The following is a 72,089-nucleotide window of genomic DNA, read 5'->3' as shown; positions in this document are numbered from 1 at the left end:
TGTTGAGGCATCTCATCCCTCTTGAATATATTACCAAATTTTTGGCATGGGAAACAAGATCTACAAAATTCAGCAGCGTCTCTAAAAAGAGTAGGCCACCAGAATCCACAGTCTAAGATTTTTCTAGCTGTTCTTTGAGGGCCAAAATGTCCTCCACTCTCAGATGAGTGACATGCCTCTAAGATGGACAGGAATTCTGATTGAGACACACACCGTCTAATTACCTGGTCAGTGCCACATCTCCATAAATATGGATCATCCCATATATAATATTTAGACTCACTTTTCAGCTTGTCTCTTTGGTGCTTAGAAAAGTTTGGAGGAAAGGTGCGGCTAACTAGATAATTAGCTACAGGTGCATACCAAGGGACTACCTCAGATACTGCTTGCAGGTTATCAAATGGGAAATTATCAGCTATAGGAGTGGGGTCATCTGTAATGTGCTCAAGGCGACTCAAATGGTCTGCCACTAAATTCTGGTTACCACTCCTATCCTTAATTTCTAAATCAAATTCTTGTAATAGCAGTATCCAACGTATAAGCCTTGGTTTGGACTCCTTTTTAGCTAATAGATACTTTAGAGCTGCGTGGTCTGAGTACACTACTACCTTCGTACCAAGTAAATAGGCTCAGAATTTATCCAGAGCAAAAACAATAGCAAGAATCTCTTTCTCAGTAGTAGTGTAATTGGACTGAGTGGCATCTAAAGTTTTAGACGCATAAGCAATAACAAATGGGTCTTTACCTTCACGCTGAGCTAGTGCTACTCCTACTGCATGGTTGGAGGCGTCGCACATTATTTCAAATGGCTGGCTCCAGTCTGGTCCTCTCACAATTGGAGCTTGAGTCAGGACGGTCTTCAGCTTATCAAATGCTTGTTTGCAATCCTCACTGAACTCGAACTCAATATCCTTCTGCAGTAGCCTGGATAAGGGAAGTGCTACCTTACTGAAGTCCTTAATGAATCTCCTGTAAAAACCTGCATGGCCAAGGAACGAACGGACTTCCCTCACAGAAGAGAGGTAAGGTAAACTAGAAATGACATCCACCTTTACTGGATCTACAGAAATGCCAGTATTAGACACAACATGTCCCAGTACAATACCTTGTTTTACCATAAAGTGACATTTTTCAAAATTTAATACAAGGTTTGTACTGACACATCTATCTAATACTCTATATAATCCATCTAAGCAAAGGCTAAAGGAATCGCCATAAACACTAAAATCATCCATAAAAACTTCCATACAATCCTCAATAAGATCAGAGAAAAGACTCATCATGCACCTTTGGAAGGTAGCTGGTGCATTGCACAAGTCAAAGGGCATTCTCTTGTAAGCATAAGTCCCAAAAGGACATGTAAAAGTGGTCTTTTCCTGATCCTCAGGAGCTATATGAATCTGGAAATAACCTGTGTAACCATCTAAAAAACAATAATGTGATTTACCTGACAGGCGATCCAGCATTTGATCAATGAATGGAAGAGGATAGTGATCCTTACGAGTGGCCTGGTTGAGGCGTCTGTAGTCAATGCAGACCCTCCATGCGTTCTGAACTCTGGTTGCAATGAGATCTCCATGCTCATTCTTCACTGTAGTGACTCCAGACTTCTTGGGCACCACTTGTACTGGGCTTACCCATTCACTGTCTGAGATGGGATAGATGATATCTGCCTCCAATAGTCTGGTCACTTCCTTTTTGACAACCTCTAAGATAGTGGGGTTTAGTCTTCTCTGGGGTTGACGGACAGGTCTTGCTCCCCCTTCTAAAAATATCCTATGCTCACAGACTTGAGGATTGATGCCTACTATGTTTGCCAAATTCCAACCAATTGCCTTCTTGTGCCTCCTCAGCACACTAAGTAACTGCTCTTTCTGTTGAGAAGTGAGTTCCCTTGCAATGATAACTGGAAACTTCTGATTGTCTTCAAGGTAAGCATATTTGAGGTGTGGAGGAAGGGGTTTTAATTCTAACTTCTGATCATGGTCAGGCTCTGGGTTGTTTGGAGCTGGTAACAATGGTGAAGCACTGTCATTGTCCTCCAAGAATGTCCCCACACTTGGACCTTGTCCTATGTACTTCTCTTCAAATTCCTCCTGGTGAATTTCAGCCATGGTTTCATCTATAATGTCACACTGGAGGATAGAATGATCCTCCGGTGGATGCTTCATAACGCCATTCAGATTGAAGATTACTACTCGGCCATCTATTTCAAAAGAGTATGTTCCTGAAAAGGCATCTAATTTGAACTTCGAGGTCTTCAGGAATGGTCTTCCGAGTAGGATTGATGATGGCTTCTCTGAGTCATTTTGGGGCATCTCCAGGATATAAAAATCAATGGGAAATGTGAGCCCCTTAATGCCCATTAATACATCTTCAGCAACTCTAGCCACGGTAATAATGCTTTTATCTGCTAACACAAAATGAGCTGCCGACCTTTTTAAGGGAGGGAGCCTCAAAATATCATATATAGACAAAGGCATTATACTCACACATGCTCCTAAATCACACATGCAGTCAGAAAATACTACACCACCAATAGTACAATTAACCATACATGGACTTGGGTCACTACACTTTTCAGGTAAACCTCCCATTAAAGCAGATATGGAACTACCTAAAGGAATAGTTTCTAATTCATTAATTTTGTCTTTATGTATACATAAATCTTTTAGAAACTTTGCATATTTAGGTACCTGTTGAATAACATCAAAAAGAGGAACAGTTACCTCAACCTTTTTGAATATCTCTACCATTTTGGGATCAGGTTCCAACTGCTTCCTGGGCTTCCTTGCAAGTTGTGGAAATGGAATGGGAGTGGTGTCTTCTGCAGTGTCTGCGCCTTTTGGTGCTTCTTCCTATGGTTGAACTTCTTCTTTTTCATCTATGTCCTGTATGTCCTCTTCCTCTTCAACATCTTCTATTTCCACTACCTCTTCAGCTGAGGTGTGTTCTAGTGGGCTTGGCTCCTCCTGATTCCTCTCCTGCAGTGTGGTTCCGGATCTTAGGGTGATGGCATTAATGCCACCCTTTGGATTGGGTAATGGCTGGGAGGGGATTCCACTGGAGCTCAAAGGCTGGTTATTGGAGTTATTCATTGATCCAATCTGTGAGACAAGAGCTTGCAAAGTAGAGTTCAGACCATTTAGTGTAGCATAAAGGTTATTTTCCATGGTCTGTTGTCTCCGATCAATAGATTGTAGTAAGTCGTCATTAGAAGATGAGGAAGGATAAGTAATTTGAGGGGTCTGCTGTTGGGTATTCTGTGGTCTTTAGGATTGCCTCAGGTGAGGTGCTCTGTAGGGCTGGTTCTGGTTCTGGTCCTTGGGAGAGATAGGAAATGCTGTTGTCAACTGATTTTTATTAAGGTAACCCTAGCCGTCCTAATAGGTTGTGACTACTGGCTATATATATATATATATATATATATCTTGTCTTTATCCTATTCTTCCTTAATGCTTTATTTTGTTTTTCTTTCCGAACGTGCTTTGAGCTTTTTCATTGATACGTGAGTGTTTCCTTTTGTGATTTTAAACTAACTCCTTTTCATACTTCTTGTTTAATAATTCCTTTCAATTATATATGTATTATAAATCCACCTTGAGTCATACCACCTTATTAACATTGACTTATGACTCGAGCATAAGGATTTGAATATTAGGGTGTTATATCGTGCTTCTCCAATAACAACTGATTTTGAGGAGTGTAACACCCTAATATTCAAATCCTTATGCTCGAGTCGTAAGTCAATGATAATAAGGTGGTATGACTCAAGGTGGAGTTATATATATATATATATATATATATAGAAGGAATTAATAAACGAGAAGACTGAAAAGAGTAAAAGAAAATCGCAAGCTTACATACACGTGTCGAAGAATATAATGTATTCGGATAAATAGGTAAAATAAAACTTAAAGGTAGAATAGAGTAAAGACAGAATATGTATATAAACATATTTATAATAATCATTAGTCATGACTTACGAAGTTTAGGTCGGCTAGGATTACAGCCTAATAAAATGGTTGATAACAAATCTTATCTCTCCCACAATATACAATATGGCCTCTATAGGCAAGGTTTCAAAAGAAATATTTACATTTACATCATTAAAGCTTTCTAAATTAAAAGAGAGAGGAATCCAAACAAAATACAAGTAGATTTCAGAATAACTTCACCATCTTCCAGACGAACTCCAGCTCACCATGAAGCACCAGAACCTGCATTTGAATAACAGTTGATATATACAGAATGAGAACTCCCGATCCATGGGTTTCTAATACGGTAAAAATGCCAAATAGATACAATATAAGGCAACAGAAAACTCACTAAGCAATGTTAAACTCCATACATTATTATTTCCATCATAGGTTCTCACTAATCTGTAATTAACGGGGAATTCTGATCTATTTCACCTTCATCAAAGTTTCCACAATCATTTACCTCCATGTTTCCACAATTCTCCGAACTCCAAACAGAATAGCCCTCAGTGTCAACCAACACCAGCATGAGGGACCTCTCAATTATACAAACACAAGCAAGGCAAACAAGTAATACACAAGTACATGCAAGTAAGTCAATTAGCATATAGTCATTTACATGTACAAGAAAACAAGCCATGACAAGAATAGCAAACTCAAACAAATGCAGATGATGCATATCTGTCCTACTAGCCATGAGCTCACATGTCGGTTACTTTGCCAAAACCTGACACATCCGGTAGCTAACTTGGATATCGTCCTCTTGAGAAGCGGTGGGTGGTAAACTACCACGATCCCCACCTGGTGAGTGGTACACCACCACGATCCCCACCATTGTAAGTGGTACACCACCACGATCCTCACAAGATTTTTAATTGGAAACCAGTGGGCGGTAAATAACCATGATCCCTATCTTAACTGCAACCCTAGACAAGTGGTACATCACCACGATCCCTACCAGGTGCATAAATCACAATTTTCACAACTCATAGGTGGTAAACAACCACAATCCCCATGTCTATTGCGATATTGGACAGGCAGTACACCACCACAATCCTTGCCAAGTTAAAACTCATAACCTCTGCGAGCGGGATGAAACCACCAGAGCATGTGGAACCACGCCACTGCATCTACCCAGCCAGGAACATCTCAACCACATTCTGGAGCAAGTAGAATCACTCTACTGCATCTACCCAAGCAGGTACATCTCAAATCAGAGTTAATTCCATTATCGACTTCCTCCTCAATTTCATTTCACTTCGTTCATAATCATAATCATCAAAAGTCATCACAATATCTCATCATCATCCTCTCTCCTTTTCATCCTCATTATACTTCACTTCACATTTAGTTCATCTTTCCTCAATTCAATGTCTTGACGTATTCGGTCTCATTCCTAACTCCTCTACCCTCTATTTTACCGCTTTAAAATAATAACAGCATTTATAGAGGTTTAGAAGGCTCAAAGAATGGTTAAAAATACAAAAATATATTTTCTGCAAAGCTGGGCGGTTGTGCGTACGCACGAGTCCACTTTTGCGCTTACGCATGGTACTCGCACAGTACTCGCACGAAATTCTTTAAATTTTGAAATGCCCATCATGCGTAAGCATGGGTGATGCGTACACATGACCTCAAAATTCTGCAACTTCTACATAATTCAATTTTTAAAACTAGATCTTCAAATGTTCGTAAAGTTTTCTAAAGAATTTATTTTTCAACCATTGTTGAACCATTGGAAATATTATTGAATAAATTTTCATAAAAATAAAATTTCGTTGAATTTTCAACTCCGAGGACCGAGTTACGGTCCGCCGAAGTTGGCCAAAAACTCGTTTTCACCCAAAACCAGAAATTTCTCATTTCAATGAGTTCACGATCCAAACCAAACTAAAGCCATACAATATTCATCCGTAAAAAATCTCAACATAGATTCCTTCATTCTCTACTTATTTAACCATTCATCTCCTTGCAATTTAACTTCCACTTTATCAATCCATCTAATAATTTCTATTCATAAAATCACCAAATTCTCATTATATCCACAACCAATTCATCCACATTATAAACCTGTCAATAATTCATTATCACTCTCAAATTATATCAAATTATTTTATAACACAAATCACCCATTTTCATCCAATTCCAAGCCTTATCATTTATTCCGAACTACTTCAATCAACAATTCAAAAATTCAACTACTTTTCACATATTCAATACCAAATGCAATAGTTACTAAATCCAAACATAATCAAACCAAATTCATACACTCCAATCAATCACACTTACTCGGACTTATCCGATCACGGCCTCAGGCCCAAAATTTACGGCCTCCGCCTAACATTCATTAACTCATCAACTCAATAATTCATTTCATCAGTTCTTAATTTCAATCATCAAGCTCATACCACATTCTCACAACTCATAAACAACCAATCACCAAATTAAAATAAAAACTAACACTTCATGAATTACAACATTTTAATCTAATCCAATCACACAATTCAAACTTATTCCTAGGGGCATCTAGCCTAGGACTTCATGGCACATTACATGGTATTTAAATGAAACTTAAACCGTACCTTAGCCGATTTTCCTCCAAGCTCAAAACCACCAAGATTGATCCTCACAAGCTTCCAAGCAATTCACCAAGTTCCAGCCACTGATAGAAAAATCTCAAGCACCCTAAATTAACAACTCAACTCCCATCAACATCTATTCAATCTAATTCCATACATTGTACCAAAATCAAATACTAGGGTTTATCAAATTCAACTATCCACAAGGATTTAGTGATTTTTTACCTTATCCACTAAGAGTTGTGATGAAACCCAACAATAGTTCCTACTAGAGTACCCCTAAACAACCAAAATCTCAATATCTTAATATACACACATCCAAAATGCAAATTGAAAGGGAAAATAAAACTGGACAAAGAACTTCAAGGTACTCACCACAATACTTAAAGAGAATCAAAGAGGATGAAGAGAGCGACACATGGGCGCAAACGACTCGTCAATCGAAGTTTCGGATCAAAAGTTATGGTGATATATGAAGTTGGAGGTGAATAGTGAGTTAGGGTTTTTGTTTTCCCATCTCTCTCATCGTGGAACTCTCTCTCTCTCTCTTTCTCCATAAAATCTGAATTGTGATGGTGTTAAGTGTGTTGGGGAGTATTTATATATGTGGACTTGAGTCCGGTTCACTTGTTTTAATCCGTTGACCCAACTTTGAGCCAAAACTTTTAAAATTAGTGTTTTAAAGTGCATTCTAATCATTTTCGTTTTTCCAATTATAAATTTCAATTTCTTAACCCTCTTCACTCATAATTAATTATCTCACTCACAGTGCCGGACAAACTTAAGTCAGTATTGCCGATTAATTTACCGATACGTGTTTCTACACATTTTTTCGCATAAAATTACATTTCTCCACTCGAAAAAATTCACTAAATCCAATTATCATAGTTAAATTTTTAAATTTCTAAGTCTTGATTTTTAACTCCGTCCGAACGCGTTTTAACTATTTCAATTTAATGATTAATTATCCAATTAATCTTTTTATAATTTTTCGGGTCTTACAAGGAGCTTATTGAGAAGTTTGAGAAATTTGAATTAGGTATGCAAAAAAAAAATTTGAAGTTCCTTTCATAGTTTATATTTATAATTTATAATCTATATTGATTTCTTTGTTTTGTTTTTGAAGAAATTGCACCAACTGGAGAAGATGATGATGAATCTGGTATGGATTTAGATTAAGTATGGTGGCTATTTTATTTTTTATTTAGTTTTAAAGTGTATTTATTTTTGTTCTTTGTTAGACATTTTTAATTGTCTTTGTTTTTATGTGTAATTATTAGGACAAGTTGAAATTATATTGAATTTAGATGTAACGTACTCTTATTATTTTAGTTTATTGACCGTTCTAAACTTTGTTTTATGGTGATTGAAATTCTGATTATCAGCATTTAAAAAATTAAAAAAATCGATCGAATTAAACCGCTGTTAATTTGATTCGATTCGATTCAGTTGTCTTGCAACAACAAACCAAATGATTGATATTGTGAAAGAATCGAACAGGTCAGTTCGATTGATTTTTGGTCTAAAATTAAACCAAATCAAATCAATTACACCCCTAGTGCGAATTATCTTTCTATATTTTTAATTATAATTCAAAAGCAATATGCCAATTGGCTTATTTTTCCTTTAAAAAATTTATAAAGGTATAATTCGCCACAATCAAGCTGTGTTTTCGAAATTAAAAGAAAATTATGATTCAGCCCTCTTATTTTGTGTCATCACAATTTTGCTTTTGCCCCTCGTTCTCAATCTTTTCAACCTCAGGTATTTCGAAAATCACAACACTCATATTTGAGAATTTCACCCAATGACAGTCATATAAAAAAAATCAAAATCAAAACAACCCCTGCCACCTCACACCTCTTATCAGAGCGAGGGTCATAGACGAAGAAAAAAACATTGATATTAAAATATAGAATTTTTTTAAAGTACTTTTCCATGTGAGAAAGGAAGGGAAATTCACACACATGTAGAGGTTATTATATCATTATCAGGTATGTAACATTTCAGTGACACATAGGCCAACACATGCATTCACCAAAAACTCAAGCAACTATTCCTTTCTATTTGTCTCGAATGGCTTCTCAATGATGTTGGACCGCACCTATATTGAGCAACTTCCGAGAAAGTTTTAACAGCTTCTGGATCTGCAAACATATATATAAGCAACCATAGAATCGCGCATTTTTCTTTTATTTAAATGAAAATGTTCGTTAATTCTTAATTTGGATGAAAAACAAAAGATTTATACTCTATTATTAGGCCATAATTTCATAGGTAGGGTTATTTCGCAAGTTTTGACTATAAAATTTAAGGATAAACGTTTATTTAGTAGGTCTTAGTAAAAAATGAGTTAAAAATAATTTATACGTATTTAGCATGCAGGCAATGAATCATGTTCAAATATTATTTTTATATATTTCGCTAGAATAGGAAGCGACAAAATATTAGCTAATAAACATACATATCGGTATTTCTTGTTTTTATTTTCTATTCATTTTAAAATATAAATATTAATAAAAATATTTAAATCTAAATAAAATATAAAAATTTATTAAATTGAAAATCTAAATTTTATATTTTAGTTCAAAAATAAAAAAATTAAATTTTTTAAAAATTTATAAACTTAAAATGAAATGATTAATAATTTTTTAAAATTCATTGAGAGAGAGAGAGAGAGAGAGAGAGAGAGAGAGAGAGAGATTTTGAAAAATTAAGATGGCATAAGAGATCAACACATACAACTACCTTAAAATAAAGACAATATGTTAGGTGGATTCTTTTAAAATTAAAAGTTTCAGTAACTATTCTTTAAATGTCAACGAATTAAAAGATAATTTTTAATAAATTTTAAAATATTATTAATCATTCTGCTTTAAAATTTATAAGTTTGTAAACATAATTTTTGTTAAATACAAACTTAAATACAAAATTTGAATTTATTAGTGGTGATTATTATAATATTTTATTTGAATTCAAAAATTAAAAAATTCAGTGACATTTATATTTTAAAGTACTTATATTTCGTTAACACTATATGAAATATATATGTATGTAATATTTGTCCCTCATTTTACTGTGAAGGCTTACGAAATATGCATTTATATATCCCTAAATTTTGTAGCTGAAGCGTGCAAAATAATCCTACCTGAAAAATATCTCGATAATACGCAAAATGATAAATATTTTATTTTTAACCTAAATTAAAAATTAATTTTTTTTTATATCTAAATAAAAACATTCATGGAATAACCACTTATTGTGTTGTGCATATTATCTACCTATTATTTTACCTATATATAATAAGCCACAAAGTACATAAACTTTTAGTAAAATATTATATGCATAATCTTTTTATATATCTTTCTTATACATCTTTTTCTTTTGATATTAAAAAGTAATAAATAAAAATGTGTGAAAAAATTGTTTTTTATACTTAAAACTTATATAAATAGAAATGATAAAATACTATTAGAATTTATTATTTTTGGTAATCAATTAATCATCAATATTTAAAAGTATAGATTTAAATATATTGTTAAATTACTAAACTAAAAAAATTAAATTAATAATAAAATAATGACAAAAAATAATAAATTTTAATATCTATTTTTTTTATAGTTTAAAAATAATTAAATATCACAAAAGATGTTTTAAAATTATTTCTCATTTTCGTATCTAGACTAGGGATGTTAATGGGGTAGGGCGGGGGCGGGGATGCCTCCCTGCTCCCCATCCCCGCCCTCAGATTTGCTCTCCATCCCCGCCCCATTCTTCACGGGGCCCCATTCCCCGCGGGGACCCCATTCCTCATCTACATAATAGTTCTAACTAATTATTAATTTCCATATGAATAGAGCTGCAAGTATCTATCTTGTACAAAAACTGCAAGATTTTATACAAAAAGTCTAAATGACACGATGGTGACTTCTTTCGAAATAACGCAATGGAGGACGCAACGATGAGCAAAGGATTATGCAAATAAAGAATAGGAGTTTTGGGTTTCTATATATATGTGTGCGTGAGAAATGACTAAAAAACATATATGAGAAATAAACTATTAAAGATAATTTAAGGAATTCATTAATTTCGGGAAATAGCGGGGACGGGGCGAGGATCCCCGCTCGGGTCCCCGCGCCTGCTTCGGGGGAATTTTGTCCCCATCCCCATCCTTACGGAAAAAATTCCCCACAATCGAATCCTCATTCGGGACAGTCCCCGCAAAGATCCCCGCGTCTCGGAAAATTTTACCATCTCTAATCTAGACTAAGAAAAAAAAAACCGACATTTCATTATTAATAATAAAATAGCGATTACATAATAAAAAAGTGAAAAAAAAAGAGCCGGCGGGGGGGGGGGGGGGTTGTTTGTGTCACACTCAGACGGGCATATATACACATATCATGTGGCTCCTACTCCGAGGAAGTCAATAAATGGTGGTGTATAATTAGAAGATGCATCATGGGGGTCCCTAATAGGGACCTTGTTCCTGTCTTGAGCAAAGGATGATGTTGTTGATGACGATGATAGCTCCATGGCCAAACAAACATGGGGTGTTGTTGTAATTGTTGAAGAGGAACCCGATGAGTAACTGTAAAAGTTGTGGTCTTTTGGCATTTGCATTTGATAGAGATATTGTTGGGGATGAGTATGACGAAGATTATGATATTCATCACCGTCGTCATTAGTATTATCCCAATAATACCTATCATAATTGCTAGTTGCACCTTCAAAAATAAAAAATAAAAATAACAAAATAAAATTAAGAAAAAAAAGATGAACTAATAACAAAGTTAGCATGGAGCTGTGTGAAGGTAATAAGTTCCACTAAGTATAATGTGTTTATTATTAAATAGAGTAATGCTAGGAATACTGTAAGAGTCAATTTCAGTCAATAATACAGTAGATTGTCAAACAAATTCAATATAAAACTCACTAAAAAATAAAAATTATGTTTGTTGAATTTAAATATTTAATATTTTTTTTATTTACATTTTTTTTATGTTTAATGTCAGTTGTGCAATATTAATTCCTAAAAGTTTCTTCATTAATTATGTTAAATGTTTTAATTTACTTACTACTTAAAAACAGTGCCATTATTTCAAGCACCTTGAAAAAGTTTCAGAAAACAATGCCACTATTTGCATCACCATTAAAATAATACATGAGATACATGAGATGAATGAAATAAAGAACACTTACCAGCAGAGAAGAAACAATAATCAAAAGGAAACTGTTGTTGATTATAGAAGCCATTAGGGTCCTCTTCATTATTATTATCTTGTTGTTGTCTCCAACAAGCAGTAGCCATGTGAGTAATAGTTGCTGAACCATTAATAAACTGACCACCATAATAACCACTAGTAGTACTGGTGGTGATGTTATTTCTACTGAAGAGAAGGCTCTGACGGTTATTATTATTATATCTTCTGATTTTCCTATTGGTCCTTGAAGGAAAGGATTTTTGCTCCCTGTAGTATCTGGCCATGATAACATGCCAGTGGTTCTTGATAGCATTATCTGTTCTGCCAGGAAAAAGCCTTGCAATCATAGCCCATTTTTTGCCATACACTCTATGTGCTTCCATTAGCCTCTCTTCCTCCTCTTCACTGAATGGATTCTTCTTTATTCTTGGATCTAGTTGGTTGAACCATCTCAACCTACAACTCTTCCCTGAAACACACAAATAATATATATAAAAAACTTTTAAAAATTATTTCATCATAAATTACTCTATTTGATATATATTTTTTAAAAATTGATTTCAACATATTTAAATTCATGGAGTGTACAGTAACTAGTTATGTCGCTACGATAATTATACAAATACTATTAAAATTAAACTTATATTTTTTATTTTGCTAATATTTTTTATTTTTTAAATTGAAAAATATTATTAAATAATAAAATATCGGTTATTTTAATTTTAACAGTACTTTTTAACATATCTTTCATAACCACCGGAGTATAGGCACCATGAACCAAAAGATTAATTAAAGCGGAGAAATATTCATCACATTAATAGAAGGCAGGAGAGAAGAAATAATGAACCAAAAGATAGCTAAGTAGTAGTCATTATTATTTGAGTAGAAAATTCAAACCTGATCTTCCTTCTAGATTCTGAGCAATGAGGTTCCAGTTCTGAGGGCCATGAAGAGCCACAAGCTCCTTCAGCTTGGAATCTTCTGAAGGCCTCCAATGCCCTCTTGCACACACTTTGGACTTTTCACTGCTATTTACCTCTTTCCCACTACTCATCATGCAATACTTCTCCTCATTAGGGTTCTCTTCATCATCATTGAACTTATTAGTTGCTGCTGCTGCTGCTTCTTCTTCATGGTTGTGGAATTTTTCATTGCCATCCTCACTGGAATCATAATCAGAATCTTTATTATTACAGGGGTGTTCTTGAAAATTTCTAGAACGGCAATCCCTCATAAACTGATGATGAAATGGAAATAAGCTTGAAGTAGTTGTTCCTCTTCCATTGTCATTATTATGGTTATGCATTTCCTTGGTATAATAATTACTTCTCTTTTGCGATGAAGAAAGAGTTGTTGATGATGAAAGCGTGCGAAGAGAGAGAGAACCCATGTCTGTGTAGAAAACTCCCATTGAATAAGGAGAATGGTGTGAAATAGTTGACGTTGGTGGGGGGCATGATCTCATTTTTCCTTTGTGTCTGACTTCAACTGTTACAGTGACATATATGCTCTAATGGATGAATGAATGACTTCAGCCAGCTTTTAAGGGCTACATTCATGGAAGGTTAAATTTTTTTTGTTATCTTTTTTTTTTTTTAATTTGTTTTGTGACAAGTGAAGCTAGGTCAAGCTAAAATTGTAACCAACTTTTGGAGAAAAATCTGTGTTGCACGTAATTTCTTTATTTTTTCTATTGTAAAAACAATAGTCTCCATTTTCTATTAAAAAAAAAATACTTTCTACTTTTATGATATAGTTTGACATTGGTTTAGTGTATTATGGACTTAAATATTGTAGCAAGGATAGTTTTGATGATTAAGTAGTTTGGATAAATGGTTTGAGAATTTTGATAGTTATATTATTGATGGGTTAAGCTAAGGAGAGAGTATAATAGCTAGTAGAGTTTGATTTATTTATTAGTTAGTTACAATGTACTCTAAAAAATACTAATAATATAAATTATAAATGATAAAAATAGAAATAATTAAGATAAAATTAAAACTATAAATAATTATAAAAAAATAAATATATATATATATGTAATAAAAATAATAAAGTAAAGAAATAAAAAATATAAAAAAAATTGATAAAAAAATCTATTAGAAATATTAATCTATAATAAATATAAAAAAATAAAAAAAATGAAATAATAAAAATATAAAATAAAAATTATCTAAATAATGAATAAAATAAAAAATTAAAAAATGAATATAAATGAAATATGGAATTAAATTAAAAAAAATATAAAATAATTAAATAAAATAAATAAATAAATGTATAATAATATAATAAATGTATAAAATAAAAAAATATAGTAAATAAATATAAATTAAATAAAACTAATAAATTATAAAAAAATAATAATTAACTAAAATAAAATTAATAAATAATAAATAAATAATTAAAAATATAATAAAAAAATATAATATTAATGATAATAATAAATTAAATAAAATAAAAAAAATCTAAAAAAAAAAAAATTAAAAAGAAATAAATAAAAATATTAAATATATATAATAAAATTAAAATAAAATAAATGAAAATTTAAATAAATGAAATATAAATAAAATTAAATTAGAAAATAAAATAAAAATTTAAATAAATTAAAACTAATAATAAATAAAAAATAATATAAATATAATGAAAAAAATAAAAATATATAAAAATAAATAAAATAATATAAATATAAAAATGATAATATTATAAAAAAATAAATTAATTATATAAAATTAATAAATTAAAATAATATAAAACTATCTATAAAATAAAAAAATCTACTAAAATAAAATAAAATATATAAAAAATTATATAATATAAAAAAATTTAAAAAAATTAAAATAATGAAAATAAAAATAATATATATAAAAATATTATAAATAAAAATAAATAAAAAGAAATATTAATATAAATAAAAAAAAGTATAAATATTAATTAAAAAATAAATAAAATTATAAAAAAAATTATAATAAATAAAATAAAATAATTAAAAAAAATAATAAAAATGAAAAACTAAATAATGAAATATAGATAAATATAAAAAATAAAATTAATACTAGAAAGAAAATATAAAAACTAATAAAAATGATTAAAAAAAATAATAATATAAATTTAAGACTAAAAAAGAGAAAAATCTGTGTTGCACGTAATTTCTTTATTTTTTCTATTGTAAAAACAATAGTCTCCATTTTCTATTAAAAAAAAAATACTTTCTACTTTTATGATATAGTTTGACATTGGTTTAGTGTATTATGGACTTAAATATTGTAGCAAGGATAGTTTTGATGATTAAGTAGTTTGGATAAATGGTTTGAGAATTTTGATAGTTATATTATTGATGGGTTAAGCTAAGGAGAGAGTATAATAGCTAGTAGAGTTTGATTTATTTATTAGTTAGTTACAATGTACTCTATGATCATCTATTTATATAGGCTCCATAAGTTGATTCTAGATATAATTCCAAATCTTAGATATTTCTAGATATCAACCTAGATATTTTTAAATACTATTCTTAGATATTTTTAATATTTGATTTATTTAATTAACTTCTAGACTTCTCCATCATAATACTAGATATTTATTTTTATGAAACAAGATCATGAAAATTCTAAAAAGTTCTACAAATATGTAGCATCATTAATACTCTTTCTTGATGTACATTTGTGTAATTCCAAGCATCTCTCGAAATAGTTCGAACTTTGATCTTGGTAGTGCCTTAGTGAAAATGTCTATCAGTTGCTCATCTGTGTTGCATTACTCGATTTTTATCTTTTTCTCCAATATAACTTTTCGTATAAAATGATACTTGATAGCTATATGCTTGGTCTTACTATGACGGACTGGATTGTTTGCCATTGTTATTGCTAACTTGCTGTCGCACAACATAATTGTTGGTTCTTCTTGTTGCTCTGCTATGTCTTCGAATATTTTTCTTAACCATATTACTTGACTAGTAGCATTTGCGGCTGCAACATAATCAGCTTCAGCAGATGATTGAGCCACAGTGTTTTATTTCTTTAATGCTCAAGAGAATACTCCTGATCCTAGTATAAATGCATATCCAAAAGTGTTTTTCATGTCGTCAATTAATCCTGCTGAATCACTATCGGTATATCAAGTAGTTTTGGATCTTTGATAGATTTATAGTGATGAATGCCATAATCCTTTGTACCTTGTAGATATCTTAAGATTCTTCTTGTAGCCCCATAGTGCTTTTGACTTAGATTTTGCATGAATCTTAATAGTAGACTTGTTGCATACATGATGTCATCTCTTGTGGTAGTTAGATAAAGGAGATTTCTAATAAGACTTCTGTATTGTGAAGCATCTGCTTCTCTAGGCCATATGAATCTTCTTTTTGTAATTTCTCATTATGAACTAGATGAGTAGATACTACATTGAAATTATTCATCTTGAACTTTTGTAGCAAATTTTGAGTGTATTTTTTTGCGAGATAAATATTTTGTCTTCATTTTGGTTTACCTCAATGCCAAAAAAATAGTGCATCAATTCTAAGTCAGTCATCTCAAATGTCTGCTTCATTTCTTCTTTGAATTCTCTGATTATAGTCTCATTATTTTCTGTGTAGATAAGATCGTCCACGTGCAAAAAAACTATGAGAGTGTTTGAATTACCTTGCGTCTTGATGTAGAGTGTAGGCTCAGTTTTACTCTTTCTGAATTCATGATCAGTGAAATATTTGTCAATTTGATTGTAGCATACTCGCGGTGCTTGCTTGAGTTCAGAGTGCTTTCTTTAGCCTTAGCACCTTATCTTCATGTCCTTCTTCAAGAACCCGTATGGTTGATCAACATATAATTCTTCCACCAGTTCTCTATTTAGAAACACAGATTTCACGTCTAGTTGATAGATCTTCCATTACTTTTGTGCGGCAAGTGCAATGAGCGCCTTTATTTTATCTGGGCGAGCTACAGGTTCAAATGTCTCTATGTGATCTATCCCAAAAATTTGTGCATATCCTTTATCTACGAGCCTTACTTTATGCTTCTGAATAGATCTATCAGGATTGAGCTTAGTCTTGTATACCCGTTCGACTCCAATGATATCTTTATTTAAAGGGCGATTTACCAGTTCCCATGTGTTGTTCTTCTCAATTATCTTGATTTCTTCTTTTATGGCATTTTTTCATTCTTCTTGCTTTTCTGCTTCTTCAAAGCTTGTAGGCTCGATCTTGACAAAATTGCATGTTTCATATACGTCTTGCAAAGGTCTAGGTTTTTTTGGTGGAGAATCAGTTATTGCTTCTACTGTTGGAGTAGGTGTGCTTGCTTTTTCGCGTTTTTGTTCATCTAGTCTAGGTGGTTGTGGTGATACTTCAATGCTTTCTTTCTCGACTTTTTCATCTTTCCAGTTTCATGAAGTATTTTCATCGAACTCCACGTCTCGACTGATTATGAATTTTTTTTATTTGCAAGTTATACACACGATATCTTTTTGATTGTGTATTATACCTAAGGAAGATTCTTTTTTCTGTCTTCTCATCCAGCTTACTTCTTTTTTGTGTGGGAATGTGGACATAGCATATGCATCCAAAAACTCTTAGATATTTTGCGGAAGATTTTTGTCCATTCCATGCTTCAATTGGAGTTTTATTTTCTATTGCCTTAGTGGGACAATAATTTAGTAGGTGTGGTTGGACGCCGGGCTTGTGTGCAAATTAGAGGAGGGCCACCGAGCGTAGAGAGCTGGCCGTCAAGCCTGCAAAGTGGGCCGCCGAACATCCATGTTTAAGGCTGGGCGTCCGATTTTTATGCTCTTTGGGTCGGTTGGGCCTTCTTGAACCGGTTTTGTATTGTTAAAAAGGCTTTAATTCTTGGTTATTTTGTGACAAAAATTTCTGAAAATACAAAAATACTAATACGACTCTAAATACTTGATTATTTTAAAATTTCACTAGAAAACATAAGAAATTTGATTAAAATCTAAGAAAACAAATGAAATAGACCCTTAAAAACTGTTTAAGATGATGTGTTATCACAATACCAAATATAAAACTTTGCTTTCCTCAAGCAAAAAGAAAAATAAGCAGAGTTTATCTTAAGTGAAAAGAAATTAAAGAGTTTGGAAGTTTAATTTTAAAAACAAAAATGGAATTTATGATAATCCTTGTGATTATATTCGGCTTCTTTTATGCTTGATGAATCTTGCATACTTAGAATTTGAAAATTTCTAAAAGGTTAGATCCAAATTGTGTTATGACAATTCTTTTGGGCTTAAATGACTTGAAGGTAGTTACTTCACATTTAATTCTGGAAAAGATCTTTGAGACTTTTGACTCTAAGTGTTCTATCACAAGGCAACTCTTAATGAGCTTTCAATCGATAATCCTGGGCCAGTTGGCCCAAGTTACCAGGTGAAAAAGCATCCCTCGAATCTAATTACCCAAGCCTCTTCTTGAAACAATCACACCACAAGCACATAACTAGAAAATGATTGATCCAGATATCGATGCCCAGAGCCTTTTTGTACTTTAAATATTTTGTCTTAAGTTGACTCTTTAGGCAGGCTTTCAATTGATAATCCCAATCCAGTTGGCTCAAGTTATCGGGTGATAAATCACTCAAATTTATTTGCCCAATTCTTTTTCCTTAAAATACAAATATCATAGGCACATAACTAGACCCTAGTCATTGGTGCTCAGAGACTTATAAATTTTGATTCTTTTGATCTTTCTAAACTTTTTTTTTCACTACTTCAGTAAGTGAATGATCGTTGAATTCTCATAATACTTCTTTAAAATTTTATTTTTAAAGATTCTCCTTTCGTTTTCTTAAAATTCAAATATCTTAAGTTCATGAAATGTAACTTTATATTCTTGAGCACCATCACTTTTGTTTTGAATTTATTATTCAATAATATATGCTAAAATTTTAAAAACTAATTTTTGAATTTTAAAAATTTCTAGAGGTCCCCCCTTTGTTTTTAAAAATTAATTTGAAATTAAAATAAAATGCATAAAGAAAAAAATAGGAAGAAATATCTAATTAACTATAAAAAAAAATATAATTTAAATTTATCACATTTTTATTTATCTTTATTGTCTTTTTCTTGAATAGAGAAATATTAGTTCCATAAAACAATACCTAACATATACAAAACAAGTTTTTCTAATGATTGAACCTCATGTTCAATCTCAATCAATATTTTAAATAACCCAAATAACCCTCGAAACAAGTATTATGTTTGTTAAGTATAATTTAAAGTTAGAAAGGCTATTTCAATTTTAATAAAGTATTAATTTAGTTCTAGTTTTTTGTTAAAACTAAAAATTAGTGAATATATTCTTTTAAAAATCTATTTGTTTTATAGAGCGACGTAGCTGGTTCATTCTACAATAATTATGTTAGACCCCTTTTTGACTCTGGTTAAAAAAGAAATACCCATGTCCACATGATCTTTTTTTGCCAAAACTAATCTAATAGACCATCTTCAAACTTCAGCGGAAGACACATTTGGCCACTTCATTGGAGTATCCGCCTTATATAATATAGGGTCATGACTCGTGGCATTGCATTTTTGGAAAAAAGCGATCATCCTTATATGGCAACACAACTGGTTTTTAATCTCAGACTCATTTAAACAAAATCTTATATTCGAGTAATTCTTTCTTTTTTAAGAATATTAACTTTTTAATAAAATGGAAACATAATACATGTACTTATTTTGGAAAAAAAGAATATTAAAGAGTAAAGTATCGTTTTTGTCCCCAATATTTGGGGTAAGTCTTATTTATGTCCCTAACGTTTAAATCGTCCTATTTGTATCCTTAACGTTTATAAAAGTGATTCAATGTTATCCTACTATCAGTTATACTAACAAATCAGATTATATTTTTCAATTATTTTTACTTGAATGTATTCATTCTCAATTAGGTCTCACTTGGATGTGGTCGATTTTAATATTATACTCACTATTTGTGTTTAGATTCAATTATGTCCTTAGAAAAGTAAATTATGTAGATGTTATAGGAATTAGTTTTAACATTTGATGAGCTATTTTTCGGAGTAGATCATCAATTCTATCCCAAACATTTATATTCTAACTTCAAGAAGAGGTTTTTAAAACTCAAACTAAAGCGTTGATGATGTGTAATTGACGGCAGGATAACATTGAATCACTTTTACAAACGTTAAGGATACAAATAGGACGATTTAAACGTTAGGGACACAAATAGGATTTACCCCAAACGTTGGGGACAAAAACGATACTTTACTCAATATTAAATATCAAATAACTTTAGACAAAAAAATTTAAAAATAAAAAATATAGACGAAGATAAAATAAGTTCTTATGCATGAAAAAGAATACATCAAAGAAAGATGTTGACTAAACTGATGAACAATATTACTTAAAACTTTATTTAAATTAAGAAATGTGACAATTTGATGGATTATAAATCATGGTTGATTCTTTTGTAAGTGGAGAGAATACATAAAGTGTAACAATCCGTAGTTTTAAAATTTATATTATAAATTATTTATGATTTATTTTATTAAATTGAACTATTTATTAAAATTATTTTATTAGATATAATCAATTTGATTTTATAATTATTGAAATTTAAATTGACTAGGATTATTATATACATAATTTTATTAAATGTGATATTTTTTATAATTGAAACTAAAATTTCGATAATATATAAATGATAAAAATTATATGATTTAATTTAAGTAATTGATATTTTGTTAAACATTATATTTTAAATTATTAATTATGAATAATTTATGATTTATTTTATTATAGCTTTTATTTTTAGAAACTATTTTGTTAAAAGTATTTAAATTAATTTTTATGATACGTTGAGTTTACATTAATTAAGATTATTATATAATTATGATATAATAAAATATTTTACTTAATTGAAATTATAATTTTAGTAACCTATTAATAATGAATAATTTATAATTTAATTTTGGTAATTAATATTTCAAATTTAAAATCCGCCGGTATGAGCAAATATCGGTATTCTTCGATAAATTTAATTTTGCTAATACTTCATCGTATATCCTTTATCATTATGTTACTAATGTCATTTATATTAGTAACTCATATATATATATATATATATATATATATATATATATTGTGTTTTAATATATCAAACTTTCATAGTTATTCGTTTAAAATATTTATAACTTGAATCGCTGATTCAGCAGTCTTAAAATGCGACACCCAACCCCCATGTGTCACCTAATCATTTTAATCACCATTATCCCTCCTTAATCATCAAAACAGCCATGCAAATGTTCATTTTGGGGTGAGAAAAAGAAAAGAGAATCGGGAGAGAGAACAAACCGTGAAACTCCCAAACATTCTAAGTTCAATTTCTTGAGTTCTGTAACTCCAATCGAAAATCTAATCCTATAAAAATATTCGTATCTTTCTCCTCTTCATGTTGACGTAACTTTTGTTCGGAAGAAGTCAACGGCGAAACTGCTGTCCCTCCATGCATGTTCGGCCAAGTGAGCCCAAAGGTGGAGTAGACGATTTATGACGTTTTCTTCTCAGATTTTTCAGTCAAAAAGTTTCTTCGGTACTTCCATTATGAGGACAGCAAACTAGACGTAGTGTTTGATAAATTTTATTGTGATTTGAATGTGTTTATGTTGCTTAAATGGAGGCTGGTTATGATATGATTGAAATTTAGTGATTATAATGTTTGTTTTGTGTTAAAATTTTAATGTTTTATAGCTTGTAATTTCGGTTCCTTGAAAGGCTAAAAAAATCGAACTAATTTATGTAAAAAATGAGGTTATTCTAAGCTTTAAACATGATAAAATTCATGTGATTTGGTGGTTGAAAATTAGAATTGAACATTAAGAAAAATTAGTTACGAAAAAGTTAAAAAACTAGTTAAAAGTTAAGTAATTTTGATGAACTTTTGATGAGTTTGATTTGATTCTTTGAAGAACACAAAACCTTCATGTTTTAATTATTTCATGGCCAAAATAGAATTAAGAAAGAGTTTTGGGGCTGAAAGTTAACTAAAAAGAAATTTGGGAGTTAAAATAGAATTTTTAGAAGTTAAGTGATTAAAGTGTAATTTCATAAAAATATAGGGATCAAAAATAAATTTTCAAAAGCTTTAAGAATATCATTAATTGAACTCCTAGTTTTAAAATATATAATAATATTATTATTTTATTTAAATAATTATGTTATTAATAAAAGATATAATGTGATTAAAAATGGTAAACAGTAATCTTTCCTAAATACTTTAGAAATACAAAGCTAATCTTAGAACTTTTGGATCCACTTCATAAGACACTTAGGAAAAAAAGAGAAAAGAATGTGAAAATGATTTATATTGTGAAAATGTAAGAAAGTAAAAGAGAAGGATAAAAAAGAAAAGAAAAAGATTAAAAGAATCTCTACCACAATAGAGTAGAGAGCAAAGACTAAAAGAAGCTAAAGAACCTCTGATACAGGAGAGTAAAGAACAAGAAAGAAAAGAATACATTAAGTAAAGGAATTCCTACCACAGGAGAGCAGAGGCCAAAGATAAAATAAGTCTAAAAGACCCTCTGCCACATGAGAGCAGATGAAACATGATTGTTGTTTGGGTCTAAGTGCCAAATATATAATGGGAACACCTACACATTATGAACTGTTTTTTAGATGTAAACATATTACAATATGTATAAAAGTCACATTGTATGCGGCCTGGCCGTAAGACTTATATGCACACTGTATGCATTTGGAAAGCCATATCTAGGACTTGTGCTCAGGTAATATCGGGAGCGGATAGGCAACTGATATACATGAGCTCATGGCCTGCGTAGAGCTAAACATGCATCATACTTGTTTGTGCATATCTCTATGTTATGTAATTCTGTGATTGTGTTTGTGCTATATGACTGATTGACTTCTGTGTTCTTTTATTTATTATGTTTGTATGTGTCCTGTTGTTAGTTGTTGTTGGCTATCTATTGAAGATTGTGTATTCTTTTGTGGGATTGTTGTGTAATAAAGAATAAAATGAACATAATTATCCACCCTAGCCCTACTAAGAACTCCCCAGTTCTTATCCCCTATTTCCACCCCCTTTCAGCTATAGGTGCGAAGGCTTATTACAACGCTGCGAGAGCATAGAAGAATATGTTTGCAAGTTAAGTTGTTGTTAGAATTTATTTATCCATCGCCTTGTTAGTTGAAGTTTTATTCAGAAGGGTAGGTTTTGTAATTGGTTTTGTAATTAGTTTTGTATATAATACTATATTAATATTAAGTATGTGAATATGTGATATTTGTTCTTGTTGGAGAAGTTTTAGCTTTTTAGAAAAATTGTCAACAAATTATTGCGTAAAGGTTTAATATTGAATAGATAATAAAGGACTATTTTATTATCACTTACTTTTCCTGTGTGTTTGTGAAGTAGCAAGCCCCTAGAGTGACTATTGGTGGTTGGAACGACACTTCTAGAGTGGTGGCTTACAACGATTTGGTCAACATTATTATGACAACACTGGAGGTTGATATTTAAACCTGGTGTGCTTTTATTTGTTATGATGAAGTTTCAAGGGTTTGAAGGTGGGATTTTAAGAGGAAGGGGTTATGGCAAGAAATATTCAGTAGGGTGGCACAAGTGAAGGTATCTTTTTGTTGGTCTTTTCTAAACTAAGGGAGGGGTAACATGAAAATTTATATTTTATAGGATTTTAATTTTTTTTCCTAGCGAAAAGTTTCACTTTTGTCACTGCAAGTTCTATTTGTATGTTTTTAAGGGGCCATAATAAATTTTTGAACAACCCAGCAATGTAAACAAAGACACTCGTCTTTTACAAAACTCAGTTTAATTCCACATTTTCTTTTTTTTTTTTCACAATAATTTCATGTTGTGGTTAGAGAGGGTAGAGGCTAGGTCGGTAGGTGTTGACAATCTCTTGCTAGAGCTACAGAAGCCAATTTCTAGCCTTGGTACATCTAGATTTTCACTACAACGGATGCTAGAATCACAAAGCTTTTCTAAGCCTACCTGTGTCCTTATCCGCGAGAATAAATCAAAACCTGAAGGTGTCTCTTCTAGAAGGAATTATGTTGCTACTCAAGTCATGCCGCGAAGTAATGCTAGAGCACATATATTTGGGAGAGGCCAAATGGATCCAAAAAATAAGTCTTACACTCATCTGATCCACCCTTCTAAGAAAGGGAAGACTAAAGTGGATGCTAGCCCCAAGTACCTGTGGAATATTATTGTCCCAAACTCATCCAGCTACGACGAGATATTGTTATTGATGAGTCCCTATCAATGCTGCGGCCAATAATACGACCTACTCCATGGGCCTTCAATTGGGACCTTTGTTTCACTGGTCTTCTAGAACACCCAAGCTAAGTATTAAGGGGTAATGCGCACACGACACCTATTTGAAACTCTACGGAGAAGGTATTTACTCTTGTGAATAGCTACTTTTTTACATATTCCCATCATGCTATTGTAACTAACACTGCGCAAATAATGCAAGCCTTTAACCAGCTACTTAGGTTCAATCAATTAGAATGCACAACATTGGTTTGTGACCTTTTCTCCTTCTCACAGCTAGGCTCTCACGCTAACAAGCTGCCCAAGATAGAGCCTTTGTAAGATAAGAAAGTTGAAACCCAACCAGGTTTAGTTATACCCCTTCATTAGAATTAGGCCACTGTTATGTTGGTGGTAATAACACACAATGCAAAAAGGGCAAGTGAAAAAGGAATCAGGAGGCCTAGCCTGATATCAAAGCTTAACTCCCTTGTTTTTCTTATTCCCTTGGTAAGTGGCCCTAACTTCAACTATATAAATATAGTGGTAGTTCAGGTTATTCATGGACATATTTTAACAAGTACAAATGCATACAGTTATTTGAGATGGTCTTCGATCCAAGGCTGATATGGATCTAACAATAGATGAATACCGCATGGCAGCATATATCTTTGGAAAGATAGATAACTATAATACGTATCCACTCTTCGTCTTAGTCTTTGATTTTGTGATTTGTGTTTCACAATGTTATGGATATGACGTTAGGATTTTTGCCAGTAAAGAATTTCATAAAAACAGTCGCGTTGTAGATATAGTCTCTAAACCGACAGAAATCCCTTCGTACAAACGTTTTGGTTGTCACAAGTAACAAACCCCTTAAAATTGATAACCGAGTATTTAAACCTCGGGTCGTCTTCTCAAGGAATTGCAGGGAGGTATGTTCTTATTATTGGTTATGAGTTTGTAAATTGGGGGTTTTGGAAGTAAGGAGGGAATATGTTATATGATAAGTAAAATAAAATAATAATAATAAAATCTCTTGGCAAGGTATAAGAATTGGAATTCCTATCCTAGTTATCCTTATCAAGTGTGAAGAGAATTGGGTTTTAATCCCACTTGGTCAGCCTTTATTAAACAAAGGAAGGTTAAGTGGACTGATTAGCTTGATTCTCAAGTCCTAGTCAACTCTTGTGGAGAGACTAGTGTTAGAGCAATCCTAGCTAAAGCAGAATCTGTCAATTTCAATCACTTGCTGAGTTTGATAACTCAAGTACTACCAATCACTTGACCAAAGCCAAAAGGGAGAAAAATATCTAAATTAAATTGAAAGCAATCTTAAACAGAGCAAAGCAATCATAAATCTGAAATACCTCAAATAACATTAATTAAGAAAATTATATGTAACATGGAAGAGTTCATAAATTAAATTGGAAAATAAATAAAAATAAAGAACCTGGGATTGAGAGCCACTCCTAAAACTAAGAGAAATCCTAAATCCTAATCCTAAGAGAGAGGAGAGAACCTCTCTCTCTAAAAACTACATCTACTCCTAAAATTGTGAATATGAAAGCTTGTTCATGTATGGATGCATTCCCCCACTTTATAGCCTTTAATCTGTGTTTTCTGGGCCGCAAACTGGGCCAGAAACAGCCCAGAATTCGCTGGAGAAGAATTCAAACACGCTGATTTTCGTCACTGCGACGCGGCAGCATGGGTCACGCGGTCGCGTCACCTAGCGTCAGAGAAACTATGGCATATTATATATCAAATCGAAGCTCCGGACGTTAGCTTTCCAACGCAACTGGAACCACGTCGTTTGGTCCTATGTAGCTAAAGTTATAGCCGTTTGAGTGCGAAGAGGTCAGGCTGGACAGCTTAGCAATTTCTCCAACTTTTTGTATTCCTTCCACTTTTGCATGCTTCCTTTCCATCCTCGGAGCCATTCCTGCCCTGTAATCTCTGAAATTACTTAACACACATATCAAGGCATCTAATGGTAATAAGAGAGGATTAAACATAGGGAACTTAAGGCCAAAGAAGTATGTTTTCAATCAAAGCACATAATTAGGAAGGCAAATGTAAAGTCATACAAATAGTATGAATAAGTTGGTAAAGAGTTAATAAAAACCACTCAATTGAGCACAAGATAAACCATAAAATAGTGGTTTATCAACCTCCCCACGCTTAAACATTAGCATGTCCTCATGCTAAGTTCAAGAGATGCTATAAAGATGAAGAGGAATGGTAGAATGTATGAAATGCAACCTATCTATATGAATGCAACTACATGCAAAGAAATGTTTCTACCTACTTGGTTAAAAATAAATAAGTTCTCCAAGACAAAAATAAATCAGATTTCACTAATTCAAATCATACAATAAAAAGTAAGTAAACTTGTAAGAAGATAGCTCATGAAAGTAGGGAGTATAGAATTAAGCCTTGAACCCTTACTAGTAGTGTATATCACTCTAATCTCTCAAGTGTATAGGGTCAATCACTCTACTCTTCTCTAGTCATGCTTTCTAAAATTTGTTTTTCATCTAACCAATCAACAATATTTAATATACCAATGCAAACATCATGAGGTCTTTTCAAGATTGTAATGGGGCTAAGGTAAGGGTAAGGGTATATGTATATGGCTAGGTGAGCTTTATGAATTGAATCTTTAATTAACCTAAACTTTCACCTAACATACATATACTCTATATAACTCTAAAATCATGCCTAGCTACCTATAGTCTTCACTTTTGCATTACATACTCATGTATCAATTTTTCTTTAATTTTATCACATATGCATTGATCTTTTATTAACTTAACATTGGGGTAATTTTGTCCCCTTATTTATTTATTTATATATATTTTTTCTTTTTTTCTTTTTCTCTCTTTTATCTTATTTTATTTTATTTTATTTATTTTATTTTTTTATTTTTTTTATCTTTTTTTAGAGAGACATAAAAACTAGAATAACATATCAATGCATATGGAATTTTTAATTTTCTGTTTTACATGAGTAGGTACCCAAATTTTCCAATATTCAAAATTAGAAACATGATACATTACCTTATTAACCCAAGTTCCCACAGTTTCTCCACACTTAATTAACACACTATCTTAAGCTAACCAAAGATTCAATTGGGATAATTAATTTGTTTTCCACTTAAGGCTAGTGATGTGGTAAAATATAGAATAAATGGGGATTAAAAGGCTCAAAGTGGCTGACAAGGGTGATTTAAAGGGTAGGCTTATTTGGGATAAGTGAGCTAAAATCAAACAATGGCCTCAATCATATGCAAGCATGTAAATACACTAAATAATGGACATATAGATTGGAACAAAATATAGATTACAATCATAGAGAAGGAAACACACAGGAATAAAAATTTATGGTTAAATAATGTAACCATGTAAATAAGCTCAAAATCTCACAGGTTGTGTGTTCTTTGGCTCAAAAATCATGTTCCAAATACAACTTCAAACAAATTTAACACAAAAATTTTTCAAATTAGTGAAATGCTATAAAATTTCTTGAAAAAGAAAATATTACTTCAACCAAGTAGTAACTAAATGCATAAAATCAAATAAACATGCAATTAAATATGCAAATGCAACAACTAACAAGAAAAAATAAAACATTGGTGTTTGAGATAGGAAGGTACTAACCCACGGAGATCGGTATCGACCTCCCCACACTTAAAGATTGCACCGTCCTTGGTGCATGCTGAGATTTGCAAGTGGACGGGGGTTGTGGTTCCTCAGCTGGGGCTCTTTTTGTTCCTTTCCTTGCCGGTAGTTTGGGAGTAGCTTTCTCTTTACCCTTCTTGGTGGTCATCCTGAAAAGGAAAAAAGAAAGTGACTTTTAAAGCTAAGGGTTAGAGCAAGGAAGAGAGCAGAAAAGGTGGTAATCAATGCACAATAAAGAAGAATGACGTTAACACACGCTCATGAGTACATGTGAAAAGTCATCAATGGAAAATAGCTAGTGCATATGATGACAAGTGAATGCAAGGTGTTTATTGGCATGCTGGCAAAGGCATGAATAGCATAGATCAAGCATTCAATGTTCAAATTAGATTACCAAGTCTTTCAAACTATCAACATGTTTGTAATAACAATTATATTTAATCAATAAAACATGAAAGGGGTTTTGTGAAAAACAACAGGCATTAATAATAGAATAATTTAAAATAGTGTTCAATGCCATACGGGCTTTTTCACAAATACATAGCATGCATGGTAAATAGGTTATTGAATGTATTAAATTGAACATGCAAGCAACCCTTTAAAAAGTAATATATAATTGTCAAACCATTTTAATAATCCAAAAAAATATATAAAAATAATGACCCAAATAAATTTCTAACACCAATGAAAATAATGCAATGAATGAAAGTATGTAAATAAATTAAATAAAATAGAATGAAAGGGAAAAAGGATGAGAAGAAGAAAAAGAAAGTGAGAAAGGAGAGAGAAGGAAGAAATTAGGATTAGAAAAGAAAAGATAAGAAAATTGGCACTAATTTGGATAGGTTGTGCGACGCTGGCGACGCGGTCGCGTGGTGCGCGATAAGGTTGGGTGACGCGGACGCGTGGGGCACGTGATCGCGTGACTCGATTTCTGCTAGTGGCGCGAGTGCAGCCTCGCGGTCGCACAACTCTCTGTTCAAAACTCAGTATTGCCAAAATCCAGGGTGACGCGATCGCGTGGGGCATGCGATCACGTGAGTGGCCATTATGAGGATATGACGCGGTCGCGTCGGTCACGTGTCCGCGTGGAAAGGTCTGTGCGGCTAGCGCCAGTCCAGCATCACTCTAGCTCATCTTTTGGCCATGCACCCTTTTGACGTCGATTTTCAGGTCACGCGGCCGCGTGGGTGACGCTGTCGCGTGAGAGGCCATTATTCCCATATGACACGGTCACGTGGGACAATTTGTGCCATTGGCACGCCTCCAGCCACGCTCTCGCGTGACTCTCTGTTCGTTTTCTTTTCTTCCAAAACGCACTGGTGACGCGGACGCGTCAGCGACGCTGCCACGTCGCGTGCGTGTTTTTTTTTTTTGTGCAATATGCAGATGCAAATGCAGTGCTGATATGGATGTTATGAATAATTCCAGGTTCAATAAAAATAGAATAAAATAAAATAAAAAATAAACAAAACGAAATAAAATTAAAATTGAGAAAGGAATGATTATACCATGGTGGGTTTTCTCCTACCTAGCACTTTTAGTTAAAGTCCTTAAGTTGGACATTTGGTGAGCTCCTTGTTATGGTGGCTTGTGTTTGAAGTCATCTAGGAATCTCAACCAATGTTTGTATCCCCAATAACCTCCGGGGTCCCAAACTAAGCATGTAAAGCCCTTAAGAAGCTTCAAACAGATTCTTAGGCTCCCGGGATAACAAGTGTCAGAGCAGATTCCAGGATCCCAAATCTTGCTTTTACACCCATCTTTGTCGGGATCTGTATTTTTTCAACTGGGTGATAAGTAATTTGAATTCTCACTGCAGCTACCAAACAGCTTCCTAGACCCATTCAGTTGAGCTTTACACCAACCTTTGCGTTTAAACTTAAAGCTTCCAACCATAATGAACCTTGCAGGACAATTCTTACGACTGGCTATCTTCCTCTTACTCTTAATGTTACAAAGGGCTCTAAGTTGACCATCCGTCTCCAGTAGCCCATATTCAAGTGGAATTAGAAAGCTAAGGAATAGGAATTTTACCCACTTGAATGTTGTGAAGGATGATGGCAACTTAGGGGGAGGTAGTTTTAATGAAATTGCAAGCTCCACTCCCTTTTGCTTTTCTCTGATAATTACCATCTCTTTGTAAGCTTCTTCAATTTCAACCTCTTCCTCTTGGTAGCTTTCTTCCAATTCAATCTTCTCTTCATTGCTTTCCAAGGGCATGGGAGGTTGTGCTTCTTCTTCTTGAATCTCCATCTCTTGATCAACCTCTTCCAAGTCTTCAACTGTGATATGCCTTGGAGGTTGTACACCCTCCTCAGCATCAATTTCAAACGTCTTGGAAGGGGGTTCTATGACTGGACTTTCCCATAGAGGTTCTGCATCTCCTAAGTCTTCAACCACTTCTTCTTCTTCAATAATTCCGGCTTCCTCCACTTGTTCCAGTACAAAGTCATGCTCCGTACTGTTCACTGGAGTTTCTAATATCTCCTTCATGCTACGTTCTTCATTAGATTGCCCACATGAAGCCATGAGGGTTCCTTGAGTGTCCGAACGTCGGGAAGCTAATTGATTTATCGCTTGTTCCAATTGACGAATGGTTGCCTGAAATCGATCCACTGTTTCCTTGAAACGATCCTTTGTCTCTTGATGCACTCGGCTTTCATAAATAGGATCATAGTGCTCTTGGATTGATGGATATGAAGATGGTGAATATTGAAGTGGTGGTTCTTGTGAGTAATTGGGTTGGAATTGGGGTGGTTCTATATATGGTTCATATGGCTCATAAAGTGGTTAGTGTGGTGGATACGAGTTAGGGTCATATGGAGGTGAATGGTTGTAGGTGGCTTGTGAGTATGGTGGTTCAAAGCTGTGTTGAGGAGAGGGTTTATAGGCATATGGTGGTGGTTGTTGATAGTCCATTGGAGGTGGTTGTTGCCATGAGGGTTGATCAAATCCTTGTGGCTCCTCCCATCTTTGATTGTTCCAACCTTGATGCCTGTTCTCCTTGTAATTCCCTCTTCCTGCAACATAATTGTAACCAGACTCATAGCCAGAGGGGTGAGAGTTCATAGTAGCAAATAAAAATTAAAAATAAAAATAAAAAAAATTTAAATTAAAAGGTTATTTAAATTTTGAATTTGAAAATTAAATTTTTGAAATTTGAAATTTGAATTTTTGAATTTAATAAGGAAAGAGAAAAACAATAAAATGACAACTAACTAAAAATTTTTTTAGATCAAAACGAAGAAAACAACTAAAAACAACTTCAAGGTCAAGATGAACACGAAGAACAACTTGAAGATCAAGATGAACACCGAGAAAAAATTTTTTTTTTGAAAAAAAAATGTTTTTTTTATAATTAAATAAAAACCAATAACCTCTTAATTTATGAAAAAAAAGCAAAAATAAAAACAAATAAACAAGTAAAAAGCAAATATTTACAATAACCAATAATAAGGCACACGTTTCCAATTCCCCGGCAACGGCGCCATTTTGACGTTAGGATTTTTGCCAGTAAAGAATTTCATAAAAACAGTCGCATTGTAGATATAGTCTCTAAACCGACAGAAATCCCTTCGTACAAACGTTTTGGTTGTCACAAGTAACAAACCCCTTAAAATTGATAACCGAGTATTTAAACCTCGGGTCGTCTTCTCAAGGAATTGCAGGGCGGTATGTTCTTATTATTGGTTATGAGTTTGTAAATTGGGGGTTTTGGAAGTAAGGAGGGAATATGTTATATGATAAGTAAAATAAAATAATAATAATAAAATCTCTTGGCAAGGTATAAGAATTGGAATTCCTATCCTAGTTATCCTTATCAAGTGTGAAGAGAATTGGGTTTTAATCCCACTTGGTCAGCCTTTATTAAACAAAGGAAAGTTAAGTGGACTGATTAGCTTGATTCTCAAGTCTTAGTCAACTCTTGTGGAGAGACTAGTGTTAGAGCAATCCTAGCTAAAGCAGAATTTGCCAATTTCAATCACTTGCTGAGTTTGATAACTCAAGTACTACCAATCACTTGACCAAAGCCAAAAGGGAGAAAAATATCTAAATTAAATTGAAAGCAATCTTAAACAGAGCAAAGCAATCTTAAATCTGAAATACCTCAAATAACATTAATTAAGAAAATTATATGTAACATGGAAGAGTTCATAAATTAAATTGGAAAATAAATAAAAATAAAGAACCTGGGATTGAGAGCCACTCCTAAAACTAAGAGAAATCCTAAATCCTAATCCTAAGAGAGAGGAGAGAACCTCTCTCTCTAAAAACTATATCTACTCCTAAAATTGTGAATATGAAAGCTTGTTCATGTATGGATACATTCCCCCACTTTATAGCCTCTAATCTGTGTTTTCTGGGCCGGAAACTGGGTCAGAAATAGCCCAGAATTTGCTGGAGAAGAATTCAAACACGCTGATTTCCGTCACTGCGACGCGGCCGCATGGGTCACGCGGTCGCGTCGCCTAGCCTCAGAGAAACTATGACATATTATATATCAAATCGAAGCCCCGGATGTTAGCTTTCCAACGCAACTGAAACCGCGTTGTTTGGACCTCTATAGCTAAAGTTATAGCCGTTTGAGTACGAAGAGGTCAGGCTGGACAGCTTAGCAATTTCTCCAACTTCTTGTATTCCTTCCACTTTTGCATGCTTCCTTTCCATCCTTTGAGCCATTCCTGCCCTGTAATCTCTGAAATTACTTAACACACATATCAAGGTATCTAATGGTAATAAGAGAGGATTAAACATAGGGAACTTAAGGCCAAAGAAGCTTGTTTTCAATCAAAGCACATAATTAGGAAGGCAAATGGAAAGTCATGCAAATAGTATGAATAAGTGGGTAAAGAGTTAATAAAAACCACTCAATAGAGCACAAGATAAACTATAAAATAGTGGTTTATCAGGATACTATAATGACTTCAAGTTATGCTTTGAAGCACAGGAAAATTTAGTTTAAGTTTTACAAGTTAGAGGTCCCAAGGGCAAAGTTGCATTCATTTTTCCTCCAAATATGTGCCACACCTATCTGTAAGGTTTCTTAGATTGTTTATGCAATTCCTTGTAGTTAATAAAAATGGTAGATTACTTTTGAAGACACATTTCATGTTCATTCCCATTATGATGGATGATTATTAACATTTGGCTCCTTCTATCACCTGCTGATGATGTGCGTCGGCTGAAACCTTTTAATGTCATCACAATGTCTCACTTGTGCTATTGGATGCCGATGATGACTCAGCTAGAGAAGGTTTTTAGTTAACCATAATACATCTATAATTCAAATTGTGAAATCATTTGTTGAACATTTTGCAATCTTGTCGATGTAGGTCATTGTTCCAATATGTGAAATACCTCAGTCTTGGTTCATAATGTTGGTTGATTTCAAAGAGGCCAAAATTTACTGTATAGGCATCACCAAGACTGAGGAGATGGTGGAGCGGAGGGAGCACAATATATGATCCATATTGGGTTCATTATGATATTAGTAAATTTAAGCCAAACAACTACGTACATTGAGAGTAGTCATTTTTTGGATTGTCTATGTCCTCTAACAGAAGCTGTAAATGATAACTCTGTGCCTGATTTTCAAAAAAGAACATAACCTTAGGAGTTTTAATAATGTCTTAGCTAACCTTATAATATGGAGACCTATTGTATATCCAAGAGGAGTGCCCAACTTTTCTAATAGGTACAGATCAGGACAAAATATAACATATGAAATTTAAATTATAAATAATCTTATTGTTGATCATCCTAGTTTGATCAAATTTTGGTGTTGTAGTAGAGACGCTACTATATGGTGTCTTCATTGGCTCTGACAGGAGGGCCCTTTTGATGTGAAGAGGCTTGGAGTTATGATAAGTGGGAAGGTCAACAAGAAAACTGCCACAACTATCATCCTCTCCAAATGGAACCAAAAGAAGCAAGTTGTTGACTCTATGAATTAAGCTACATTGCCATCATGTAATGCTTCTAGAGTGGCTCATGTCTTCGTCTGTTGCCTCCATTGCATATCTTTCCTAATATTACTAGTATAGCATTAGTACTACTTAATGTGGTGTCTATATTAACTAAGTACAGTGTGTAGTGCGGAAATGAGTGGTCCCTCACCTATGGGGGAGCACACTATCTACACATCAAATTTTTTCTTAGTTGGATAGTATGCCCAACCTTTTTGTGTTTTATAATTCTATGATACATGTAGCTACTATGTATGGCACCTATTACAAGCAAGTTTAAGTTGGTGTTTGTTAATGGTAGTGTGTTTAGCACCAGTTTAGTATTGATCATGAATCCCTACAATTTGCCTTCTAATAATTATCATGTTCTAAAATTGTTCCACTGTAAAACTAATATTCTGAACTTACTTATCGCATACTTGGCTTGTTGGTAGTGTTGTAAAAAAAATACTATACTCCAATGTTAGAGTGCCAAATTAACAATAGTGCAAAAAGGAACTATTTTATTAAACATTGAGAGAATTTTATAAATTTAACACTTTGAATTTTTTTGAACACAGCAATAGCAATTTATATTTTCAAGTATGTTTAAAACACTAGTACCATTGCAACCATGATGTTTAACATGTTAACTCTAAAGGTATTCTTAAAAAGATAGCCTAGCTAGCCTTCACTAAATTAACGTACTCAAACTACCAACAACTGCTCCTAGGCTAATAAGTCCCCATAAACGTGCCCATATATGGTTTTAACGCATTGTCCATCCCATAGCACTTACTCCATAAATAAAAAAGGCCATGGAAAAATGACCAGCGACACCTTTCTGTTAGACTAGGTTATGGATTATTCTGGGTTGGGATGGGTTCCAGGTTAGGGTGGGCAATCTAGGACAGGTAAGTTTGGCCTGGCCACTGTCCACAAAAAAAAGGCCAGCACAAATTAATAAGGTTCCAAAGCCAATAATTAAGATTTAAGATCCATAATCACTCCATGGATAAAGACAACTTCAGCAACCCCTATTCCCAAATAAAACACGTGAAAATAGCATCCTCAAACACATGGCACGTAAATTAATTGCCATTAATCATTAACAAGGTCTCCTAACAAACTCAGTAGTCAAGAAAATGAAAAAAAAATACTATTACAACACCTTAGGAATGTCCATTATTAGTGTCAAGTCTGACAGAAAATTGAATGGTAGCTTCCAACTCCGGAGTTTGTCATAGCTGTCCCAGTGAAATTACATCTGCCACATTTTGAGGGAGTCACATCCAGGACCTGCAAGTCAAATTGTCATGAAGTGTTCCCACCAACAAAGAGCCAAGCATCCCGTTCATGGCACTAATGTAAAATATGCATTTTCATTTCAAATTAAGCATAGTTTAAGTAACACGACAATGCTATAATAATGGACACTTTTCGGAATTGACACACAAAAAAAAACATTCAAATTATAAGACAGAACATAGTCATACCTGAATGCATCATTATTTCCTTTGACTATCCATGCCTTGCTTCTATGGTTGCATACCTTGCAATGCCTCATTCGGACACCGGGTCCTTTAGTGATCAAGTCGGCCACACTTGCTACACTTGTGTCATTTTCTTCTTCATTGTTGCCAAAGCCTAGCTCAAACATCCAATTTTCTTTGTTCTTACACAAATGGGGTCCTTTACACCTTCATCTGCAGCATGGACAGTTGCATCTTCCACTGATCTGAGCCCATGCTTTATCTCCAGACAAAGGGCATCATCCAACACATTCTTCAAGTAGATATTGAAGTCCTCCTCACCGAGGCATGCAACCCGGCCAAGTCTACTATATAATTGAGAAAAGGTGCCCAATCACATTTTATAAGTAGTTGTGTGATCATGACCTTCACAGCTCGTACTTACTAAGACATAATGTAACTTTGCTGGAGGAGGACCAGCGTATCAGGTATCGTAGTCAAATCCATGCAAACTAACACCGGAAGAATGTGTCAGCAATCTGGTTTATCAATTCCTTAAGGTGGTTCAGTTGCTCCTCTCACCCTTTGATGATAGATTGAAGCTCATTTTGTTCTTGGATCAATAGTTGAAAAGCTTCTTCCATTGAAAGTTGTGGCAAAAAAGATGATTCGTCATGCTGGAGAAAGTCATAGTGCATGGGATGTAGTGTTTCAAGAGGACTATAGGAGTAAGGATGCTGGAATGGTTGTGGTTCTGAGGGTGGTTGTTCATGAGGCTCATATGGGTAGTGGTAAGGTGGATATGGATTTGGATTCCATAGAGGTATTTGGTGGTAGAAGGGAGTGGATTGAGAGTATTGTTATTGAGAAAAATGTTGAGGATGGAGGTCATATAAATTTGGTGATTGAGGTTTATAATCATAACAAGGACCACCATATCCATTGGATTAGTATATACCATGGGGTTTGGTGGGATCATAGTAGGATGGAGGGGATGATGCCATGAGGATTGTCCATATGAACGTGGCTCCTCCCTCAAGTAATTTTTCATCCCGTAGTGTGAACCGCCATTAAAGTTGTCTATTCCTGCAACATTATTACAACGATACAACTCAAAATCATGATGACCGGAATTCACTCACTATATAATGAATCCATTTTTTGGCAAGCGCACTAAATTATCGTCAAGTAATAACCCACAATAGAGTGGGTCGAATCCCACAGATATTGTTGATTGAACAATTTTAGTTAATGGATAATTTTAGTCAAGCTAATCAATAGAAATTATTGAGTGTAGAAATTTAAATAACAGAAATGTAAATGACTTAAAAGTAAAGGAAAGCAATAAAATGCAGAAAAGTAAATGACAATAATGTAAAGTGCTGGAACATAAATGACTGAATTGTAATGGGGAATGGGTAATAGAAGAAATTAAAGGAAAGCTATAAAGAATATGAAAGATAAGAATAGGGGTAATTCATTGGGATTAGGAGATGTTGCTCTCTTTGGATTAAACTCATATCATCTCATCTTCAATCATGCAACTCATTGACCTCTTGGCAATCATGATTGATTGAACCCCAATCCCTTGGTGATTCAATCTCTCAAATCTTGATAATCAGCCAATTCTTTGGTCTAATTGCTCATGAAAAGAGATATACTTGGTCCCTGATTATACCACACATCCTCATAGATCCAAATAGTGGGTGAATTTTATGTCACCATATCCAATCCCAAAACCCAGATCTACTCAAGTGTGAGAAGGGATTTCAATCATAGTTTCATGCTTCCTTTTTCAAGGTTCCTCGGAAACCCATTTTGCATTCAACCTCTTTCCCAAGATGATTGAACAGTAAGCATGAAGAATGAAATTCCTTCTAGCAAATCAAAGAGAAGATGAAGAGAAGAAGAAATTCACTATCATTAATCCATCAAATACAACAGAACTCCCTCTCCCAATGAGAGAGAGTTTAGCTACTCATAGCTTAGAGAAAACTACAAGAGATGGAAGAAGACGAAGTGAAATGTAAAAGTGAAAGTAAAACTAACTCTCAATCTAACTTTTTAACCAACTAGCTAACCCTTTTTTCAGTACTCTCAGGGGTATATATACTACTCCTATCACTAAAAAGTAAAAATTACAAAAAGGAGAAGAAAATTACAATCGAAAATAAAAGAAAAAACTCATAAAATGAACCATGTGCCTGGCGTGTGAGTGGCGTGTGAGTGGCGCGCCATGCCTAGCTTCCAAGTGGGACGCCCTTCTCATGCAGCTAGCCTGATGTGCCACGCCTTCGAGCTCGAGTGGCACGCCAAGTGTGATCTCCTTCTTCTCCCTTTCTAGAAATTAGAACGGGCGTGGCATGCTCAGGTGTGGCATGCCACGCCCTCAATAAAGCATTTCTTCCTTCTTCTAAAAATGTGAACTAGCGTGGCACGCCCAGTTTTGGCGTGCCACGCCCTTAGTGAATTCCTCATCTTCCTCCTCTGGAATGTTGAACTGGCGTGCCACACCCAATAGCTGGCGTGCCATGCCCTTGATAAGGGCTTCATTTTCTTCTCTGGTCAACTACACTGGCGTGCCACGCCTAGGTCCCAAGTGGCACGCCCTTGGTGCGAGTGATGTTGGCGTGCCACGCCTCAATCATCAAGTGGCACGCCCCTCTTCATGTTGCCTTGGCGTGCCATGCCTAAAGTCCAAAGTGGCATGCCCATTCATCTTTCCACGGAGGCTTGTGTTGGCGTGACACGCCTTCGATTTCAAGTCGCACGCCCCCTTGTAGAAGTTGCATTCTTCCTCTCTGGACTAGTGAATTGGCGTGCCAAATCTTCGAGCTCAAGTGGCATGCCCATTATGGTGTTGAGCCTCTTCAAGCCTTGGCGTGCCACGCCTAGAACCCAAGTGGCACGCCCATCCACTCTTGACTTGGTGTGCTACGCCTTAAGTCTCAAGTGGCACGCCCTTGTTGGTGCTTCCTCCATGCTCCTCTGCTCAAATGCATTGGCATGCCACGCCTTTGACCTTAAGTGGCACGCCCATTGTAGATGGTGGAGTTGGCGTGCCACACCCAGCCTGGCGTGCCACACCCCTTTTGAACCTTCAAGAATGCTCTCTGGAATTTATGGTTGGCGTGCCACGCCTGGCCTTGGCGTGCCACGCCCATACTAAGGCTCATTTTCGCTTCTCTAGAGTTTATAACTGACATCCACGCCTGACCTTGGCATGCCACGCCCATTGTGCTTCATCTCCTTAGCGTGCCAACCTGGCCTTGGTGTGCCACACCCATTGAAAGCTCCATGGACTTCTTCTCTGGATTTAATAACTGGCGTGCCATGCCCATACAATTTGGTGGCGTTTGTACCAAGTGGCACGCCCAGCTCACACGCCCAGCTTCTCTTTCTTGCTTCCTTTTTCTTTTGTTGCTCTTTTCACCTGAAATTCAACAAAAACTCATTTCAAAGCAATGTACCATAATATTCACCATTTAACTCATGAAATTGCATTGATTGAATGAGATTATACTCTTTTTATGGTCCTTTTAGATAGGAGAAAGAGGTAGATGATGCAAGTCATCAAATCACAAGGATAAAGATTCATAGGAAAAGAGAGAATAAAAACAAACAAAAAACTATTAAAAATTGAACACAAGCATATTTATTATATTCACACTATGTTAGGATATCAGAAGGAAAAAGCAAGCTATTCATACTATTCACATATTCAAGATAGCCAAAAAACTTGATGAGTGCTAAATACCGGTTTAGAAATTCACAAGTTTAAAAAGCTTAAGATTCGTTGTAGCTCTAGTTCTAAATCAGCAATTAATACTATCAAAGTTTAGTTTACAAATGTCACAACTTTAAAATATTAACCAGGAGTTTAATCCTGATTCGTTCTTCCTTGGAATTATAATATAGTATATGATGATATGATCATTGAGTATGGAAAAAATAGGGGGTTGATTACAATAAACAGAAATTTAAAGTGACTAAAAATTAAAGGAGCAAGTAAGGATTAAATAAAAAAGCGATAAGACTAAGAGTAATTAAAGAAATTAACTAGAGGGAAAAGAGAAGTAAATTCAAGCTCTAAAAAGGTCTTGGCAAAGGTTAAGGGTTAAGGATCACTATCCTTGTCACTAACCACAACATAATAATTACAAAGAGCAAATCCAATTTGTCAACCTTTAAAAATTAAAGAAAGCCAATTAGGTTTAATTAATCCTAATCTACAAGCCCTAATCAACTTATTGATTGAACTAGTAAAAGATTAGCGTTAGCGGAAACAAGATTACTTAACATCTCTTAATTACAAATCAACTTGGACCTTAGTAACTTAAGATCACCCAAGTTTCCAACCCAAGCCAAGAATAAAAATCTACTCTATAACTAAGTAAGATATTTCATCAACCACTTAGAAGACGTATAAACAGAACTTAATAAATTACAAGAATAATAAAAACTATAGCTACTCAATGCAAGAAATTGACAATAACAACTAAAGTAAATAAGAATAAAGCATAAACTATCAAATTCATTAAAAAAATTTGAAGATTCAAAAAGAGTTCAAGAATTTAAAATAACAAAATAGAAGAAGTAACAAGAAATTTTAAGAAACTTAAAGTAGCAAAACAAGAAATTATAAACTAAAAACTACAATTAAACAAAACTAAAACCTAGAACTAGAGAGAAATTCATAAAAAATTCTTGAATTCTAGAGAGAAGTTGGAGCTTCTTTCTCTAGAATTTAAGGACTAAAACCCTAAAGAAAAGAAAAGATAAGTGTATGATAAGTTGTTTTTTATTCTCCCTTCATGCTTCCTTCAAATGCATCCGAAATAGACTGAATTGGGCCAAAACTGACCACAACTCATGAGTCATGTGCCTTTTGTAATGAGGCATGAGTTGGATATCATATGTACACATGTATGATCCATACACATCTCATGCATATACATGCATGATGTATATGGATCTCTGCAGCTTCGCCAATTCTTCATTTCTTCATGAAATGTTTACTTTTGCATGCTTTTTTTCCATCTTTCCAAGCATTCTTTGCCTCCTTGATGAGTGGATATTTTATACCATTTTTGGCACTATTTTTATATAGTTTTTAGTATGTTTTATCTACTTTTCATTATATTTTTATTAGTTTTTATTCAAAAGTCACATTTCTAGACTTTACTATGAGTTTGTGTATTTTTCTATGATTTCAGGTATTTTCTGGCTGAAATTGAGAGACTTGAGCAAAAATCTGATTCAGAGGCTGAGAAAGGACTACAGATGCTGTTGGATTCTGATTCTACTGCACTCGAAATGGATTTTCTGGAGCTACAGAAGCCCAATTGACGCACTCTTCATTGTGTTGGAAAGTAGATATCCTAGGCTTTCCAGCAATATATAATAGTTCATACTTTGCCTGATATTTGATGGCCCAAACTGACGTTCAAACGCCCACCTGAGATTTCTGGTGTAGAACGCCAGAACTGGCACCTTTTCTGGCGTAAAACGCCCAAACTGGCACCCAAGCTGGCGTTTAACTCCAAGAATGGCCTATGCACGTGTAAAGCTCAATGCTCAGCCCAAGCACACACCAAGTGGGCCCCGGAAGTGGATTTCTGCACTTAGTTACTTATTTTCTGCAATCCCTAGTAACTAGTTTAGTATAAATAGTACTTTTTACTATTGTATTCATATCTTTGGACGTTTAGTCCTTAGACCTAAAAGCTTTTGAGAACCTTTATCATCTTTTATGCTATTGTACACGTATGGAGGCTGGCCTCACGGTCATGCCTAGACCTCTTTCACTTATGTATTTTCTACGGTGGAGTTTTTACACCTCATAGATTAAGGTGAGGAGCTCTACTGTTCTTCATGAATTAATGCAAGTACTATGATTTTTCTTTCAATTCACGCCTACTTCTTCTCCAAGATATACTCTTGTACTTAATTTAGTTAAGTCAGACTGAAGGGGTGACCCGTGACAATCACCCACTATCTTCAGTACTCGCTTAGCCAAGATCCGCGTGCCTGACAACCACAAGCGGTCTACATGATGTTCAACGTAGTCATTGGACGACAGCCGGAGTATATTCTCTTGGATATTTAATACACGGACCGAGTCCGTGAGATTAGTATATTCATGGTATAGGCTAGAACAATGGCAGCATTCCTGAGATCCGGAAAGTCTAAACCTTGTCTGTGGTATTTCGAGTAGGATCTGGGAAGGGATGGCTATTACGAGCTTCAAACCTGTGAATGTTGGGCGCAGTGACAGTGTGCAAAAGGATAGAGAGATCCTATTCTGGCACTAGCGGGAACTGATAGATGAGTAGCCGTGCAGTAGCTGTACATGGTATTTTTCATCCAAGACGAGAAATATGATAGTTGATTAGCCGTGCAGAGATCGTACCTGGTATTTTTCATCTGAGAGGATCATACAGCTTGCCATGGAAGGAAGCACGCATGATTGGAAGGAGGCAATAGGAAAGCAGAGGTTCGAAAGCAACAAAGCATCTCCAAACGCTTATCTGAAATTCCCACCAATGAATTACATAAGTATCTTTATCTTATTTTATGTTTTATTTATCTTTTAATTATCAAAATCTCATAACCATTTGAATCCGCCTGACTAAGAGTTACAAGGTGGCAATAGCTTGCTTCAAGCCGACAATCTCCGTGGGATCGACCCTTACTCACGTAAGGTATTACTTGGACGACCCAGTGCACTTGCTGGTTAGTTGTGCGGAGTTGTGAAAAGTGTGATTGCAATTTCGTGCACCACTCCTAAACCTTAAAAAACTTAAACAAACATATCAAGGCATCGAATGAAATAAAAGTTAAATTAATTTGACAATTCTAACGGCGTAAAATCATGTTTTAATCAATTAAGCACAATTAAGAGAAAACTCACAAAAGCATGCATTTACAAGAAATATATGTAAGTTAAGTTGATAAATTCTACTATTTTCAATCTAAAAATCATCATAAAATATGAATTTATCATCCTGTTTGGTGAATGTGACAAGATTAAAAATGCCCAACCTATGCTGCAAACGATTTATATATCTTCGGTATGATTATGCCAACCTCCTTCAAGATAGTCATCTAAGCAATTTCAACATCAAATATCCTCCTATGGGACCTTGAATCATCGATGTACTGATGACTTGCATCATCTACCTCTTTATCTCATCTAAAAGGACCATAGAATTGGTGAATTCTCATTCATTTGATGCAATCACATGAATTATATGATGAATTTATGGGACATTGCTTTGAAATAAATCTTGCTTGGATTTCAGGTGAAAAGAGCAACAAAAGAGGAAGAAAGCAAGAAAAGGAGCTGGGCGTGTGCGCTGGGTGTACCACTTCATGCAAATGCCACTATTTTGACTGGGCGTGGCACGCTAGACCCAGGCGTGGCACGCCAGCTATTGTTTCCAGGGAGCAAATTTGAAGGATTACTATGGGCATGGTGATAAACCACTATTTTATGGTTTGTATTGTGTTTAATTGAGTGGATTTTATCAAATCTTTACCCACTTATTCATATGATTTGCATGATTTTACAATTCCTTCCTAGTTTCATGCTATGATTGAAAACCTGCTTCCTAAGCCTTTAAATTGTATATTTTAATTCTCCTTTATACCATGGATGCCGTGATCCGTGTGTTAAGTGTTTCAGGCTTCATAGGGCAGGAATGGCTTGGAGAATGGAAAGGAAGCTTGCAAAAATGGAAGGAACACAAGAAACTAAGGAGATGACCAGAAAACAACGATGCGCATGCATGGCTAACGCGTGTGTGCGAAATAAAGAAAATCACAGCGACGTGAACGCGTGCCTGACATGTACGTGTGTATTGAAGATTCGCGCAACGACACGAGCACGTGCCTGACGCGCCTGCGTGGAAAGGAATTTCGGCCAGCGACGCGTACGCGTGACATGCGCGATCTGCAGAAAATTTAGAAAACGCTGGGGGCGATTTCGGGCCGCATTTTGACCCAGTTTTTGGCCCAGAAACACATATTAGAGCCAGAGAACATGCAGAGATACATACACATTGACACATACACATTACGCATAGTTTGAATTTGAGATCTGAATCTAGAGAGAAACTACTCCTTCCTCTAGGTTCCTTTACATTCATAGTTTAGAGTTTTCATGTTTTTGCTTTTGGATACCGAGAAGACTCATTACCTCCGTGGAAGTTTCATTATTCTAGTTTGTTTTCTTACTCTTTTACTTTTCTTGCCATTAACCCTATTTGGATAAGTATGTTGCATTTTGGGATTTATTAATGCATGAACCTATTTTATTTTTAATTGCTTTTTAATTATTGTTTATCATGTCTTCCTTATATTCCCTTTTTTAATTCTGTGAAGTTTACAATCATAATAATGGAGTAGTTTCCCAACTTGATTGGGAGTTGATAAAAAGGAGAACCTTAAGTTGGAATACTCAAGTGTTAATCCTCGTGCATAGTTGATGATTGACAACTCTAATCCCTAACTCTAATCTTAAGGAGAGGATTAGGACCTGAGGATATAGTTTATTAGTTAGTTATTTGACTTTCCCTTATTAATTGAGGGATGACCAAGTAGATCAACAATGTTCTAGGATTGCATTTGAGGAAATCCAACAAGGATAGAAATTCCAATTAATCATCTCCCAGTCAAGGCTTTTAATTGAATTAAATAAATTCTCTAGTTAATTTCCACTGCTTAATTTTATAATCATTTATTTTCCTGCTTCTTATACTCAAAAATTTCTGGGAAACCCTCCGACCAATAAGCTGCACTCTTTTGTCAACTCGTTGGGAGACGACCTGGGATTCATACTCCCAGTATTTTTAATTCTAATAATTGTGACAACCCTTTTAAATTGATAAGCAGATTTTAGCTGGTTAAGAACTGTACTTGCAACACTACTTTTTACTATTAATTTCTTAATCGGTCAATTTCTGCCCACATCAATTTTTGGCGCCGTTGCCGGGGAGTTGCAATAGTGTGCTAATTTATTGGTTGGAATTTATTTATTTTCATTTTATTTTATTTTATTTTATTACCATGAGCTGTATGTTTCTTTCATTGAAAGACGCGTTCACTGCCTGATCCGAGCTTAGCCACTTTTGATCCTGAAATTGAAAGAACTCTTTCACGTATTAGGCGAGCTCGGCGTCGGTTAGCCTCTAAGGGTGGTGAAGTGGTTGTTCCCAATTCACCAGTCTTATCTGAGAGTGAATCTAAACCGCCATTTGAGGAAGAAACAAGCTCCTCTACTACTGATTCAGTTGATTCACGTGCAGGTAACATGGCAGCACCCAGGAGGATCACCCTCCAGGAGGCAGGAGCCCCAGACTTCACCCTGCAACCGTATCTAGCACGTCACCCAGATCTAGCTGCAGATTTTGAACTGAAAACGTCGCTAATCAACTTGATATCCAAGTTTCATGGCTTACCTGCTCAGGAGCCTAAAAAGCACCTCAGGGATTTCCAGACAGCCTGTTCTACTGTTAGGCGTCATGGTGCAGATGAGACTACTATTCTGCTGATAGCCTTCTCGTTTTCTCTTGAGGGAAAGGTGAGGGAGTGATACTACACTCAACCGGAGGTAGTAGTTACCGACTGGGACGCGCTCAGGAGGGAGTTCCTGGACAAATACTTTCCAGCTGAAGTTACAGACAGACTAAGGAAAGAGATCTCCTGTATTATCCAAGGAGAATTAGAGACCCTCTACGAATACTGGGAACGTTTCAGGAACCTCTTAGACTCATGTCCCCACCATAAGATTGATGAGATGGTGTTGATCAGTTACTTTACACAAGGTATGAAGCCTCAAGATAAAACTACATTAGATGCTGTAAGTAATGGCTCTCTGAAGAAGTACAAGACGGCGACAGAAGTGTGGCAGCTGATCGCTGATCTGGCTGAATCTACCCGAAACACTAGACATAGGACCAACCATCCTAGGACTGTTACGGAGGTGTCCTCTAGTGGTGAGACTGCTGCTTTCACTAAAGCTCTGGGAGAGGTGACCAATCTACTAAAGTAGATAAACCTGAATCAACAACAATCTCAACATCCCTCACCCCAACATAGTCAACAACTGGTTCCTCAGAGGGTATGCGGGATATGTGGTGATTATAGTCATTATACTGATGAGTGTCCACAGCTCCAACAAGAAGACAACACCTTGGCAGCTACTCACAATTTCTATGACCGCCCAAATCAAGGCTCCTATCAACAAGGCGGCAACTACAACCAAGGTGGAAACTATAACCAAAGTTGGCAAGACAACTCCAACCACGGCTGGAGAGATAATTCCAACCATGGCTAGAGGGACAACTATAACAGAGGAGGTAGAGACAACCAGGAAAATCAGAGGTGGAATAATAACAACAACAGACAGCAGAACCAGAACCAGCCTTACAGAGCACCTCACCTAAGGCAATCCCAAACACCTCAGAACAACCAACAGCAGGCCTCACTTACCCCTCCTCTTCAAATGACGAGTTGCTTCAGTCCCTTGCACAAGGACAAAAGAGCATGGAAAGTACACTTAACGGTCTAACATCCGCTATACAGGCTCTCGTCTCCCAGATGGGATCATCAAGTACTTCTAGCACTCAACCTGCAAGCTCCAATGGAATTCCTTCTCAACCCTTACCCAATCCCAAGGGTGGCATCAATGCCATCACTTTGAGGTCTGGAACCACCCTGCAAGAGAGGAATCAGGAGGAGCCAAGCCCACAGGGACACGCTCCAATGCAGACATGGTTGAGGTGGAGGAAGTTGAAGAGGAAGAGGAAGAGGAAGTGCAAGACATGGTTGAAGAAGAAGCAGCTCAACCAAGGAATGGAGAACCCAAGCAAGATGAAGCTGTAAGAGATACCATTCCTATCCCATTTCCACACCTTGCAAGGAAGTCCAGGAAACAGATGGAACTTGATCCTAAAATGGTAGAAATTTTCAAAAAGGTTGAGGTAACTGTTCCCCTTTTTTATGTTATCCAACAAGTGCCTAAATATGCGAAATTTTTAAAGGATCTGTGCATACATAAGGATAAGATTAATGAACTAGAAACTATTCCTTTAGGTAGTTCCCTATCTGCTTTAATGGGGGATATACCTGAAAAATGTAGTGACCCAGGACCATGCATGGTTAACTGTACCATTGGGGGTGTAATATTTTCTGACTGCATGTGTGATTTAGGCGCCTGTGTTAGTATAATGTCTTTGTCCATATATGATGCTTTGAGGCTCCCTCCTTTAAAAAGGTCGGCAGCTCATTTTATGTTAGCAGATAAGAGCATTATTACAGTGGTTGAAATTGCTGAGGACGTGCTGGTGAGCATTAAGGGGCTCACATTTCCCATTGACTTTTATATCCTGGAGATGCCCCAAAATGACTCAGGAAAGCCGTCATCCATCCTGCTTAGAAGACCATTCCTGAAGACTTCAAAGTTCAAGCTGGATGCCTTTTCAAGAACCTACTCTTTTGAGATAGACGACCGAGCAGTAAGCTTCAATCTGAATGAAGCCATGAAGCACCCTCCGGAAGATCATTCCGTCTTTCTATGCTACATCATTGATAAGACTGTAGCTGCAGTCCAACAAGAAGAATTAGAAGAGATGCACATGGAGCAAGGTCCAAGTGTGGGGAAACCCTCTAAACACAATGAGGACAACTTGCCATTATCACCAGCTCCAGAAGATCCAGTGCCCAGTCAGGAGCAGAAATTGGAGTTAAAGCCGCTACCATTTCACCTCAAGTATGCTTACCTTGAGGATGATCAGAAGCTCCCAGTCATTATTGCAAGGGAACTTACTTCCCAACAAGAGGAACAATTACTTAGTGTGCTGAGAAGACACAAGAAGGTAATTGGGTGGAGCTTGGCAGACATAGTAGGCATCAACCCTCAAGTTTGTGAGCACAGAATATTTTTAGAAGAGGGAGCAAGGTTTGTCCGTCAACCCCAAAGAAGATTGAATCCCACTATCTTAGAGGTTGTCAAAAAAGAAGTGACCAGATTACTTGAGGCAGATATCATCTATCCCATCTCAGACAGTGAATGGGTAAGCCCAGTACAAGTGGTGCCCAAGAAGTCTGGAGTCACTACAGTGAAAAATGAGCAAGGAGAGCTCCTAGCAACCAGAGTACAGAACGCCTGGAGGGTCTGCATTGATTACAGACGTCTCAACCAGGCCACTCGTAAGGATCACTACCCTTGCCATTCATTGATAAAATGCTGGATCGTCTGTCAGGTAAATCACATTATTACTTTTTAGATGGTTACACAGGCTATTTCCAGATTCATATAGCTCCTGAAGATCAGGAAAAGACTACATTTACATGTCCCTTTGGGTCTTATGCTTACAAGAGAATGCCCTTTGGCTTGTGCAATGCACTAGCTACTTTCCAAAGGTGCATGATGAGTCTTTTCTCTGATCTTATTGAGAACTATATAGAGGTTTTTATGGATGATTTTAGCATATATGGTGATTCCTTTAGCCTTTGCTTGGATAGCTTATCTAAAGTGTTAGACAAGTGTGTTAGTTCAAACCTTGTTTTAAATTTTGAAAAGTGTCATTTTATGGTCAAACAAGGTATTGTACTCGGACATGTTGTCTCTAACACTGGTATTTCTGTAGATCCAGCAAAGGTAAATGTCATTTCTAGTCTGCCTTACCCCTCCTCCGTGAGGGAAGTTCGTTCGTTCCTTGGCCATGCAGGTTTCTATCGGCGGTTCATCAAGGACTTCAGTAAGGTAGCACTGCCCTTATCCAGACTTCTGCAGAAAGATATTGAGTTCGAGTTCAGTGAGGACTGTATAGAGGCATTCGATAAGCTAAAGATCGCCTTAACTCAAGCTCCAATTGTGAGAGGACCAGACTGGAGCAAGCCCTTTGAGATTATGTGTGATACCTCCAACCATGCTGTGGAGCGGCGCTGGCCCAGCACGCAGGTAAGGATCCTTTCGTAATTGCTTATGCTTCTAAGACATTAGACGCTGCTCAGTCTAATTACACTACCACTGAAAAAGAGATTCTTGCTATTGTTTTTGCTCTGGATAAATTCCGAGCCTATTTACTTCGTACTAAGGTGGTAGTGTACTCAGACCATGCAGCTCTAAAATATTTATTAGCTAAAAAGGAGTCCAAACCAAGGCTAATACGATGGATATTGCTGCTGCAAGAATTTGATTTAGAAATTAAGGATAGGAGTGATTCTCAGAATTTAGTGGCAGACCACTTGAGTCGCCTTGAGCACATTAAGGATGACTCCACTCCTATCAATGATGCTTTTCCTTTTGACAGCTTGCATGCAATATCTGAAGTAGTTTCTTGGTATGCACCTGTAGCTAATTATCTAGTTAGCCATACTTTCCCTCTAAATTTTACTAAGCACGAGAGGGATAAGCTGAAAAGTGAGTCCAAATATTATATATGGGATGATCCCTATTTGTGGAGGTATGGTACTGACCAGATAATTAAGAGATGTGTGCCTCAATCAGAATTCCAGTCCATTTTAGAGGCCTGCCACTCATCTGAGAGTGGTGGATATTTTGGTCCTCAAAGGACAGATAGAAAAATCCTAGACTGTGGATTCTGGTGGCCTACTCTTTTTAAAGATGCTACTGCTTTTTGTAAATCTTGTTCCCCATGCCAAAGGTTTGGTAACATATCCAAGAGGGATGAGATGCCCCAACAAATTATGTTGTTCTGCCAGATTTTTGATGTTTGGGGCATTGACTTCATGGGTCCGTTTCCAAACTCGAGCGGTTTTTCATATATATTGTTAGCTGTAGATTATGTTTCTAAATGGGTGGAAGCAATTCCTACCCGTGCTGATGACGCTAACACTGTTGTCTATTTTGTTAGAAACCATATTATCTGTCGCTTTGGATCACCACGAGCAATCGTGAGCGATCAAGGCACCCATTTCTGTAACAGGAGACTTACCGCTCTATTGAAGAAGCATGGCGTTATTCACAAAGTAGCCACAGCCTACCACCTGCAGACTAATGGACAAGCGGAAGTGTCTAACTAAGAGATAAAACGTATCCTGGAGAAAATAGTCAAGCCTCATAGGAAGGACTGGAGCACCAGGCTACAAGATGCGCTTTGGGCATATCGGACTGCATACAAGACACCTATAGGGATGAGTCCCTTCCGCTTGGTTTATGGAAAAGCATGTCACCTCCCAGTGGAAATAGAACACAAAGCATTCTGGACGGTGAGAGAGATCAACATGGGATTTGAAAAAGCAGGAGCTGAAAGAAAGATGCAGCTACAAGAGTTAGAGAATCTACGCCTAGTGGCATATGATAATTCTAGGCGATACAAAGAGAAGATGAAGGCTGTACATGACAAGCACATCAAAAGGAGAGAGTTCAGACCTAGGGAGTTGGTCCTCCTTTACAATTCCAGACTGAGGCTCATGCCAGGCAAGCTGAGATCCAGATGGGAAGGTCCCTACAGAGTAGAGAAGACAGAGCCCTACGGAGCTTTCACCTAAGTCATCCTTCAAGCTCCAACTTCATCAAGGTCAATGGACATCGCTTAAAGTTATATCATGGTGAGAAGATGAAGAAAAATAAGGAGCTGGAGATCTTCCTCTTGGAGGATCAACCCACAGCAGAAGACTGAGCTAGTGGACCGTCCAACTTAATGACGTTAAAGAAAAGTGCTAGGTGGGAGACAACCCACCAAGGTACGATCTTTCAGTTTTCTCCTTAGCTTTATTTTAATTTTTCTCTCAGTATTCATTTCTCATATCTGCATGAACTAGCTGCATATTGCATTCTGCATACTGCATTCTGGATAAAAAAAATGCACACGACGCGCAAGCGTCGCTGATGTGTCCGCGTCATATGTGCATACGACAAAAGGGAGATTTGAACAGAGAGTCACGCGGGAGCGTGGCTGGAAGTGTGCCTTTGGCACCAACACATGCACACGAACGCGTCCCTGACGTATCTGCGTCGTTTGCAAATCCAGCCCTGCACGCGTGACCCCGCGAAATCGACGTAAATGGGTGTATGGCAGCAAGTTGTGATGGAGTGGGGCTGGAACCGTGCTAGAAGCACAAGCCCTACCACGCGAACACGTACTCCACGCGTCTGCATCATTTTTGAAAGTTAGGCCATTCACGCGTGCACGTCACCCATGCGCACGCGTCACCCTAAATTTTGGTAAATATGCGTTTGAGACAGAGAGTTGCGCGAGCACGCGGCTGCTCTCGCGCCACTAGCATAATTCAAGTCACGCGTCCACGTGACCCACGCGTCCGCATCACATGCGACGCACAGTTTTACTAGATCAATGCCAGAATATCTTATCTTTCCCCCAAATCCTATTTTCCTCTTCCCCCATCTTATTTCTTTTTTCTTTCTTCTTTCTTCTTTACTCCTTCTCACTTTTTACCCTCTTTCCCCCTTCTTTCTTCTTCACAATCATCATCAAGCTTCTTTTCTTTTCTTCTTCCCTCTTTACTTTTCCATTATTATTTTATCTTTATGTTTTCTTCTTCTCTTTCTTTTTACTTTCATTATCTATGTTTTCTTTTTCTTTCTTTTTCTTTTTAACCCTTTTAATTGGTGTTGGAAATTTATTTGGGTCATTATTTTCTATATTTTGCTTGTGAATTATTAAGAAATTGTTTGACAATTATATATTACTTCTAAAAGGGTTGTTTGCATGTTCAAATTTAATACTTTTAATAACATATTTACCATGCATGCTAAGTGTTTGTGAAAAAACCCGTATGGCATTGTGCATTATTTTTATATTATTCTATTCTACTACTCTGATGCCTGTTTTTTCAAAAAATCCCTTTTTATATTTCATTTGTTAAATATAATTGTTAATACGAACAGATTGTTAGTTTGAAAGAGTTGATATCTAACTTGGACATTTAATGCTTGATCTATGCTACTCATGCCTTTGCCGGCTTGCCAATAAACATCTTGCATTTAATTGTCATCACATGCACTTGCTATATTTCCATTCATGAACTTTTCACATGTAGTTGCAACCATGTGTTAACGACATCCTTCTTTACCGTGCATTGATTATCACTTGTCATAGCCCCTCCCTTGCTTTAACTCTTAAGCTTTACATGTTACTTTCTTTTTCCCTTTTTAAGATGGCCACCAAGAAGGGTAAAGACAAAGCTACTCCTAAACCACCAGCAAGGAGAGGAACAAAAAGAGCATTAGCTGCGGAGACACCTTCAACAGCGGTAAAACCCTCAACAAAACGAATCAAGAGGATCATCAAGGTCGATGAAAAAGAGAAAGCCTTCCCAGCAAAGGACACTGCGTGGTTCACTAACCGTTAATGTGAGCAGATGATCCCCATCCTGGTGGAAAGAAACTATAACAATGAGCACTTTCTCATCCTCTCAACCCACATTGTTAAATTTGTTGAGCCCCGCATTGAGCGAAGAGAATGGGGATTCCTACGGAGACAGCCACGACAAGTTAATCTATCATGGGTAGTTGAATTCTACTCCAATTTTCACTTGCCAACCCTGCAGTCTATCTATGTCCGTCAGAAGTAAATCCCCATAACTGAAGAAGCCATTCAGCGAGCTTTAGATCTTCCCCCTGCTCCAGAAGGATTGGACACATTTTAAGAAGCCTCACTTAAGCGCCAGACATACAAATTTGATTGGGACACCGTTCTCAGAGTTATAGCACAACCTGGCAGCAGATGAATTTATGGATACCATCGATCCCGACTTAAAGGGATATCGGCTTCAGCACTTACCTTGGAGGCTCGAGTATGGGCGCATATTATGTCCCATTACGTCTTTCTGAGCACTCACGAGTCCTCCTTCACTGTAGACATGGCTGTTCTACTATGGTGCATCCTTACAGACCAGCCTCTAAACTTACGAAGACACATATGGAATGCCTTGGGACACATACAAATTGTGGGCAACCTACCTTTTCCCGCCTTGGTTTCAGATTCGTCTCAGCAGCCGGAGTCTCCTACAGAGCTGGGGACACCAAAGCCATGCTTTCGCGAGATGATCAGTACGTCCCTAACGGAAAATATATCAGACCTCCAGTAGCCACTACCAGCCAACCTGTAGACCCGGCTGAAGACATTCTTCCTTCCACATCACAAGCACCTACAACAAATCAGCTGCTCCATCAGATACTTGAGCGGTTGGACCAGCAAGACTAGTAGGCAAAGCTAAGAGAGCACCGTAACCAGCGCCGATTCACATTCTTCAAGGAGCTGCTTATAGGAAACCACAGACCTGAGAAAGACCCAGACACTTCGGACTCCACTTCATTTACCAGCACAAGGAGCCATGACGGTCCCGACTGTAGAGATATTACTACTAGCCCCCCTTTGTTCCTGACAGATGGCACCGAGGACGGTGCAAAGCCTTAAGTGTTGGGAGGTCGGTCAGTACCTGACTTCCGGAGGTATTTTCTCTTTCCTAACACCAATAAAATAGGATACTTATTTATTTGTCTTTTGATTAGGATAAGATAGATTTCATAGTAATAGGTTATTTGCATGCATGTTCTATTTGGTTGAAATATAATATGTTTCTTTTTAGGACCCTATTTTTGAAAAAATTTCACTAATTTAAATCAAACCTCTTGTGTTAAATTTGTTTGAAGTTGTATTTGGAACATAGTTTAAAAGGCTAAGAACACACAACCCGTAAGATTTTGAGCTTAACTACATGGTTACATTATTTAACCATGATTTTTATTCTTGTGTGTTTACTTCTCTGTGATTGTTATTTATATTTCGTTTCATCCTATATGTCTAATGTTTAGTATATTTATATGCATGCATATGATTGAGGCCATTATTTGTTTTAACTCACTTATCCCAAATAAGCCTACCCTTCTATTTACCTTTGTTAGCCACTTTGAGCTTATTAATTCCCATTCGTTTTATATTGTACCACATCACTAGCGTTAAGCAGAAAAATAATTAATTATCCCAAATTAAATCTTTGGTTAGCTTAAGATAGAAATTGTGTATTAACTAAGTATGGGAAAATTGTGGGAACATGGGTTAACAAGGGAATAGAATATGTTTTACAATTGATAAAATATTGGGAATTTGGGTACCTACTCATGTGAAACAGAAAAATAAAAAATCCATATGTATTGATATGTTATTGTTGCTTTTATATTTCTAATATATATATATATATATATATATATATATATATATATATATATATATATATATATATATATATATGCATGCAATTAGTTAAGTAATTAAATAAGGGGACAAAAATTATCCCAAGGCTAAGTTAATAAAAAGGTCAATGCATATGTGATACAAATTAAAAGAAAAATTGATACATGAGTATGTAATGCAAAAGTGGGAAATTATGGGTAGCTAGGCATGAATTTAGAAATTATATAAAGTGTATGTATGTTAGGTGAGAGAGCTTAGGTTAGTCAAAGGTTCATATTTTAGCTCACTTAGCCATATATATACCCTCACCTTTACCTTAGCCCCATTACAACCTTGAAAAATACCTCATGATGTTTGCATTGGTACATTAAACATTGTTGATTGGTTAGGTGAAAAACAAAGTTTAGAAAGTATGATTAGAGAAGAATTGAGAGATTACCCTATACACTAGAGAGACTAGAGTGCACATACACCATCAGTGAGGGTTCAATGCTTGATTCTATGTTCCCTGCTTTCATGAGCTATCTTCTTACAAGTTTACTTGTTTTACTGTATAATTTGAATTAGTGGAATTTGATTTATGTTTGTCTTGAAGAGCGTATTTGCTTTTAACCAAGTAGACAAAATCATATAATTGCATTCATATATATAGGTTGCATTGCATTGCATGAGTCTTACTTTTCCCTATTCATTTATTTTATCTCCTTAAGCTAAGCATGAGGACATGCTAATGTTTAAGTGTGGGGAGGTTGATAAACCACTATTTTATGGTTTATATTGTGTTTAATTGAGTGGATTTTATCAAATCTTTACCCATTTATTCATATGATTTGCATGATTTTACAATTCCTTCCTAGTTTTATGCTATGATTGAAAACCTGCTTCCTAAGCCTTTAAATTGTATATTTTAATTCTCCTTTATACCATTCGATGCCGTGATCCGTGTGTTAAGTGTTTCAGGCTTCATAGGATAGGAATGGCTTGGAGAATGGAGAGGAAGCTTGCAAAAATGGAAGGAACACAAGAAACTAAGGAGATGACCAGCGAACAACGACGCGCACGCATGGCTAATCCGTGCGCGCGAAATGAAGAAAATCACAGCGACACGAACGCGTGCCTGACGTGTACGCGTGTATTGAAAATTCGCGCAACGACGCGAGCGACAAGTCATCTTATGCTAGCTTTTCAAGCATTTTTCACTTGTTTCATTAGGTTTTATGCACTTTCTTTCATTGTAAGTAAGTGGTTTGGAGTGGCATTGCATGGTTTTGTTGAATCAATCAACCATCATTTAATTGACACTAAATCATGAGGTTTAAGCTAAAATTAATTGGTTTTTAAATGATTTATAAACCTTGTGAATTTGGTGATACTTTGATTGGTTGTTTTGATTACTTGTAGGTGAAGAAAAAAAGAAAACAAGAAGCGTGGCCTAAGAAGAATGGCCCAAGGAAGAGAAAAGTGTGGCGCAACAAAGGAAAGCAAGCATAGCGCTCTCTCAAAGAGCTCAGTGCTCTCCATGAGAGTGCTACTCAAGACCAGGGAAGCAAAGCATGAATGCTGTGCTCTCCCACTTAACCGAGCACAAAAACGAACCAAGGAAGCAAAGGAAAAGCATAGTGCTCAGTTAATGCCACTCACTTTATCGGGCTCCATCCAAAATAATTGCAAGGGGGCAATGTTTGCTAATGAAAGCCCCAAGGATCGAACCCGTGAGCCAAGGGACTAAGGGAAGCGCTCCTTGCAAGGAAAATAAGCCAAAATTGGCTAAAATGCAGTCATGAAGGTTCAAACTCAAGGCATTCCACTCAAAGCATGCGTTGCCTTTGTTTATTCCACAAGGAGATTGCCCAAATTTCCTCTACCAAGGCTCGAAGCAGGGACTCCATGCCAAGACAAGGCAATGTAGCGCTCTTGCCACTCACCTAGCGCTACCCTCCTTGATTTCTAGCAACATTGACACGGACCAAGGCTTGGTGCGCGATGCTTGACACGGCCAAGGAAGCTTGGAGTGCCCAAATTGACAAGGCCAAGGCAACATGGATGCTTCGCTCTTGGGGAGAGTTGAGTGCTACCCTGGTGCTGTCCAAGGCTTGTCACGCAACAAAGGAAGGCCAAAGCAAGGCTTGGATGCTATGCTTTTGGTGACAACCGAGCACTTTACTGGGAGTGTCACCCATGGGCCAAAAATCCAACCAAAATTCCATTTAAATTCAATTCTTCATCAAATTAAAAGGCCCACTCCAAATTCTAAAATCCAAAAATAGGAAGTGTATAAATAGAAGCTAGTTTGATTTATAGAGGACTTTTGACCTTCTTTTAGAATTTTCACTTTTAATTTCTTTTGAACTTTTAGAGCTTTACTTTCATTTTTGGGATATTTGAATTTATTTTGGGGAATTGGGAAGGAGAATTGATTTCTTTTCTTCCTTGTTCTTGCTTCAGCACTCTCTACTCTTTGCTTTGAATCTTGGATTGAGAATTGAAGGAATTCTGTTTCATTCTTGATCTGAGATCTCTCTTTGTTCTTCTTCTGCATAATTCTGAGAATCAAGGAATTGGATCTAATTTCATTTGCTGTTTTCATTTTCTTCTTCTGCAATATTTACTTCTCCGTTTTGGGAATTGGAGAACTGGATTTAACTTTCATTTACTACTTTCATTTTCTACTTCTTCTGCAACTGTTTTCTACTTCTTTTGCAATTGTTCTTTGTTGGATCAAGGAAGGAATTGAGATCTAGACTTGTTCTCTTGTCTCATTCAACCCTTGAGATCTTTAACTTCCCTTTAGCTATTGTAATTGAGCTCCATTTTACTTTCTGTTTGGTTTCTCAAGTCATTCTTCTTTTCTATTTAGATCTGCTGCATCTTAATTCATCTTCTACTTCTCTGTTGATTGTCATTTAATTTTTCTTGCTAAATTTTTGAAATCCCAGCTCCCAAATCCTTTTATGATTCAAGCAATTTACATTTCTTGTATTCTAAGCTTCAGCTATTTACATTTCTTGCAATCTAAGTTTCTGTCATTTATATTACTTGCACTTTAAGATTCAGCTTCTTTATTTCCTTTGCCCTTTAATTTTATTGTCCATTGCCCCTTCCCCTTTAAATTTCATGCAATTTAGCTTCTGTTGGATACAAATCACTCAAATCAACACTTGTTTGCTTGACTAAATCAACCACCTAATTAAAATTGCTCAATCCTTCAATCCTTGTGGGATCGACCTCACTCATGTGAGTTTTTATTACTTGATGCGACCTGGTCCACTTGCCGGTGAGTTTTGTGTTGGATCGTTTTCTACACATCAAGTTTTTGGCGCCGTTACAAGAGATTGATTAGATTGACAATGATTAAGGAAGGTGGTGGTCTAGATCAAGCATTTTTTTTCTTTTCTGTTTCTTTAATTTTTGACTAACACACTAACTGTTTGAATTTTTGCTTAAGCTAACCAAAACCTCTCTCTAGCAATAGAGTGAAGTTTTACTGGTTTTCTGGATTTGTGTTTCTGGTGCTTTGTTTGTATGACAGAGGCAGGAAGAGAGGTCCTCAACTCTGGTGATCTTGACGAAAGAACTTTGAGAAGAATAAGAAGAGAAGCCAGAGGGAAGGGAGTCATTGGTGAAGAAGTTCTTAAGGAAAAATACCAAGAAATGGAAGGGAACACTTCTAATGCCAATCAAGAAGGAGTGGCCAACAATAACAATCCACCTCAGAGAAGAGTTTTGGCCTCTTACACGTTTGCTAACCCAATTTATTGTGGGAGTAGCATCCTTACCCCAAATGTTAATGCAAACAACTTTGAACTAAAGCCACAGCTCATCACTTTGGTACAAAACAATTGTTCCTATGGAGGAGGGCCACTTGAAGATCCAAACCAACACTTATCCACTTTTCTGAGAATCTGTGATACAGTGAAGTCTAATGGTGTGCATCTGGAGACATACAAATTGCTGCTGTTCCCATTTTTATTGAGGGACAAGGCTGCTCAATGGCTTGAAATTTTCCCACAAGGAAGTATCACTAGCTGGGAGGATATGGTGAACAAATTCTTGGCCAAGTTTTACCCCCTCAAAGGATCATCAGGCTCAAGACTGAGGTGCAAAACTTCACACAAATAGATGCTGAATCTCTCTATGAGGCATGGGAGAGGTACAAGGCCCAAATTAGAAAATGTCCTCCTGAGATGTTTAATGAATGGGACATCCTTCAAAACTTCTATGAAGGTTTGACTATGAAGGCTCAAGAAGCATTAGATCATTCAGCAGGAGGCTCCTTACAATTGATGAAGACAGCAGAGGAGTCTCAAAACCTCATTGATATGGTGGCAAACAATCAATATTTCTTTGGCCATCAGAGACAATGCCAACCATCATAAAGAAAAGGGGTGCTAGAGTTGGATGGAGTAGACACAATTTTAGCTCAACACAAGATTATGCAGCAGCAAATCCAACAATAATTTGAGCAAATAGCTAAAAGGATTGACAGCCTCCAAGTTGCAACAGTAAATACAAGCCAACCATCAACCACATGGGGGCAAAATGAAGAAAATCCAGAAGATCAGCAGCAAGAATAGATTCAATATGTGAACAATCAAGGTTCTGGCCAAAATGAGGTTTATGGTGACACCTACAATCCTTCTTGGAAAAACCATCCAAACCTAAGATGGAGAGATAACCACACTCAAAACCAACAACCATGGTAAAGAAATTCAAACCAAAACAACTCAAGAAACAACCAGAACAACAACCAGCAAAATACAAACCACAATCCATATAGAAAACCCCAAAATAACCACCCAAATTCGAGCTACTATCCACCCAATAACCAAATCACTAACCAAAACACCTACCATCAACCTCCACCATCTCACAACCAGCCACAACCATCACAAGACACTCAAAGAGTCTCCAACTTGGAGATGTTACTAGAAAAGATGCTGAAGAACCAAGAGATAACAAGCAAGAATCAGGAAGCCTCAATAAGAAACCTAGAGAGGTAGATGGGGCAACTATCCAAGCAAATTGTGATTGAAAGGCCAACAAGCTCACTCCCAAGTGATCCCATTCCAAATCTTAAAGAGGAATGCAAAGCCATCCAACTAAGGAGTGGAAAGATCTTGGTGAGCAACAAAGAAGATAACAAGAGACCCATGAACAATGACAAGAAGCAAGCTGAGAAAGAGGATGTCAACAGCAACAAATAAGTGACAGCAAGCAAGCAAACTTCAGAGAAGCTCAAAGAGAAAGAAGCAGTGGAAGAACCAACCAAGGAACAAAGGCAGGGAGTGAAAACTTTCACACCTCCCTTACCATATCCCCAAAGGTTTAACAAGGAGACTAAGGACCAACACTTCCCTAAATTCCTTGAAGTCTTCAAGAAATTGGAGATTAATATTCCACTGGCTGAGGCACTAGAGCAGATGCCTCTATATGCAAAGTTCTTGAAGGAGCTCATTAACAAAAAGAGAAGCTGGCATGAGAAGGAGACCATTATGCTCACTGAAGAATGTAGTGCTGTGATCCAAAGGGGTATCCCACCAAAGCTTAAAGATCTAGGGAGCTTTGTGGTTTCATGCACCATAGGCAAGATGACATTGGAGAACGCTCTATGCGATTTAGGTGCCAGCATCAACTTGATGCCCCTCTCAATGATGAGAAAGCTTGTTATAGAAGAAATCAAACCTACCAGGATGTCACTAGTGATGGCCGATAGATCAATCAAGACACCCAATAGAATTGTGGAAAATTTACTAGTGAAGGTTGGAGAGTTTATCTTCCCTGCAGACTTTGTAATCTTGGACACAGAAGGGGAAGGAAACAACTCAATCATCTTGGGAAGACCATTTCTAGCTACAACAAGAGCTACTATTGATGTAGAAAAAGGGAGAAATGACCTTCAGGGTGCACAATGAGCAAATTGTCATCAATGTGTTCAAATCAATGCAACATCCCTTTGAACAAGAAAACAACATAAAGGTGGATATAATAGAAAGCCTGGTAGAAGAAATATTTGAAGCCAATTATCAAGAGCACCAGAAGGAACAAGTAGAGAAAGTGGTAGAAATATCCATTGAAGACAAGGAAGAGGATAAGCCAAAACAGGAGTTGAAGCCTCTTCCTCCTCACCTCAAGTACGTGTTTCTTGGGGAAGCAGAAGCCTTGCCAGTAATCATAAACTCCTCCTTGAACATGGAAAAAGAAACAATGTTGATTAAAGTGTTGAAAGCTCACAAAACAGCCTTGGGGTGGACAATTGAGGATATCAAAGGCATTAGCCCCGCCATTTGTATGCATAAAATTCTGTTAGAAGAAGAATCAAAGCCTGTAGTTCAACCCCAAAGAAGGCTCAACCCAGCCATGAAGGAGGTAGTTCAAAAAGAAGTCATGAAGCTATGGAATGCTGGGATAATCTTTCCAATCTCTGACAGCTCATGGGTGAGCCCGATTCAAGTTGTACCAAAAAAGGGAGGAATGACAGTCATCACCAATGAGAAGAATGAGTTGATCCCCACCAGAACAGTGACTGAGTGGAGGATGTGGATAGATTATAGAAGATTGAATGATGCTACAAGGAAAGATTACTTTCCTCTCCCATTCATTGATCAGATGCTGGAAAGATTGGCCGGTCATACCTATTATTGCTTCTTGGATGGGTATTCTGGGTACAATCAAATAGTGGTAGATCCCAAGGATCAAGAAAAGACTTCCTTCACATGTCCATTTGGAGTTTTTGCCTACAGGAGAATGCTCTTTGGGCTATGCAATGCCCCAGCCACCTTTCAAAGGTGTATGCTTTCCATTTTTTCTTATATGATGGAAAAATTTTTAGAAGTCTTCATGGATGATTTTTCTGTTTTTGGCAATTCATTTAACACTTTCTTGCATCATTTAACTCTTGTTTTGAAAAGATGCCAAGAAACTAACCTGGTATTGAATTGGGAGAAATGCCATTTCATGGTTCCTGAAGGGATAGTTCTTGGGCATAAAGTATCATGCAAAGGTATAGAAGTTGATAAGGCTAAAATAGAAATTATTGAAAAACTTCCTATACCTGTTAATGTGAAAGCAGTAAGGAGTTTTCTTGGGCATGCTGGCTTTTATAGGAGGTTCATCAAAGATTTTTCAAAAATAGCAAAACCATTGAGCAATTTACTAATGATTGATAACCCTTTCATCTTTGATGACAACTGCAAATATGCCTTTGAAACTTTAAAGAGAAAACTCATTACAGCACCAATTATCACACCCCCTGATTGGAACTTACCTTTTGAACTTATGTGTGATGCAAGTAACCTTGCTATTGGTGCTGTGCTGGGGCAAAAGAAAGACAAGTTGCACCATGTCATATATTATGCCAGCAAGGTGTTAAATGAAACACATAAAAATTATACCACCACTGAGAAAGAGCTTTTGGCAATTGTATATGCATTTGATAAGTTTAGGCAATACTTGATTGGTTCAAAGGTTATAGTATATACTGACTATGCTGCTCTCAAGTATCTAATGTCTAAACAGGATTCAAAGCCAAGGCTTATTAGGTGGGTGCTGCTGCTACAAGAATTTGACATTGAAGTGAGAGATAGGAAGGGGAGTGAAAATCAAGTAGCAGATCATTTATCAAGAGTGCCACAAGAAGCCAATCAAGATAGACCACAGCAAGTAAATGAGAATTTCCCTGATGAGCACCTTTTCCAAGTTCAACAAGCACCTTAGTTTGCTGACATAGCAAATTACAAAGTGGGAAGGAAGATACCTCAAGAATTTTCCAAGCAACAAGTGAAGAAGCTACTCAATGAAGCAAGGAAGCTCTTGTGGGATGAACCTTTTTTATTCAAGAGATGCTCTGATGGAATGATTAGGAGGTGTGTTCCTGAAAATGAAATGAAAGATATATTGTGGCATTGTCATGGTTTAGCATATGGTGGACACTTTGGACCAGAGAGAACAGCTGCTAAAATATTGTAGAGTAGATTTTATTGGCTAACCATCTTCAAGGATGCCAGGGAGTTTGTTCACCAGTGTAATGAATGCCAAAGAGCTGGAGGATTGACAAGAAGGAATGAAATGCCTCAAAATTTCATTCTTGAAGTGGAGCTATTTGACCTTTGGGGCATAGATTTCATGGGGCCCTTCCCTCCTTCTTACTCCTTCAAATACATTTTGGTAGTAGTGGAATATGTCTCAAAGTGGGTAGAAGCAATAGCCACAACCACATGTGATACACAAATTGTTCTTCAATTCCTAAAGAAGCACATTTTCACTAGATATGGAGTGCCTAAGGGACTTGTAAGTGATGGTGGTGGTCATTTTTATAACAAACAGATGGAAAAATTCCTTCACAAATATGGAGTGATTCATAAAGTAGCCACACCATACCACCCTCAAACCAATGGCCAGGCTGAGCTTGCAAATAGAGAATTGAAGAGAATTTTAGAGAAGACTATGGGAGCAACCAGGAAAGATTGGGCTAGAAAATTAGAAGATGCACTTTGGGCATACAGGACAGCATTCAAAACTCCTATTGGGAAGTCCCCTTTTCAACTGTTATATGGAAAATCTTGTCACCTCCCTGTAGAGCTTGAACATAAAGCTTTTTGGACCATTAAACTTCTCAACCTTGATTCTCAAGCAGCAGGGGAGAAAAGGCTGCTACAACTAAATGAGTTGGATGAGTTTAGGCTGGAAGCTTATGACAATGCTAAGATATACAAGGAAAAGGCCAAGAGGTGGCATGACAAGAAGATCTCAAGGAAGGAGTTCAAACCAGGATAGCAAGTACTCCTATATAACTCCAGGCTCAAAATTTTTCCTGGCAAGCTCAAATCCAAATGGACTGGCCCTTACTTGGTGACAAAGGTTCTCCCTTATGGAAGCCTTGAATTGTTAGATGAAGCAACAAAAATCCAGTTCACAGCAAATGGGCACAAAGCAAAGCCTTACTTAGGAGGTCAATGGGACAAAGAAAAGGAGGTTCAGAACTTAAATTGATCAAAGAATGAGGGATGTCAAGCTAGTGACAATAAAGAAGCGCTTGTTGGGAGGCAACCCAACCTGAGGTAGTTTTCTTTTTATAACCATTTCAATAAGGTTAATTAGTTCTACCTGTATTGCAAGGAGCTAAGTTTGGTGTTGCACACCAAAACAATCTAAGGGAGAATGAAGGATTCTAAGTTTGGTGTTCTACCAAAAATCTCATCATAAAACACATTCTCACCTTCTGCATAATGTTAGCTTCAAGCAATCAGATAAACTAATTAACCAATCTGCTGTTTTCTAGTCTTTAGTTCTATTACCTTTAGCAAAGACAAAAGGGTCTCACATATGGTTAATTTGCTGCATGAGAAGCATTGGTAAAGGACTAAGTTTGGTGTTCACACACCAAAGTAAGTTCAAAAGCCCACAAATAAGCTTTGCATACTAACCAGTTGCCTAAAGGGCTTGAAAAACAAGCAACTTTTGAGGATTATGCAGGAAAACAGCCAACAATTAAAGATAGTCTGCATTATGACTCAAAAGGGGCACAACAGAAGGAAGAATGAAAAGCTGCAACCCAACAGGTTGTATTTGTACTTAACCCCTGTTGCTGAGGAATATTTTAACTTGGGAGTCCCTATATGTATGGCTAAAGTGTTCTGTTAGTTGCAAGTGGAAATATTTGCTAAAGAATGCTATCTGCATAATCTTGTTATCCTTCATTAACTTGAATTTTGTTTTGTTCCTTTATGCAATGAATAAAAGAGAAATGTTTGATTTAGAAAAGTGAATGTTCAATGTTGCAGAAGTTAGGATGAAAGTTAGTGGTGGTATTTGTTTGATCCAATTGTTAGCTCATAAACTAAATGCTGTATAATGACATGTTCCTTAAAGTGTGAGCTAGTTTGCTGCTATAAAGTCTGCTATAAATGAAAGTCCCTTGAGAATGAATCAAAATAAAAAGAAAAATAAAGAGAAAAGCCAAGAATTGGCAAAGAAACAAACAATAAGTCTAGATACCAATAGCTTGGACCCTAGGACATATGCCTGTGGTGTTTTTGTACTAGGATATGCTTGGATAAGTAGGTTCTGAGGAGTGTTTTGAAACTTGGCCACTTAGATCAACTGATTTGGGATTACCAACCAAAAGTCCACTATCAAGAGCAACCTAGCTACAAAACATTTAGTGATCCAAAGAGATGCTGGGCATCAATGATCCTAGGATGAAAATGTGATCCATGTGTCTGCGGTGAAGAAATATTGAGCAAAATTAAGCCAAAAGGCTGCTGCAACATTTGCCACCAAGCCTTCAATGAGTACTAAGCTCTCTAAGCAAAATAAAGAGGGAAAAGCTAGCAAGGGAGTAAGCAAAAAGTAAAACATTGTAGCAGCAACCTTAGTGAACCTTTGAGGAAACATTTTTTATATAGCAGCAAGTAATAAATGAGCTACCATTGTCTGCATAAAATCCCATGAACCAAGTTCAACTATCTGCTAAATAAGGATATGCGTACTTCTCTATTTCATTTCATTTTCTCTTATGATTAATGCTTGCTTGGGGACAAGCAAGGTTTAAGTTTGGTGTTGTGATGACAAGTCATCTCATGCTAACTTTTCAAGCATTTTTCACTTGTTTCATTAGGTTTTATGTACTTTCTTTCATTGTAAGTAAGTGGTTTGGAGTGGAATTGCATGGTTTTGTTGAATCAATCAACCATCCTTTAATTGACACTAAATCATGAGGTTTAAGCTAAAATTAATTGGTTTTAAATGATTTATAAACCTTGTGAATTTGGTGATACTTTGATTGGTTGTTTTGATTACTTGTAGGTGAAGAAAAAAAGAAAACAAGAAGCGTGGCATAAGAAGCGTGGCCCAAGGAAGAGAAAAGTGTGGCGCAACAAAGGAAAGCAAGCATAGCGCTCTCTCAAAGAGCTCAGTGCTCTCCATGAGAGTGCTACTCAAGACCAAGAAAGCAAAGCATGAATGTTGTGCTCTCCCACTTAACCGAGCACAAAAATGAACCAAGGAAGCAAAGGAAAAGCATAGTGCTCGGTTAATGACACTCACTTTATCGGGCTCCATCCAAAATAATTGCAAGGGGGCAATGTTTGCTAATGAAAGCCCCAAGGATCGAACACATGAGCCAAGGGACTAAGGAAAGCACTCCTTGCAAGGAAAATAAACCAAAATTGGCTAAAATGCAGTCATGAAGGTTCGAACTCAAAGCATTCCACTCAAAGCATGCTCTGCCTTTGTTTATTCCACAAGGAGATTGCCCAAATTTCCTCTACCAAGGCTCGAAGCAGGGACTCCATGCCAAGACAAGGCAATGTAGCGCTCTTGCCACTCACCTAGCGCTACCCTCCTTGATTGCTAGCAACATTGACACGGACCAAGGCTTGGTGCGCGATGCTTGACACGGCCAAGGAAGCTTGGAGCGCCCAAATTGACAAGGCCAAGGCAGCATGGATGCTGCACTCTTGGGAAGGCCAAAGCAAGGCTTGGATGCTATGCTCTTGGTGACAACCGAGCACTCTACTGGGAGTGTCACCCATGGGCCAAAAATCCAACCAAAATTCCATTTAAATTCAATTCTTCACCAAATTAAAAAGCCCACTCCAAATTCTAAAATCCAAAAATAGGAAGTGTATAAATAGAAGCTAGTTTGATTTAGAGAGGACTTTTGACCTTCTTTTAGAATTTTCACTTTTAATTTCTTTTGAACTTTTAGAGCTTTACTTTCATTTTTGGGATCTCTGAGTTTATTTTGGGGAATTGGGAAGGAGAATTGATTTCTTTTCTTCCTTGTTCTTGCTTCAGCACTCTCTACTCTTTGCTTTGAATCTTGGATTGAGAATTGAAGGAATTCTGTTTCATTCTTGATCTGAGATATCTCTTTGTTCTTCTTCTGCATAATTCTGAGAATCAAGGAATTGGATCTAATTTCATTTGCTATTTTCATTTTCTTTTTCTGCAATATTTACTTCTCTGTTTTGGAAATTGGAGAACTGGATTTAACTTTCATTTACTGCTTTCATCTTCTACTTCTTCTGCAACTGTTTTCTACTTCTTTTGCAATTGTTCTTTGTTGGATTAAGGAAGGAATTGAGATCTAGACTTGTTCTCTAGTCTCATTCAACCCCTGAGATCTTTAACTTCCCTTTAGCTATTGCAATTGAGCTCCATTTTACTTTCTGTTTGGTTTCTCAAGTCATTCTTCTTTTCTATTTAGATCTGCTACATCTTAATTCATCTTCTACTTCTCTGTTGATTGTCATTTACTTTTTCTTGCTAAATTTTTGAAATCCCAGCTCCCAAATCCTTTTATGATTCAAGCAATTTACATTTCTTGCACTCTAAGCTTCAGCTATTTACATTTCTTGCAATCTAAGTTTCTTTATTTCCTTTGCCCTTTAATTTTACTGTCCATTGCCCCTTCCCCTTTAAATTTCATGCAATTTAGCTTATGTTGGATGCAAATCACTCAAATCAACACTTGTTCGCTTGACTAAATCAACCGCCTAACTAAAATTGCTCAATCCTTCAATCCCTGTGGGATCGACCTCACTCATGTGAGTTATTATTACTTGATGTGACCCGGTCCACTTGCCGGTGAGTTTAGTGTTGGATCATTTTCCACACATCAGTGCCCACGTGGAAAGGAATTTCGGCCAGCAACTCGTACGGGTGACATGCGCGATCTGCAGAAAATTCAGAAAATGCTGGGGGCGATTTCGGGCCGCATTTTGACCCAGTTTTCGGCCCAAAAACACAGATTAGAGCCAGGGAACATTCAGAGACACATACACATTGACACATACATATTACGCATAGTTTGAATTTGAGATCTGAATCTAGAGAGAAACTACTCCTTCCTCTAAGTTCCTTTACATTCATAGTTTAGAGTTTTCATGTTTTTGCTTTTGGATACCGAGAAGACTCATTACCTCCATGGAAGTTTCATTATTCTAGTTTGTTTTCTTACTCTTTTACTTTTCTTGCCATTAACCCTATTTGGATAAGTATGTTGCATTTTAGAATTTATTAATGCATGAACCTATTTTATTTTTAATTACTTTTTAATTATTGTTTATCATGTCTTCCTTATATTCCCTTTTTAATTCTGTGAAGTTTACAATCATAATAATGGAGTAGTTCCCCAACTTGATTGGGAGTTGATAAAAAGGAGAACCTTGAGTTGGAATACTCAAGTGTTAATCCTCACGCATAGTTGATGACTGACAACTCTAATCCCTAACTTTAATCTTAAGGAGAGGATTAGGACCTGAGCATATAGTTTTTTAGTTAGTTATTTGACTTTCCCTTATTAATTGAGGGATGACCAAGTAGATCAACAATGTTCTAGGATTGCACTTGAGGAAATCCAACAAGGATAAAAATTTCAATTAATCATCTCCCAGTCCAGGCTTTTAATTGAATTAAATAAATTCTCTAGTTAATTTCCACTACTTAATTTTATAATCATTTATTTTCCTACTTCTTATACTAAAAAATTTCTGGGAAACCCTCCAACCAATAAGCTGCACTCTTTTGTCAACTCGTTAGGAGACGACCTGGGATTCATACTCCCAGTATTTTTAATTCTAATAATTGTGACAACCCTTTTAAATTGATAAGCAGATTTTAGCTGGTTAAGAACTGTACTTGCAACGCTACTTTTTACTATTAATTTCTTAATCGGTCAATTTCTACCCGCATCACGTGGCACGCCAGAGCTAGGCGTGGCATGCCAACTATACTTCCTAGAAGAGAATCCATGAAGAGCTATCAGGCGTGGCACGCCAGTTATATTTTTCAGAAGACGGATGGCTAAGCTTACTATGGGCGTGGCACGCCAATGCTGGGCATGGCACGCCAACTACACTTTCCAGAAAGGGGTCTTTGAAGAATTGCGAGGGGCGTGGAACGCCAGTTCTATCCTCCATGATGGGCGTGGCACGCCAGGTTAAAGGCGTGGCATGCCAGTTCAACTGAGTAGAGAACGAGGGAAGAAGCAGTACCAAAGGGCGTGCCACTTGGTACTTTGGGCGTGGCACGCCAAGCTTGTGAGTTCAACCATCATCATGGGCGTGCCACTTGAGCCCTGGCCGTGGCAGGCCAGTTCACTTGACTAGAAAGAGAGAATGAAGCCCCCAACAAGGACATGACACGCCAGGTCGAAGGCGTGGCACACCAATGCAAAGTCCCAGAAAAGAAGGACCAAGACCTCATCGAAGGTGTGCCACTTGAGACTTTGGACGTGGCACGCCAAGCCAAATTGTCAATGGGCGTGCCACTTAGTGCTTTGGGCGTGGCACGCCAACCTTGCTCGCGCCATGGGTGTGGCACGCCAGCTTATTGGACCAGAGAAGAAAGTGTATGTGCCAACAAAGAGCGTAGCACGCCAGACCTATGCGTGGCACGCCAGTTCAACCTTCCAGAGAAGAGATTGAAGACCCTAATGAGGGCGTGGCACGCCAGGACTAAGGCGTGGCATGCCAGTACAAGTGACCAGAGAAGAAGATTGAAGAGCTTAACAAGGGCGTGGCACACCAGTTCAAAATTTCAGAAGAGGAGCTTGAAGATCTCAACATGGGCATGCCACTTTGGACCCTTGGCGTGACACGCCAGTGCAACTTTCATTATGGGTGTGCCACTTGAGAGATGGGCATGGCACGCCAAGCCAGCTTCACTATGGGGCGTGTCACTTGAGTTTGGGGCGTGGCATGCCCAGCCAATTCACATCATGGGCATGCCACTTGGGAGCTAGGCGTGGCACGCCAATCCAAGCCAATGAGCTGGGCATGGCATGCCACTCACACGCCACTCACATGCCTATAATGAAGGGTTTTTCTCTTTAGTTTTTAATTGTAATTTTCTTTTCATTTTGGTAATTTTTCATTTCTAGAACAGGAGTAGTATAAATACCCCTTGAAGAGTACTGAATAGGGGGCTTGGAACTTTGACTTCACTTACTTCATCTCTTCCATCTCTTGTACTTTTCTCTAAGCTATGAGTAGCTAAACTCCTTCTCATTCGAGGAGGGAGCTTGGTGCACGAATTGTGAATCACACTTTTCACAACTCGTACCACTAACCAGCAAGTGCACTGGGTCGTCCAAGTAATACCTTACGTGAGTAAGGGTCGATCCCATGGAGATTGTTGGTTTGAAGCAATCTATGGTTATCTTGTAACTCTTAGTCAGGATATCAATTATATTTATCAGTTTGAATTGCGAAAAATAAGAGAGCATGAAATAGATACTTGTTATGCAGTAATAGAGAATATGTTGGAGTTTTGGAGATGCTTTGTCTTCTGAATCTCTGTTTTCTCCGTGTCTTCTTCTTCACGCACGCAAGGTTCCTCCTATGGCAAGCTGTGTGTTGGTGGATCACCGTTGTCAATGGCTACCATCCGTCCTCTCAGTGAAAAAGGTCCAGGTGCGCTGTCACCGCACGGCTAATCATCTGTCGGTTCCCACTCATGCTGGAATAGGATCCATTGATCCTTTTGCGTCTGTCACTACGCCTAGCCCTTGTGAGTTTGAAGATCATCACAGTCATTCAATCCCTGAATCCTACTAAAAATACCACAGACAAGGTTTAGACTTTCCGGATTCTCAAGAATGCTGCCAATGGATTCTAGCTTATGCCACGAAGATTCTGATTAAGGAATCCAAGAGATATTCATTCAATCGAAGGTAGAACGGAGGTGGTTGTCAAGCACGCGTTCATAGGTTGAGGATGATGATGAGTGTCACGGATCATCACATCCATCATATTGAAGTGCGAATAAACATCTTAGATAGAAACAAGCGTGTTTGAATAGAAAACAGAAATAGTTGCGTTAATTCATCGAAACACAGCAGAGCTCCTCACCCCCAACAATGGATTTTAGAGACTCATGCCGTTAAAGAGTACAGAGTTCAGATCTAAAAATGTCATGAGGTGCAAAATAAATCTCTAAAAGTTGTTTAAATACTAAACTAGTAACCTAGGTTTACAGAAAATGAGTAAACTATGATAGATAGTGTAGAAATCCACTTCTGGGGCCCACTTGGTGTGTGCTGGGGCTGAGACTTAAGCTTCTCACGTGCCTGGGCTGTTTTGGGTGTTCAACGCCAGGTTGTAACCTGTTTCTGGCGTTGAACTCCAACTTGTAACTTGTTTCTGGTGCTGGACGCCAGACTGCAACATGGAACTGGCGTTGAATGCCAGTTTACATCATCTATCCTTAAGAAAAGTATGAACTATTATATATTTCTGGAAAGCCCTGGATGTCTACTTTCCAATGCAATTGGAAGCGCGCCAATTGGACTCCTGTAGCTCCAGAAAATTCATTCCGAGAGCTGAGAGGTCAGAATCCAACAGCATCAGCAGTCCTTTTTCAGCCTGAATCAGATTTTTGCTCAGCTCCCTCAATTTCAGCCAGAAAATACCTAAAATTACAGAAAAATACACAAACTCATAGTAAATTCCAAAAATATGAATTTTGCCTAAAAACTAATTAAAATATACTAAAAACTAACCAAATCATACTAAAAACTATATGAAATTAACCCCAAAAAGCGTATAAAATATCCGCTCATCACAACACCAAACTTAAACTGTTGCTTGTCCTCAAGCAACTAGACAAATAAAATAGAATACAAATAAGTCACGAAGCAGTAATATCTCAGAGTTCTTGAGTGAAGCTCAGATTCTAATTAGATGAGCGGGACTAGTAGCTTTTTGCTTCCGAACAGTTTTGGCATCTCACTTTATCCATTGAAGCTCAGAATGATTAGCATCTATAGGAACTTAAAATTCAGATAATGTTATTGATTCTCCTAGTTTAGTATGTTAATTCTTGAACACAGCTACTTTATGAGTCTTGGTCGTGGCCCTAAGCACTTTGTTTTCCAGTATTACCACTGGATACATAAATGCCACAGACACATAATTGGGTGAACCTTTTCGGATTGTGACTCAGCTTTGCTAAAGTCCCCAATTAGAGGTGTCCAGGGTTCTTAAGCACACTCTTCTTTTTGCTTTGGACTTTGACTTTAACCACTCAATCTCAAGTTTTCACTTGACACCTTCACGCTACAAGCACATGGTTAGGGACAGCTTGGTTTAGCCGCTTAGACCAGGATTTGATTCCCTTAGGCCCTCCTATCCACTGATGCTCAAAGCCTTGGATCCTTTTTATTACCCTTGCCTTTTGGTTTTAAGGGCTATTGACTTTTTTTGCTTGCTTTTTCTCTCTCTTTTTTTTCCTGCAAGCTTTGTATTCACTGCTTTTTCTTGCTTCAAGAATCATTTTTATGATTTTTCAGATTATCAATAACATGTCTCATGTTCATCATTCTTTCAAGAGCCAACATATTTAACATTCAAGAACATCAAATTCCAAAGGCATATGCTCTGTTCAAGCATTCATTCAGAAGGCAGAAAGCATTGCCACCACATGTAAATAATTAGAATTTCTTTTATTAAAAATTCAAAAAATATTGCCTCCTTATTCTAAAGAAAATCTTCTATTTTATTCATGTTTAATGATGATGAGAAAAATAAATTATAGCTTAATTGGAGATAAAATAACTACTAATTACTACTATAACTTCTAAGGTAAAACTCAAATAAGAACAATTATCACAGAGTTGAGACTAAGATTAGAACTCAACAACCTTGAGTTTGGGATGTGGATGTTCCTCTAGTCTATGGGGTGCTTGGTCCTTCAAGAGATAACTTCTGACGCTTCAGTTCCTTTAAGTCACGCCCTTCCTCTTTTTGTTCCCTGAGCAGTTTGCAGAGCATACTGTTTTGATTTTGCTGTTCTTCTTTTATTTGGTCCATAGATTCTTGCAACTTGGTAACAGATGCTTCAAGCTGTTCCCAATATTCAAATTGAGGGACTTCCGGGAGAAATTCTTGCGCCCTCCTCTTGATGGGGTCATCCTGCACTTGTTGTTTTTCCATTGTGGTTTTAGTGATTGGTTGCTGCACTGAGATGTACTCCGTCATTCCCATCCTTACTCCAGCATCTTTGCAGAGCATAGAGATTAGGCTTGGATAAGCCAACCTGGCATCTTTGGAGTTCTTGTTTGCAAGTATGTAAAATTTAGATGGAATCAGTTGATGAACTTCCACTTCTTTTCCCAACATAATGCAATGGATCATCACTGCTCTTTTAACGGTAACTTCAGAACGGTTGCTAGTGGGCAATATAGAACACCCAATGAAGTCCAGCCATCCTCTGGCGACTGGTTTGAGATCTTCTCTCTTGAGTTGATTTTGGACACCCTTGCTACTGGTGGTCCACCTGGCTCCAGGGATGCATATATCCTCTAGAATCTTATCTAGGCCCTTGTTTGTTCTCATCATTCTCCTATTGAAGGAGTCTGGGTCATCTTTCAGCTGAGGTAGCTTAAAGATCTCCCTGATTTTGTCAGGGTGGATTGAACAATCTTTCCTCTGACCACAGTCCGATAGTCATAGAGGGCAGTTCCAGATATTCTCTTCCTGTCTGTTTGCTACAGATTAGCGTAGAACTCCTGAACTATATTCCTTCCCACTTTTGTTTCAGGATTAGCTAGGACTTCCCAGTTCCTGTTTCAAATCTGCTCTTGGATCTCCAGATATTCATCTTCTTTCAGATCAAACTTGACTTCCAGGATCACTGATCTTAGACCCATTATTTTGTAGTAATGGTCTGAATGTTCTTTGGTTAAGAACTTCCCTTGATTCCAAAGTGGTTTTGGAATACTCTCTTTCTTGCCTCTTGGAGTGGGTTATTTTCCTTTAGGAGCCATGATCTTA

General features: G+C 36.6%; 1 protein-coding gene and 2 non-coding genes across 3 annotated transcripts; all 3 read right to left on the bottom strand.

Moving 5' to 3' along the window:
* Positions 1-10,927: 10,927 nt before the first annotated feature.
* On the bottom strand, positions 10,928-13,342 carry LOC148548543 (uncharacterized). The gene is made up of 3 exons (XM_088497349.1): positions 12,661-13,342; positions 11,762-12,232; positions 10,928-11,286 (listed from the first exon to the last, which is right to left on the bottom strand). The coding sequence occupies exons 1-3, from the start codon at positions 13,226-13,228 to the stop codon at positions 10,961-10,963; spliced, it is 1,365 nt and encodes a 454-aa protein (XP_088353475.1). The 5' UTR covers positions 13,229-13,342; the 3' UTR covers positions 10,928-10,960.
* A 31,468-nt stretch (positions 13,343-44,810) lies between these two features.
* On the bottom strand, positions 44,811-44,917 carry LOC148548542 (small nucleolar RNA R71). Its single transcript, XR_015897126.1, has one exon. It is a non-coding gene; the product is annotated as a small nucleolar RNA R71 (small nucleolar RNA).
* A 12,478-nt stretch (positions 44,918-57,395) lies between these two features.
* On the bottom strand, positions 57,396-57,499 carry LOC148548541 (small nucleolar RNA R71). Its single transcript, XR_015897585.1, has one exon. It is a non-coding gene; the product is annotated as a small nucleolar RNA R71 (small nucleolar RNA).
* Between the last annotated feature and the right edge of the window lie 14,590 nt (positions 57,500-72,089).

The sequence above is a fragment of the Arachis ipaensis genome, chromosome B8, assembly GCF_059453495.1.
Source record: "Arachis ipaensis isolate K30076 ecotype BB chromosome B8, ASM5945349v1, whole genome shotgun sequence".
NCBI classification, from domain to species: Eukaryota; Viridiplantae; Streptophyta; class Magnoliopsida; order Fabales; family Fabaceae; genus Arachis; species Arachis ipaensis.
The sequence above is the reverse complement of the archived record's forward strand: the minus strand, read 5'-3'. Positions and strand labels throughout refer to the sequence as shown.

What these genes read in the sequence shown, in the direction of transcription:
- LOC148548543 (XM_088497349.1), bottom strand. Translation starts at nt 13,228, where the DNA reads ATGAGATCATGCCCCCCACCAACGTCAACTATTTCACACCATTCTCCT. An exon ending in GAATCTAGAAGGAAGATCAG is followed by an intron (nt 12,233 to 12,660) that starts GTTTGAATTTTC and finishes TGTGTGTTTCAG; the next exon opens with GGAAGAGTTGTAGGTTGAGA. An exon ending in TTATTGTTTCTTCTCTGCTG is followed by an intron (nt 11,287 to 11,761) that starts GTAAGTGTTCTT and finishes TTATTTTTGAAG; the next exon opens with GTGCAACTAGCAATTATGAT.